This window comes from Pollicipes pollicipes, unplaced genomic scaffold, assembly GCF_011947565.3.
Source record: "Pollicipes pollicipes isolate AB1234 unplaced genomic scaffold, Ppol_2.1 Scaffold_56;HRSCAF=61_pilon_pilon_pilon, whole genome shotgun sequence".
NCBI classification, from domain to species: domain Eukaryota; kingdom Metazoa; phylum Arthropoda; class Thecostraca; order Pollicipedomorpha; family Pollicipedidae; genus Pollicipes; species Pollicipes pollicipes.
In genome coordinates this window covers 292,167-342,930 of record NW_023596737.1, presented here as the reverse complement: position 1 = coordinate 342,930, position 50,764 = coordinate 292,167, and the positions used below count along the sequence as shown (strand labels likewise).

The following is a 50,764-nucleotide window of genomic DNA, read 5'->3' as shown; positions in this document are numbered from 1 at the left end:
CATAGACTAGCCTCGCCGCCGGAAATCAGTTATCATAAGCAGCACGCCCACCTGAGTTTCGTACATCCAGCTCAATAAGGTGCCAAAAGAACTTAATGTTTCTATGACATAATTCCTAACCCAGGTGAGTAGCTTCCGCCCAGCGCAACCAGAGCGCAACCACGAGAAACGGGGTAAAAAATGTGAACGTAATTTATGGATGGCACTTGGTGCAGCCTCCTGCCTCGTGGCTGCAGATCTGGGGGACCATAACTAGTGTCCCACCAACCAACTCCACTCCATTTCCAAGTCCTCGACAAACACTGAGTCCCTCCTGCCGCTGTATTCCGCTGGGCGGCGGCGGCGCGTGCCACCAGGGGCCCACACTCCACGGACAGGGGGTGGGGCGCCTGACGACAGCAGGCGGCCCGCCGGAGCGCTCCGTCCACGAGCTGCGTCGGCTGGGTGTGGTACCCCGATACGGCGCATCACATCACCGGCACGTGGCCGGTCCGTTAAGTAAAAGCCAAAAGGGGCCCGCGGTAACAAGAAACACGAGACTGAATGAGTTACCGAGTTAAATAGTGTCACCATGGTAGACTAAAATAAATACGCAAATGGCAGATACATTACACCATCACTCTCATCAAAGTTACATACACCAGCGAATTATTGGGCAAAGAGTCTTGGTGAAATGGATGCTATAAGCCATTATCACAAAACCGCACGCATAGACGCACAGGCACATGCGCTTGCTGACCAACAATTGCACGATTATTTCTGGCACCAGTTCGCAAAACGCAACAAGAGCAAGGACAAGCACAAGACCGTAGCTCTTTGCCGAAAGTAACGGCAGGCACACAGGAAGCGCATCCCTTCGAGCGGGGGGGGGGGGGGGCGTGCGTTGTCAACAGTGCGTCGCCTCTCTCAGCGGGTGACAGCACAGGCCGCCAGCCCGCCCGGCGACCGCCCCAACACCACACCTAGCGACCTACTGGCGCCCGGAACTGGAGCCGCGGCTGACGCCGAGTTGCGCCGAGCCGAGCCGAGCCGAGCCGAGCCCGAAGCTGCTGCTCCCACGGAGCTGGCGCTGACACCGAAGTCGCCGAGTCGAGACGAAGCTGGAGCTGAGATACGCTGCTGGGGCTGGAGCTGGCACGACGTCGAAGCTGAGGCTGAGTCGGAGCTGGAGCTGGAGCTGAGCTGAGCTCAGACCGAGCTGGAGCCGGTCATGCTGCTCAGCAGGAAGAGGCCGCTGAGATGCTGCGAGTGCCGCGCCAGCTCCGTCTTGACCGGGAAGCTCTCGCCGACGATGAGCCCGAGCGCGGCCACCAGGTCCTGGAAGCCGGCCTCTAGCGAGCCATGGTAGTCGGCCTGGTCGTCGGCCCGCAGCTGCGCGTTCAGTGACAGCGCCCGCTGACAAGCGTCCACGAACTCGCGGAACGCCTGCTTCAGCTGGTACAGCTTGTCACCCGGGAAGGAGGCGCGCACGCTCTCCTCGAGGAAGGCGGACGCGTACGCCAGTGGGCCGGCGTTCACCTGGACGCTCACGCTGCCCTGAGGGCGACACGGGCACACACAGTCACTGACACGCTGCCCTGGGGGCGACACGGGCACACAGTCACTGATGCGCTGTCCTGGAGGCACGCGCAGTCACCGACCCGCCGCCTTAGGGGCGACACGGGCGCACACAGCCACCGACACGCTGCCCTGGGGGCGACACGGGCACACACAGTCACTGACACGCTGCCCTGGGGGCGACACGGGCATACAGTCACTGATGCGCTGTCCTGGAGGCACGCGCAGTCACCGACCCGCCGCCCTAGGGGCGACACGGGCGCACACAGCCACCGACACGCTGCCCTGGGGGCGACACGGGCACACAGTCACCGATGCGCTGTCCTGGAGGCACGCGCAGTCACCGACCCGCCGCCCTAGGGGCGACACGGGCGCACACAGCCACCGACACGCTGACCTGGGGGTGACACGGGCACACACAGCCACCGTAGCGCTGCCCTAGGCGACGCGGACACATACAGTCGCAAACGCGCTGTCCTGAAGGCCACATGGGCACGCAGTCACCGGCACGCTGCTACGCACGCACGCGCGCGCTGCCCACCAGTCATCCAGTGTGAAAACCGACAGCTGACGCTGCCTCGGCGGCAACACGGCCGCCAGGGGCCGACTGTTCGGAGTGATAGTCACCACTCTCCTGCCGACGGGCTACGGACCAGTGATTATCCGAATATCGCCAAACACTGGCAACACTGATTGCCATCGGTCGCCAGCTGGCTGAACTGAAATGCAGCGTTAGTAAACCATCGCAGACCGGCCAACAGCACGGCCACCACAAACGCAAGTACCCAATGGCAACTCCAAGCCGGCTGCCTGTAAGAGGGGCTGTCATCGGGACACCACGGTCAGCAGCGGCGGGCCTGCCAGCTGACGACCGGGCCGGCGCCGCCCTGCCTCACCTGCAGCCGCAGCTGTAGCTTCTTGACGTCGGTCGGCTGGCGCTCCACCACCTCGACCAGCTCCCTGGACCGCCGCGTCATCTCGTCTATGGCCACCTCGATCGGCGACAGCTCGTACTCCTGCCGCGCGCGCCCGCCACAGGTCAGCAGCGCACGGGGGTCGGTCGGCGTGGCCGGACGCGACACGGCGGCCGGGGTCACCGGCCACCGCCGCTCAGCAGCGGCCGCTGCTCTATCGACAGGCGTCGACACTGACGCCCGTGCCCCAACGTTGCTACCCGCCTAGTCCACATGCGTCCACACACCAGTCAACACACCACAATGTGCTGTATTTCTGCGAGACGCGACGGCTCCCAGGCCCAGCTGTGCATCAGACTGACGGAGTCACCGCACACACACCTGGCGCCGGATGACCGGTATCCGCGTCCGCACGTAGGGGAAGCAGTAGTCGGTGGTGAGCACAGTGCGCCGGCGCCACTGCTGTTCCACGGGGCCGCGTGGACCGCCGCCGCGCGTGAACGGCGTCTCGTACATGAACTGAAACGGCCACACTCGAGTCTGTAGATGCAACTGGACGCAGCAGTCGTCTTCCACGAGCGAGGCGTCCACTGCACTGTCCAGCGACGCACAGCCGTTCTGATTTGATGGGACGGGTTTGCAGAACACAGTGGAATGGGAACGGGTTTGGATTCGACACACTTTCACTTGAGACTTGAGCCCGTTTGATTTCGACGTTTGAAGTGTTCATATGCTGGTTATATAGCAGTGCAAGACGTGAAACGAGGACAAGATCTCTATCCTAGAGCACGCCTCAAAACTTCCATCATCGTTGTCAGCTGATGAAAAACTCGCTGAACTGTGCACATACCACACTTGATGACTATTCCAAAGAAAACTTGGGCTGCAGACTGCTAGGACACTGCCAGTACCCAAAATCGTTGCGTTTGTAAGCGATGATGGCGCAGAAATACTGCGCACTGCATGGCACACATAATCGAACCACACGGCCCAAATCCGAGGGCGTTTGAAGTCAGAGCACTTGGTAAGCATGTGAAGTGCTATAATACGTAGTTTTGGCGCGTACAGAAACGGCTCAAGGATAAACAAGACATAGCCATTCAGACGTCACTGCCGTCGCGTTAAGCTCTGCGAATGGGGTTCATCAAAGGAAGACGAAACTTTGGAGCCGCTATATCCCAAACGGTCGCCGTCGCACTCCTCCACCAGCGGTCGCCGCGGGCGCAGGAGGCGGTGACGCCTCCCAGGCCGGCGCCGTGAGCCGACCGTCCCACCTGTTTGATGTTGTTGTTGCGCTCGAACTCCGTGGGCCGCGCGTCGAGGTCGACGTCGTCCCAGTGGGGCGTGAGGTGCGTCACCTGGATGTAGGCCAGCCGCGGGTCCAGGTCGGCCATCACCACCTGACGTCACCGCCGGTCACAGGGGGTCAGGCAAGACCACCGACCGTCGCCGTGGGTCGCACACCGGCCAGCCTCCTCCAAATCAGCTGAGTGCAACCACGGACAGCGCCAGGCTGGAGACGTCGCCACAGGTATCGAGCATCGCCCTCAGCCCGCGCTCGTGACCATAGCTGGCATACCACACACACCAAAGGCCCCCGTGCATGACTAACAAAATCAAACGGTGGATGGAAACGCAACCAGGGACCACTCTAACAAATCCACACATTCACGCTCGGCGAAACATATCCATAACCTGTCAGTGAAAGCCAGGCCCGGGTGCAATTGTGCTCCGCCACGGCACGGACTCGGCGAGCACGCGCCGTCAGCCGCGTGAGGGGAGCGCTGCCGCCGCGCCGCCGGACGCAGGCCGCGGCCCGGTCCAGTCCGTACCGGGGCCGAGTCCTTGATGATGCGCACGTTCTCCTTGCCGAACTTGTGGCAGTGCAGGTGGTACAGCTTGTCGCTGACCTCCGCCAGGCAGGTGACCTTGGGCTCCTTGTACACGTACTCACGGTCGTGGTCCTTGTCGAAGTAGTTCTGGCGACAGGGGCGCGGTGAGTTGACGCGGCGCGGCGCGTAGGTCCGCAGGTCCGCTGCCGGCGCTCGTGACACCAGCACATAATCGCACAGGGCACGGTCTCGGCTCGGTCAGCACCCGTCTCCTTACGGCGCAGAGTCTACAGCACGACCGATGGGTTATCAAAGAAGCCAGCTAACTCCAGTCTACAGGCACGCTGGCTAACCCCTCCCCCCCCCCTCCCTATCCCACAAAACGAACAGAGGCGACACGGTGCGTGGTACGCGCATTAGACATACGCAGACGACACTCCGGCCCACCGGCTGACCTGACTGACCTGACCCAGACAGATGACCCGGAAGTAGGTGCCGAGCAGGCGGCGGCCGGAGATGTTCAGCTGCACGATCCGATTGTAGCAGCGGTGCATGTGATGGTGCGCTTCCGCCAGCTCACCGTAACTGCGCCGCCACAGCAGGTCACGCAACAAACAACACGTACGACTAACGGACAGCCAAAACACTTAACAGCTTCCATATTCCACACACAGAGCAAGGCGCATTCTAGCATGAAACTGACAGCCGACTACACGGCACCAAGTCAGTCATTCCCGCCCTGCCACATTCCGGTGACACATAGTGTTTAGGTTCGACATGTTGTGGATGGCGATGCCGTGGAGCTCATGAAGTGGCCAAAAGATAACAGTCTCCAGAAACTTGGCGTCATCGACGTTTCTTCGGGGCAATTCGAGACAAAGATAATAATTCAGCCTTTATGGCGCGCCGACCGCCCTAGTCATATGGCGCCCATAGGCACTATGTTGTGCAGTTGCCATTAAATCACTTATCTCGAACGCCAAATCCCATACGCAGCAAATCGCGCCGCGCTGACTAAGCCAGCCGACTCCCACTGAGCCGGAGTTCCCACACCCGCTGACAGAAGTCAGCGGAGGGGGGGGGGGGAGGGGCACCCCAGCGGACGGCACGTACCTGCGCCGCCTGCGGTAGATGGGCACCAGGATGTCGTACACGTTGGGCAGCAGCTCCTGCCGCTCGCACAGCTCCATGGCCTCGGCGCACACCTTCAGCTGCGCCACCAGCGACTCCTCCGTGTAGCAGAGGTCACCGATGCCTGACGCGCGGGGGGTGGGGGGGGGGGTCAGGGCGGGGCGGCACACGCCGCCGGAAAGTGCGTCCAGCTGGCCGACTGGTCGTACTACCGCACCCCGAGACCACAGTGTGGGGATCGGCACTCACGAGTCACCTTCTGGCCATTACGCAGGCAGCGCTGGGGGCTGACGGACAAGTTCGTAGGCGCATTGCCTTGGTCCAATGGAGCCCATATGAAAGGCTTCATTGTTCTTGATAGTATCATTTACCCGAAATGAGTGCATGACTGGTTACCCGTGTTAGCGTCTGTGTGGTGAGCATTAACTTCCGGTTGCGCGCGGTACGTTCTGGCCCCTCTCTGAGAAATAGCAGACAATTTTCGAAAGGGCTTGATATGCACCTGCATTTCATGCACAGAACTTTGTCAATGTAAAAGCAAATGTATGTCACGCATCCGCTCATTAATTATGTCGCCATTCAGTCCCTTGTGATGGTCTAAAGCGTGACACCAAGGTTAAGGATTTGGTTGATGTTTTAGCATGGTAACGTGTTGGACATCAAATATAAGCATTCAACTCTATCAAAACCTGCTTCCTTTTTTGAAGGAGCGGCCAAAGCCCATCGGCCACGACGGCCAGGTGTCCTATCCCTGTCCGCGCGACACGAAGCGCGGTGCCAGCGCAGCCACTGACCGAGATCGAACTTGAGGTTGTTCTCGTCGCGCACCACGTTGGCGGAGACGGCGTGGAACGCCTGGCAGCCGAGCTCGTGCTCGCCCCGCTGCAGCAGGTACTCGGCCATCAGCGCCGCGATGTGTACCTGGCACATGGCCGCCTGCAGCACGGCCGCGAACACCCGCCAACCGTCAGGGGACGTGATATCTCCCCGTCACACGGTCTGGCGCCTGACCCCAGTAACACGGCGGTACACGGGCGGGTGTCACGTCTGTTGCCCAGTCGAGCCTCACGCAAGATCAGTTTTGTGACAGCGGACACCATGGTACGCCACCGACGCGCCCCCGCTCCACCCGACGAACGCCAGTCAGGCACCCGCCGTCGAGACCGGCCACTGAGCGAAGGTGTGTGCCGATATGAGAATATACGCACCCTGGACCCAGGAAATCTCCCGCCTACCTCGGATAGGTTACCGTTCCTCCCGCCTACCTCGGACAGGTTACCGTTCCTCCCGCCTACCTCGGAGAGGTTACCGTCCCTCCCGCCTACCTCGGACAGGTTACCGTCCCTCCCGCCTACCTCGGACAGGTTACCGTCCCTCACGCCTACCTCGGAGAGGTTACCGTCCCTCCCGCCTACCTCGGACAGGTTACCGTCCCTCCCGCCTACCTTGGGCAGGTTACCGTCCCTCCCGCCTACCTTGGACAGGTTACCGTCTCCCCCGCCTACCTCGGAGAGGTTACCGTCGCGCACGTGGCACTTGGCCATGCTGCGCAGCCACGTCTCGCGCAGCTGCGGAGTGCTGGCGTAGCTGTTGGCCAGGCTGTGCTGCAGGTCGACCAGCACGGCCGGGTCGTTCTCGTGTTCCTTAAGCTGCGCCGTCGCCATCAGCACGGTCCGCACGCGCTTCGTCAGGTCCTTCACGTCCGACACGAAACCTGACGGCGGCACGCGCCCAGCCGCGATCTCAGAAACAACGTGACTGAGCGCGACAGAGGGGACTCAAGACAAATGTTCTGGCCGGTAAGAGATCTTACTGACAGATGTGAGAGCCAGTAAAAACAGGCCAGTACTGTCCCAATGCTGCAAGAATCAAACTGGAAGGCGGACAAGTCAATTTTCCTTCTGACGTAGGGGGCGCGTGCAGAAGCAATGACCAATCATTAGATTGGTGTACATGTGGGCAACTGCAACGTGTGCGTGTTCGATGGTTTACATGGAGCGGTCAAGGTTCTTAATCCCAACACACACGGAATATTGCCAAACGTTTGACTAAAAACATTCCAAACAATGCTTGCACATAATTCCCGCTATGAAGTTAAATGAACTTCTCCAAAGATGATTCGAGTTATCCGACCTCAAACCGACCAAAGCTGGTGACATTCTGAGACTCCTGTCGCTTCGAGTCTCAGCCGATGTATGTGGTCACGTCTTCTTGTTCCGTGTTATTCCACCAGATTCCTCGCGTGAGGCCTGGGTCAGGGATGGGCCAGACCAAATGTAGAGCCAAAGAATGACCAAACAGATATTCTCAGCCCCTGCACCCCACAGCGACGCGACCGCCGTCTGGGGCGCTGCAGTCCAGGACGCGAGGGCGTGAAGGCGCCGGCACTCACCGGTCCGGGTCATGACTTTGTCGCTGTTGGCGTAGCTGTTGATGAGCGAGAGACTCTCGTAGAACTGGGACGAGTCCAGCACCACCGACTCACCCAGCAGCTGGGACACCTTGATGATCACCTGCGATCACAGGGTGACACATCAGCTGAGAATGACATCAGCTGACAGGATGACACATCAGCGGACACACTAAGCGCTGCTGATTATCACACGGAATTACTGACCTCGATCGCCCGCCACGTTACCTCCTGACGCCGCTGTACAGACATCGCACAGCTGGCCAGTCCGAGAGCTCATTATATTCTTTTCCGGATCACAGCGGTTGGAGTTGTTTCCGCGGCATCCTGATCTCAGTATAACCCTCACGAGTATTTCGCCACATCAAATATAAACTATGCATCTCGCGACTCAACTCCCACCTCAAATGTGACAGTAAACACATGGAGCCAGTCTACACCGCATTCGGCCACGACTGGGGACGCCTGCAAGGCCATCCTCAGATCCAAACCAAACCAACCTGCAGGTGGACCCGCGTGAATGCCTTGCGGTTGGTGAACTCGAAGTTGCCGCGCATCAGCAGGTAGAGCAGGGCGCAGGCCTCGTGGCGCGTGCTGGCCAGCGGACTGTTGCAGCAGCGTAGCAGGTCGTAGCACAGGCGGCCGCACAGCTCGGCAGGGCCTGAGGGCGCACAAGGGGCGGGAGTAACAGACCATTCTCACCGGTCGGATTCCGCCATAAGCTCAGTAATAAGGTGTATCTCAGACAAAGTCACCGGGTGAAATGAGTGGACAAGGTTGAGAGTTCTCGCAAAACAAATACAATTGTGTTTAAAAAAGAACATCACCAATAATTAAGCCAAAGCAATCGGAAAACCTTACATAACCTTCACGTACCACACGCCACTATACGTCTCCACGCTCTAGTGCTGGACGAACATCCGAGAGTACCATAATACAGGGCAGCGCTGTAGTGCTACACGAACATGCGGAGCGTACCGTGATATAGGGCAGCGCTGTAGTGCTACACGAACATGCGGAGCGTACCGTGATATAGGGCAGCACTGTAGTGCTGGACGAACATGCGGAGCGTACCGTGATATAGGGCAGCGCTGTAGTGCTACACGAACACGCGGAGCGTACCGTGATATAGGGCAGCGCTGTAGTGCTGGACGAACATGCAGAGCGTACCGTGATATAGGGCAGCGCTGTAGCGCTGGACGAACAAGCGAGCGTACCGTGATACAGGGCAGCGCTGTAGTGCTGGACGAACATGCGAGCGTACCGTGATATAGGACAGCGCTGTAGTGCTGGACGAACATGCGGAGCGTACCGTGATATAGGGCAGCGCTGTAGTGCTACACGAACATGCGGAGCGTACCGTGATATAGGGCAGCGCTGTAGTGCTACACGAACATGCGGAGCGTACCGTGATATAGGGCAGCGCTGTAGTGCTGGACGAACATGCAGAGCGTACCGTGATATAGGGCAGCGCTGTAGCGCTGGACGAACAAGCGAGCGTACCGTGATACAGGGCAGCGCTGTAGTGCTGGACGAACATGCGAGCGTACCGTGATATAGGACAGCGCTGTAGTGCTGGACGAACATGCGGAGCGTACCGTGATATAGGGCAGCGCTGTAGTGCTACACGAACATGCGGAGCGTACCGTGATATAGGGCAGCGCTGTAGTGCTGGACGAACATGCGGAGCGTACCGTGATATAGGGCAGCGCTGTAGTGCTACACGAACATGCGGAGCGTACCGTGATATAGGGCAGCGCTGTAGTGCTGGACGAACATGCGGAGCGTACCGTGATATAGGGCAGCGCTGTAGTGCTGGACGAACATGCGGAGCGTGCCGTGATATAGGGCAGCGCTGTAGCGCTGGACGAACATGCGGAGCGTACCGTGATATAGGGCAGCGCTGTAGTGCTACACGAACATGCGGAGCGTACCGTGATATAGGGCAGCGCTGTAGTGCTGGACGAACACGCGGAGCGTACCGTGATATAGGGCAGCGCTGTAGCGCTGGACGAACAAACGAGCGTACCGTGATACAGGGCAGCGCTGTAGTGCTGGACGAACATGCGAGCGTACCGTGATATAGGGCAGCGCTGTAGCGCTGGACGAACAAGCGAGCGTACCGTGATACAGGGCAGCGCTGTAGCGCTGGACGAACATGCGGAGCGTACCGTGATACAGGGCAGCGCTGTAGTGCTGGACGAACAAGCGAGAGTACCGTGATACAGGGCAGCGCTGTAGTGCTACACGAACATGCCAGCGTACCGTGATACAGGGCAGCGCTGTAGCGCTGGACGAACATGCGGAGCGTACCGTGATATAGGGCAGCGCTGTAGCGCTGGACGAACATGCGGAGCGTACCGTGATATAGGGCAGCGCTGTAGTGCTGGACGAACATGCGAGCATACCGTGATACAGGGCAGCGCTGTAGCGCTGGACGAACATGCGGAGCGTACCGTGATGTAGGGCAGCGCTGTAGCGCTGGACGAACATGCGGAGCGTACCGTGATATAGGGCAGCGCTGTAGTGCTGGACGAACAAGCGAGCGTACCGTGATACAGGGCAGCGCTGTAGTGTTGGACGAACATGCGAGCGTACCGTGATACAGGGCAGCGCTGTAGCGCTGGACGAACATGCGAGCGTACCGTGATACAGGGCAGCGCTGTGGCGCTGGACGAACATGCGGGCGTACCGTGATACAGGGCAGCGCTGTAGTGCTGGACGAACATGCGAGCATACCGTGATACAGGGCAGCGCTGTAGTGCTGGACGAACATGCGAGCATACCGTGATATAGGGCAGCGCTGAAGTGCTGGACGAACATGCGAGCGTACCGTGACACAGGGCAGCGCTGTAGTGCTGGACGAACATGCGGAGCGTACCGTGATACAGGGCAGCGCTGTAGTGCTGGACGAACATGCGCAGCGCGGCGAAGGCGTGCCGCAGCACAGCCTCGGACTGGCCCGGGTGCAGCAGGCCCAGGTAGACGTCGGTGAGCAGCGCCATCTGGGCGTTCTGTCCGCCGCGCTGCGCCACCCGCTCCGAGAAGTGGGCCGAGTAGAGGCAGGCCAGGTCCAGCGCCACCAGCGCCACCTCGCTGGCCAGGTGCGGCGGCGTGGCGCCGGCCGCCGAGGCGCCTCCGCCTGACGGGTGAGGGTCCGACCGTCACTGCGGGCCGCTGGCACCGGCCTCCACGCCGGTCCGGCCTCGGTGAAGGCTGTTTGCAACTCACTGCACGCTCGGAGCGGTTATGCCACGCATGGGCGACGGTAAATGCGATCCCATGAAGCGTCAGGATTGACCTGGATCTGATCAGGATTGATCTGATGTGCTTGATGAACATCCAGCACCGGGACTATCCAGTTCACAGGCCTGCGTTCGGTATGGACAAATAATGCCGGTCCGCGCCTATACGTCAGGTCACATGTCACACCAGAGCCCCCTGGGTCACATGTTGCACCCCAGCCCGTTGGGCCACATGTCACACTCCCGCCGGCCGTCCCTGCGACGCTCACCGCCGCCGGACGGCTCCGGAAGTGCCGGCTCGCTGGGAGCGCCGCCGCCGGCCGCCGCCGCCGCCGGGTCCATGCGGGCAGGCAGCGTGAACGCCTTCTTGACCTCGCTGACGCGCGGGTGGGCGCGTATGAGGCCGCCCGAGTACCGGAACTGGCACAGGCACATCCTGGCACGCGGAGAGGCACGCGACGTCAGCCGGTCCCCCCGCGGCGGCAGGTCAGCAGGCTGGCTGTGTCCCACATCCAGCCCGTCGACAGAGTAGCCTGACGTTGAACTGCACCGTGGCGGCGCTGGGCGCCAACGAATGCCCAAGGCCTCAAGCAACTCACATCACGTGCATTCAGATCAGCTCTAACCGAGTATCCCCGTCCATTTGGCAACAGTCGCACCTGAAAGGCACGATGAGCCGCGAGCCCAAGAGACCTCCGTGCAGTCTGTCACCCAAGCGGGTGTCACCGCTCAGCGCGTCGGGGCTGAGACCTCTTATCCAGGCCCGGAGGCCGCAGCCCGTCCGCCACTCACTGGACCAGCGTGAAGAAGTTGACCACGTCGTCCTCGGCGGCGTACTTCCACCACGTGACGAGCAGCTCGTCGGGCACGTGACGCACCACGTGCAGGAAGCAGACGAGCAGGTCGCGCGCCTCGCCCGGCAGCAGCTTGTCGTACCGGTACAGCGCGCCGGGGTCGTGCGCTGTGCTCAGCGTCCTGTCCGCGCGCCGGGGCACAGTGTTGGCGCGCGCCGCACTCGGAGCCCGCCACGACTGAATACCGCTCAAAATCGGTAATGATTTTGAAAACAAAAAATATAAAAAGTTCGAGTCAAGGGGCTTCAATCTCACTGCAACAAGACTACGACCAAACACTTGCTTCAGATATCTCTTATAGCCCAAAACAGTGCTCCACCACGGTAAAAATACCCTCCGCATTGCCTTAAGCACCATCACTGCGGGTGGCAGCTGGCGTGCGCCGCCTCGCACCGCAGCCAGCAGCAGCGTCACCTATTGTGCGTGGAGCGCTTGCCGCCCGGCTGGCTGTCCGTGTCGCCGAGCTCGGCGGCGCGCTGCGACGAGGCGTCGCCGTTCTCGGCGTGCACGGCCGACTCGACCGTCGTGTCCGTCTGGGAGGAGGCCGTGGACGCCAGGCTGATGGTGGAGGCGGCTCTGCTCTCCGACGCCTGCTGACCTGCGGAGCATGCGGCGTGAGGGACGGCTGGAGCTGGAGCTGGAGCTGGAGCTGGAGCTGGAGCTGGAGCGGCATCACGGGTGGTCGCGGATAGATGGGTTCTAACATCTGATCTGATGTCATTTAATTTTCATACGATTACATGACACTGGCAAGCTTCTGTGTTGTACCAAATATCCAGCAAAGCTTCTATAGATCGGTGGAAACTAACTGATTTCTAGATGTGCGATCAAAAGCGCCAAACGTTGGGTTTCATCGCACCAGAGCAGCGGACAATTCACTTAACAGCGGCCGGTGCCGGCCGTCGGTGGCGGCGCTACGTACTCTGTCCGGCGATGTAGGCCAGGTAGGTGGACTCGCGCTGCGCCACCCTGGCGTGCGAGGCCAGGTCCATGTTTGGGGCGAACCTGTAGGCCAGGCGCGCTCTGACGCTCACCACCAGCGGTACCCGGGCCCGGCCAGCACTGGCACAGGCGCAACCAGTGACGGCCAGGAGCACCCAGTGTCGACCAAAAGCACCCAGTGACGACCAGGAGCACCAGGACCCGGCCAACACTGACACAGACGCACCCAGTGACAACAAGGAGCGCCCGAATCACGCTTAAAAAGCTGGACGATAACATGGACTCCTGGCAGCCAACAATCCCGGCGGCGTTCGGCGTCCAGGTGGTGCGGCTCTGGGCACTCAGCGAGCTGCCTCTGAATACGGTCAGTCGTCTGCGTCTGCACATCGTGCGCAAATGGAGCAGCGCTGTCGCCGGCTGACATGTTGCGGTGACCTGAGCTGACCTGTCCCATGCGAGGACAGCCAATCTCGATCGGCTGCGAGACAGTGCCCCAGTGAACGGACACTTCGCTGACCTGGTGCAATGGCCTGGTGGCCTGTGCTGACCTGGTGCAATAGCCCGGTATCAGTGCTGACCTGGTGCAGTGGCCCGGCGATCTGTGCTGACCTGGTGCAGTGGCCCGGTGACCTGTGCTGACCTGGTGCAGTGGCCCGGTGACCTGTGCTGACCTGGTGCAACGGTCCGGTGACCTGTGCTGACCTAATACAGTGGTTCGGTGACCTGTGCTGACCTGACACAGTAGCCCGGTGGGCTGTGCTGACCTGGTGCAGCGGCCCGGTGACCTGTGCCGACCTGGCGCAGTAGCCCGGCGACCAGTGCTGACCTGGTGCAGTGGCCCGGTGACTTGTGCTGACCTGATACAGTGGCCCGGTGACTTGTGCTGACCTGATACAGTGGTCCGGTGACCTGTGCTGACCTGGCGCAGTAGCCCGGCGACCTGTGCTGACCTGTTGCGGTTTCCCAGCGATGAGGTGCCGTCGGCGGCCGCCCAGGAGTAGCTCGTCTGCCAGGTGGCCGTGGAGCGATGGGACGCGGCGCGGCTGACGGCTGACCCCGTCCCCGCCGCCGTCGCCGGCGCCGCCGGCACGGCCGCCTCCAGCCGGTGCAGGTGCTCCAGCAGGATGCCCACCAGCGGGAAGTACAGCGTGGCGATGCGCGCCTTCTGGCCCTGTCGACGCGAGCAGCACACAGGTCAGGTCAGGTCGGCGCCGACCGCCCTGGACGCGGACACGGCGTGAGGCAGACACGGTGTGGCGTCCGTGACGTTAACAGAGCAGCCGCGACCAAGCGACAGCGAACGAGCCCGTCCGTCGGACTTGGTCACCCGCCTCGCCGGTCTTACGCTCCACGCTCCTGCGCGCCACCCGCGGAACCTGCTGAAAACTTCCAGACAGAGCCACCCCGTCCCGCGAACCCAGACAGATGTCCGGGGTCCCGAACACGTCACCGGGGGGCTGGCGAGCGGCGCGCGGTCCCGGCCGGCGCACCTTGGTCTGGTAGCGGTCGTCGTAGGCGTGCTTGACGACCAGGTCACGGACGGCGTGGATGGCCATGCGGCGCACGTCGGGGATTTGGCTGAGTGCCAGCCGCAGCTCGTGCAGCATCAGGCCGGTCAGGTAGTGCTTGGCGCTGAACGACTCGGACATGAAGTACTCCTGCTGGAAGTCTGACACACACACAGACATCACGCGGTCAGAAGGGCGAGAGCATGCAGGTCAGGTCAGCTGATGACAACAGCATTCAAAGACGACCGTCATGTGATTAGAAACCAACGGATCGCGGCCAGCCGGCTCATAAGTTCATCAGCCAGCTGACCAAGCAGCCAAATCCGAGATAGGGCCACAGCACAAAATTTGGAATCACACTTTGTGATTCAAAATCTGGAATCGGTGATTTCAAAACATGAAACAGTCAAGCGCATTTTCGTTCCCACTGTTTCACGACGTCTGCCTCAGCACGTGAACGCCGTCCCCGCGGAGTGGCGGTATATCTGCGGGCAGCGGCAGCCGGCCCGCGCCAGCAGCGCCGCGTCGCCCGGGCCTTACCGTGCAGCGAGCGGATGCTGGTGCGCGCCGGGTTGAAGATGGGCAGGTTCAGCTGGATGTAGTGCTCATGGGCGCACACCATCTGCAGGAACTCGAACTTGTACTCCCAGAGGAGGCGCGGGTCGGCCAGGCTGAACTTCTCCAGGTACGAGGTGATGAGGCGGAACACGAAGCCGCGGTCCATCAGGCTCAGGCAGCGCTGCGGGGAGCGGGCGCAGCGTCACGCGCGCACCACGCCGGAGCGCTCCACACGTGTCAGGACAGATGCCTCGGGCGATCACAACCACCTTCCCAGCCGCCCATACAGTCCAACGTTACCGCGCGCCGCTCTAGCGGAAAACTACGTCATGTGTAGACGTTCAACGATAGAAACAGCTCGCAGACGAAAGGAGCTCAGTCCACGCACGTCTGGGGCAGCCCGCCGGCTCGCACGGGGGGGGGTGGCTGGGCAGCCGGCGGGCTCGCACGGAGGGGTGGCTGGGCAGCCGGCGGGCTCGCACGGAGGGGTGGCTGGGCAGCCGGCGGGCTCGCACGGAGGGGTGGCTGGGCAGCCGGCGGGACAGCCAGCCGGGCCCGGCCGCCGTCCACCGCACCTTCAGCAGAGCGGCCATGCTGCGGTTGGCCTCGCGCGTCTCCAGCGGCAGCTCCTTGTACTTCTGCAGTATGTACGGGTAGAACGACTCCAGCATCGTCTCCAGCTGCTTGTTGAAGCTGGCCGTGAACCGCTCGTGGCGCTGCATCTGTGTAACAGTGACGTCGCGGTGACGTCACAGGTGCGTCTCGCCGGCCGGGCCTCGCGGCTCGGGGCTGACAACGGCGGTGGTGAAGCACGGGAACGTCGGGCTTTTAACAACACCGCGGCGACGCTGGCATTGCCGCTACCATCCGGACAGCACCTCTGGCGAGCAAACAGTGCCAATTCAGACGAGACGGCTAAACGGTACTCGTAACCGTCAATACTCCGGCATATTGCCATAATAGATGATAAGGTGATGACCAACAACGATTTTATCAAAGTAGGAGACATGACAACACTCTTGCACTTCTTCTCGACTCACTGGTGCCATGATTTGCAATCTCCGAGAACTTCGAGAGCGTTATCGATTAAACCTAGTGATCACACCAAACGACGCCCAGTTAATTACAAATGGTTTAAATAAATGCTAAGTTGTGTTTTTCCAAATAAAGCAGAAATCATACACAGCAAAGCCACAATAATATGAGTGCTGTAGGCTGCTTAGCGTATGTTGTCATAACATTTTTTTAAACTATCTGCCTATTAAAATAGAACAGACGGCTTTCCCAAAGTCTTGTGTTACGCTTAAGAGAATATCAAACAGGTCCAAGCACACGTTAAGCCAGAGCCAAAACGACAGAAAAAACCGGGTGCTACGACCGTGTGTGACGTGTAGGTAGATACGCATACTGCATCTTAAAGTACATGTACCGAATAATTCAAACCTACGACCAGCGCATCAGAAAGCAAGTAAAGCTAAGATGCCCTTGAGGCAACCAAAATTACGAGGCCACAAAATGGAAACATCTCCCCTGACGCCTGAGTAACTTTGACGAACGTCCCAATAATAATGCAACATACGACTTGTTCGCTTCATCGAACATGACATAATATCAACCGTTGTCACACAGCACCCAACCGTGAGTAAACGGCGGGGTATCGCAGACATGACACGGGTGTAGGGCATGCGATGATTCAAAAGCGACGCTGCGACGCCAAAAATACGCCACCGCGCTAAAACACGCATCAGCGGGCGCTAGAAAAACCAAACGTAAGACCATGCGCGGAGAGCAGCGGCCAAACGCTGCGGGCTAAGCTGGCGTCTGTGAAAGGGGCGCGGCGCGCGGGGTGACTGGCGGCGGCCGGTCCGCGGCTCGCAAGCTAACTCACGTCACTACTCGGATCGGCGGCGTCCACCTGCGGGGTCGACAGAACGACACTGAGACCGCGCGCCGACCGCCAGGGAGCGCAGTGAGGTCGGCGGCGGCAGCGGCGGCGGCTGCACGGGCGTGGAGCCGCCGCCGAGCCGGCGCCCGGGAGGGGCCGCCTCCAACACGGCCAGCCGCAGTGCGCAGGAGAGGGCGCGGGGACCGGGCGGGGCAGGACACTGAGGCCGCGCGGGTGCTCTCGCCGACTGCGACTGGTGGCGGGATGCGTGACCAAGCCCCTCCCCCCCCCCCCGTTATAGTGCGGCTGCCATACACGCGGCGAGCAGCCAGACAACGAGGCGAAAGTCGAGACACACTACGTCTACACAGAGCGGAGAGACCTGTGAATAGCCGGCGCGCACGGTGACAAAAGCGAGTGGCGCCAGGCGCGAGCAAAGGAACGCCACCCGTGGCTGGGCGGGCACAGGCGGTCGCCCCGTGAACAGCCGGGGCCGCCGCCGGCGCCGACCGCGCCCCCGTCGGCCGCGGCCAGAACCCCCACCTTGATGCGGCCTGAGTTGAGCAGATGCAGCGCCATCGACTTCATGATGATGTCGAACAGCGAGCTGGAGTGGCGCAGCAGCTTGTGCACCAGCAGGAAGTCCATGTTGCTGGGCTGCAGGAGCTGGCACAGGCCGCGGCACAGCGCCTCGTGCACGCAGGTCTGGCCGCTTGGCGGCAGACGCCACTCGGCCAGCACGTGCTGGCGGCGAGAACGCGAGTCAGAGGGTCGGGGCAGGAGGCTCAGGTCGGCGACGGCCACACCTTGGAAGATAGGGGGCAACGGAGCAGCGCATATAGGACTGGAAACACAGGCTGGGCTTTGCGGGCGTCGGCTCAGGAGGTGACATAGACCGCCCATGGTTACAAGCGGACAGGGACAGGCTGTCAACTGGACACGCGTCCCGCCCATCCACCGGCGACACCGCCGGACTATCCAGACACACCCCCTAGGGCGTAGCGGGCCGCGGCAGATGGCGGGTCTCCGAAGAGGTCGCGCGCCGGCGGCGGGGCCTCACCCGGGTGTAGATGTCGACCAGCCGCTGCCGGCCGACCTGATGCAGGGTGGTGATGACGTGCGTCAGCACCCGCAGCGTGTTCTGCACAACGTCGTCTGAGTCGCTGCTGACCAGGATGCGCAGCAGCTGGTTCAGCAGCGTCGGCAGGAAGCGAATCAGCGTGGCCACGTCGATGGCGTGCAGCGCCTGCAGACGCGTCCGGCGGGTCACACGCGCGTCACCCGGCCTGCGCACCCGCGGCGCGCGTCCCACGCACCGCGCGCCGCGGGACGCGCCCGTGTCCGGTCCCGCCCTCTGCGTCAGTGGGCGGCGAGGGCGGAATCAGACACGCCCCCCCCCCCCTCACCAGTCAAACCCGAGTCGTGCACACACAGCAGCGGTGTCGTGACGATCAGAGGTACATATAAATACAGGCTGTCAGACGATCTCTGATTAGGCAGACTGCTACGTTCGCACGACCTCCAAACATCGCGAGACACGGGTAGTACCGACTGCACACCAGAAGAGACGGAAGAAGCGGCTAAAGACCGGCGAATAGAACACTCAGCCCGCCGAGCAAAAATGATGCCTGACACCGGATGAAAAGCAGGGAAAACACACACAACTGAACATCACCCAGGGCGCCAGCTGGTCTGACAGACAGCAAGCACATTAAAAAACACGTGCAAAAACACATAAAAGTCGACCAAGCAACCGTGCCAGCGCACCTCGGAAACATTGGAAGAGGGCCACGTATGCATTCGCAAAAGCTAAGGAAGCGTTGGTGGCTGTCAAGATGCAGGGAAAGCTACATTACACCTCATCTCTAATCTCCCATGACACACGCGTGCTTCCCATGTCCAGGGCGGCGCCGCGCTCCAGTGTAGTGCTCCGCGCAAATAACCGGCCGTTCATATGGGTGTGGATAGCCTATAGCTTTGCTAATATCGCAGCCAATGGCTAAAAACAGAGTCGTTTTATTCCGTTTTTCGCTTCTTCAGGACTGCTTATTCATTCTTGCAGTTTTTTTACCCTTAAGGATGTGAAAGGCGAAATATATTGACTCTGAGTTTAGGCCCTTCGTCTATAACATGAGCAAAGACTATTTACTACACTGCACATTCACTTTAATTATGCTAAAAAAACTGCATCCGAACTACAATTACTTGAACCAGCGTCCATATAGAGATCAGCTTTGTATGGTCAACTACGTCTTACTTAAATCCAACATAGCATCGTGACCTATATATCCATGTAAAGAGCACCTCCAGAACCGGGACGGCCATAAAGAGAACAGCGGCAGTTTCACTGAACATTCATAAAATCTGAGTCAGTTCAAGAGGCATGTTAGACATAAATATGTCGGCTAGTGTAGTCCATGATGGAAACAAAAGCCTCCAATCAGACAAGCTTTTGCTCCCTTAAGCCTAAAGGCCAACAGAAAGAACGGCAAATGGCAAACGGGGAGCTGCACGCATACTTCCAGGGTTCAGATTAAATGACAACAGTCCAGAGCCACTGGTCCTATTCGCTAACTTCAAAACTTGAATTTTCCGCATTCAGATCACGGCATTTAAAAAAAAAACTGTGGGAGTGAACTTGGCATTTTCTCTTTCACGACCTCACGAGGATACACACAGGTCCTTTTCAAATGGGATAGTAGGCGCGCAAGCACCAGCGCGGACTCAGACCATCGGCAGAGTGGGCAGCGTGGGCTCAGACCATCGTCCTGTTCAGCCACGTTGGGACTCTAGCTCTAACATATCTACCAGCAGCAGAACATGCCAAAACAGGATCCTGACTGCATGTGCAGGCACGCGTGCAGTACCAATACCGGCAGGACAGACACGCGTGCAGTGCCAATACCGGCAGGATAGACACGCGTGCGTGGCCAATACCGACAGGACAGACTCACGTGCAAAGACCAATACCGACAGGACAGACTCACGTGCAGTGACCAATACCGACAGGACAGACACGCGTGCAGTGACCAATACCGGCAGGACAGACACGCGTGAAGTGGCCAATACCGGCAGGACAGACAGGCGTGCAGTGGCCAATACCGGCAGGACAGACACGCGTGCAGTGACCAATACCGGCAGGACAGACACGCGTGCAGAGACCAATACCAACACAACAGGCACCCGTGCCGTGACCAATACCGGCAGGACAGACACGCGTGCAGTGACCACTAACGGCAGGACAGACATGCGTGCAGTGGTCGATACCGGCAGAACAGACACGCGCAACGTGACTTATACTGGCAGGACAGACATGCATGCAGCGACCAATATCGGTTGGACAGACACGCGTGCAGTGACCCATACCGGCAGGACAGACACGCGTGCAGTGGCCACTAACGGCAGGACAGGCATGCGTGCAGTGGTCGATACCGGCAAGACAGACAGTGACCAGTGCAGCGTGCAGTGACGGTGAGCTTAGGTGCCGGCGGCGTGCAGCGATGGGACGGGACCACGCGGGAGGGCTGAAGCAGCAACGACGCGGCGCCCACCCAGCCAGCGTCCGGGAAGCCAAGCCACGTAAAGGGCGCACCGACACAAACAGCAACACGAATCGACTGACCGAACCTTGAGTATTTTAGGCAGATGGTGCACCACCTAGAACACAGAGGCCGCTTAATGACAGCACCCTCCGCGACGGACGTTAGTCGACTTAGTCGGCGGCGACGGTTTATACAATACACGGCACACGGAGGACGACGGGCGGCCTCGGCCGGCGCCGCCGAACGCCGGTGGGCGAGGCGGACCGGGGCGCCGGTCGACACGGACCTTGACCTGCTTGGTGGTCTCGTTGTCGGACGCGTGCACAGTGGGCATGCGCGTCTCGCGCAGTCGGTGCGCGTGCAGGAAGAAGTTGTGCAGGTGCTGGTCGGTGGTGTAGACGGTGGAGACGAGCCGGAACGTGACCTTGAACAGCGGCTTCTGGCCGTCCACCCAGTGGATGCCGGGCCCGGCGTACTGCAGGCACGGACAAGACATCGCTCGAGCTCACGTGCACGCACCGCCTCACGGGGGGGTGGGGCCTGGCTCGGTCCTCGATATACTGTCACACCGAGGCCGCAAGCCGCGGTGTCTTCGCGGGAGCATGCACAGACAACACGGGACGAAGTGCTTAAGCACATGCGTTAGTATCGGCATTCATGTTTGTTAGTCACTTGGAGATGTTTTGACGACTTTCGACCTTCTGTACAAAGCCTTTTGTTACAGGAGTGCAGGTTCCGTGCCCATTGTATTAACATAATATATAGACCTTCTTTGCAAAGCTAAGTTACAGGAAGTGAAGTTGCTGTGCTCTTAGCCTTATCATAGACATCGCAATCATAGGTGCAATTATTTTTCTTTAAAAAAATGAATCATTGCGGGACGGAAGTAAAGAAGCGAGCTACAAGTCCAGCATTAGATCTAGTGTCATGATGGTAACTGAGGTTTTGCGAAGCGCCGACATCTACGGTCATTTGGCGCCCTTGAGCCAACGCCAAACATGACAAATGACCACACATACAAACCTCACTGACGTCCCTCATTTTACACTAGTTCGACCCCATGCGCGTGGCGTCGTGCTGAAAATGAACTTCTGATTTCCTATAAACAAACACATATTCTAACGTCTGAAGATCAGGAAGCTTGGAGCAGAGCGGTGACGCCCACGCAGACCCGTTTGCCCGGGTCACGGTTGGTGCCAGCCGATAATGATACCACGGCGGAGTCTCAGACTCCTCGCTAAGTGGGAGGTATCGCCGCCACAGCTCGGCTCCAGCGGCGCCGGTGGCGGTTGCGCGGCGCGCCGGTCCGGCCGGTCCGGCCGGTGCCGGAGTGTCGGCTCCCCGCCGTCGGCGTCACTCACCCCCTTGCCCAGCCCGAGCGGCTCCACAGCCAGGTAGCCAGCTGGCAGGTAGGAGGCCACGGCCACCGTCTGCGTGTCCAGGTTCAGCCTGCCCGAGTCACAGGTCACGGTGAGGAGGTCACAGGTCAGAGTGAGGTCACGTGGTAAGGTCACACGTCATGGTGAGGAGGTCATAGGTCATGGTGAGGTCACAGGTCATGGTGAGGTCACAGGTCATTGCGAGGGGGTCACAGGTCAAAGTGAGGGCACATGGTGTGGTCACACGTGGTGAGGAGGTCACAGGTCATTGTGAGGGGTCACAGATCAGAGTGAGGTCACAGGTCAAGGTGATGAGGTCACAGGTCAGGGTCAGCAGCGGCCGTTCACGAACACATGATACCGCGGCAAGCACCTGACGCGCGACGACAGCCAACCAAAAATCAATTGACGATGTCGTGGCAAGGAGATGATATAATGAAACAATTGGACCATTGAATGAAGAGAAGAACACATGGCAAAAGCAATCCAGCTGCGCCCTGCCAGTTGGAAAAAGGGCTTCCTCTGATTGAGCATCAGTAGAATGTTTTACCTGTTGTCAGCAGACGAAAGACGAAGGTCAAAGATACAAGAAGCCACCAGCCCCTCATTTCTGCATAAACTGGCTTACTGCTGCGAGGCATTAGCCTTTCAGGTGTTCACGAGTGGTCCTGCCTTGGCCCAGTGACAGGAGCAAATGAACACACTTCCTCCCATTGCTGGGCAGCCGTAAAACGCCGGCCTCCCTACCCTTGCTGATCAAGGGTACCCTGACCCACCCTCCCTTGCTGATCAAGGGTACCCTGACCCACCCTCCCTTGCTCATCAGCAGTGTCCAGCCTCACCTGCCCTTGCTGAGCAGGGGTATCCAGCTGTATCCGACGGGCGTGTCTGGCGCCTCCTGTCCTCGCTTGGCCGTCTTGGGCTGGCAGCTGACGTGGTAGAAGGTGAAGAGCAGGTGGTGCCGCTCGTCGATGGCCAGCGGCAGGCCCAGCTTGATCTCGGCGCCCCAGCTGGGGTTCGTCTCGTGGTGCAGCACCGACGTCATCTGACTGGTCACGTAGCTCGCGCCCTGGCCTGGCCGCGCGTAGAAGCACTGCCGGTGAGAGACAAGGTCACCAACGGGGCCGATGGCGGCTCAGCGCCCTCTGAAGTCGGCAGAATGACTGCACGTCCGGCGGAAGCATACATAACCAGAAAAACCCTTCGCAAACCAGTCCGGGCGCTTGGAACTGCTGTATCAGTTGAGCATCAACTCAGCCTCCGCGAGAAAAATCACGGCGTGTTCGCCTCTAGAATACTCAGCGATCCAGAATAACTGACCAAGCGCACGGCAGATCCGTAGACAGGCAGAATCTGGGAGGCATCTGACGCGTCCCGTACCGATCAGTGAACGTCGACAGCCAGGCGCCGGGGAGGAACCGACCTGGAGCGGCGCGGACGCCTCGTCGTCGCCCTGGCGCAGCTCCACGCGGCAGGCGATGTTGCGCGCCTTGAACGTCTTCTGCGCGTCGTACTTGAGGCGGCGCGGGTAGACGTAGAGCAGGTTGGTGTAGCCGGTGTGAGGCGAGGCCAGCTCGGGCGCCGGCGCCGGCAGCGTCTGCAGCCACAGCGTGGGCGGCGAGGACGGCGGCACCGCGAACGGCCGCAGCGGCACCAGCGACGGCGACAGGCAGTCTGCCGGCGGCACGGGAGACGGTCGCACCGGGCAATTGCGAGGGGTACGCTCACGCAGCGCCAGCGCCGAACGGCCGCAGCGGCACCAGCGACGGCGACAGGCAGTCCGCCGGCGGTGCGGGACACGGTCGCACCGGGACAGTGCGAGAGGTACGCTCACGCAGCGCCAGCGCTGGAATGTCACACAAGCAACGCGCGGTTTGACTGAGGTTAGACCGTGGCCCTGCGACGGGGAGAAGGGTGGCACAGACAACCTTCGGAAGAGATCGCGGGCCAGAGACGGCGGCACGCAGTGGACGGTCGGGAGCCACAGTCAGACCCTGTGACGAAGTCTGCCGTGAGGCCACACCTCTGCACTGTGACCCGACCGCGCCGCAGCGGCAGCACTCACTCTCCAGCGGCTGGCCGCCGTGCAGCTGGACGGAGACCTTCAGAGAACCGGGGATCACCGACAGCCGGCTCAGCTTGTCCGGCCTGAAACAGCACCGCCGGCAGCGTCACAGACCGCACGGCCACGGCCAGGGCGTCGCTCCGTCGCGGCACCGCCGGGCGGACCGGGCTTAGCTGAGCTTGGCGCCCGGTCGGGCTGCACCCTCACGGCGGCCCACTGAGCACCTGATGACAGGCCCCGGGAACAAACCGCCGACCACGTGTTGTCCAGTCCCCGCGCAGCGCAGCACTTGAGCGAGTCGCCGCGGTGATCGCAGCCCTGCGATTTCCAACAGCAGCCCCGAGACGCTATTGGTGTAGCGTGTCACTGAAAGCTTTCCGAGATTTTCAAACACCCCCACACATCTCATCCAGTCACACCACTCGTCACCAAACTAACGATCAGCTCTGGGGATAAGCGCGTCACCCGCCCATGAGCAGCCAACAACCGGGAGGTGCGGTCGGCGCCGCGGGCATGCGGTCGGGGCTGTATAATCCGAGCTCGCACCGGGGGAAGCGCCTTACTTGCGCCAGTCCTGCAGCAACTTGAGGATGTCCTCGTCGGTCATCCTGTTGGGCTCGTGCCGGTAGAGGGCGGCGAAGTCTGCCGGGTCCAGATCGGCCGTCGAGCGGAACAGAGGCCGCGCCGACCACGCGAACGGCATGCGGTAGCCGCCCAGCCTGTCGGCACGGGCCACCGCTCAGACAGGCGGCCGCGCGCGCCGGCGCCGCGGGACCACGCGACAGCCTCCACACACACTCACATCACCGCCAGTGCATTGCCTAGGACTCCGCACACGAAAAGGCCAATGCGCTCCAGTCGTTATGCCCTCCCGGAGCCGTGCTGCGCCCACATCGAAACTTCTTCAATGTGAAAACGAGGGTTTTGTTTGACTGAGTAGGCCTCTTTCAAACCCTTGATGTGTTTCCATCATAACATCTTCATTTTTCTCGTTGTAACCCATTGACTTGAATCAAACATAAAGTCATGCATATAGAGAGATTCGTAGTAAATACATGACGCAACATGGCATGCGCCACATCGTCGAGCGTCTGTCGGCGACAGTCGCAGCGGCGGCCGGCCGGGGGCCGCCGCAGCGGGCCGGCGCGCCGCGGACGCACCTGTCGCACGACTGGCGAATCTGGCAGTGCATCTTGGCCAGGTGCTTGGCGTCGGCCGGCCGGCTGTACTGGTCGCAGGAGACGGCCACCGAGCCCTGCAGCACCTTCTCCACGCGCACCACCAGGAAGATTTCGCTGTGTGGCTGCTGGACCGTGAACAGCGCCTGCCGGAGGGCGCGGCTGAGCGGGCCGGCTCGGACACGGCTCCGACGCCCCGCCCGACCGGGCCGGCTCGGCGCGGCGGACCGCCAGGGTCAGCCGGCGCGTCCTGCCTCCGTGCCCCGGCTTGTGAGCGCGGCGATGCGCTCGCGATGAAGCCGAAATCGGCTACGCTGGGTTAGAGTGTCCAAGACAGGGGTGATCAAAGACTGTCCTGCGCTATGTCCCACTACCTCACCAGACCAGCCGACACACACAACTTCGAGAACCATCTCAGCAACAGCAAAGACCTCGCACGAGCCCGATACCGGGCGCCGATCCGACGTAGGAGGGCGACCCGTGAGCAGCGGCCCCGGCTGACCTGTCGGGGGTAGGAGAGCCACTCGAGCGGGGCGTGGATGAGGTCCGGCAGCAGCGTGGTCCCCGTCTCCTTGTGCTTGGACACCGCCTTCGGCAGCAGGTTGCGGATGTACGGATCGTTGACGTCGAAGAAGAACTCCTCGGAGATCTTGCGGCCTTGCTTGGCGTCGTACAGGCAGAGGGAGGTGAAGTACGGCTCGATCTGCGTCGAACCCGGCGGAGAGACGACACAAACACGCGGCTCATGTGTCGGTACATGCCGTGCACAATCAGTGGAAAACAGACATCGGCATGTCCTATTCATTTCATATGCAACAGCTTAACAAAGAACAAATTTCACAGGGAATAGAGCACACGTTTCGTGAAATGCGACTACAAGGCATCGCATAAGCAAGCAAAACAAAAACGACAAAAGAGAAACGCAGATGAGACATCCCATACATATATAAATATCACTGGATCCTAAACTCACTGATGTGTATAAGAAACTAACACCCGATGCACAACCAAGATAAGAGATACCTATCAGTCTGGTTATCATCCCAGCCTCAGCTGCAATTCCAGGCTTAAAATGACCCGAGCTAGGTTCTAAGTCCGGCATCCACGTCTGTCCTGTCAAGGGTTACCAATCCATCTCCCTCGTCCCAGTTCTCAGCCCAAACAGTTCGAATTCCACGTCTGACTCGGGAAGGCCTTCCGTGCGGGCAGACTGCAGGTTCTCCATCTGACCTGAGAGAGGTTCTCCGCCTAACCTGGGAGAGGTTCTCCGTCTGACCTGGCTGAGGTTTTCGGCCGTGTCGTCCACGGGCATCTGGAGCCGGAACTGCAGGCTCTCGCAGCGCACCAGCACTGTGACGCCGTGCACCTCTGAGAACGGCTCCGTCCGCAGGTGGTCGGCGCACGAGGCCGTCGAGAGCGGCGTCGACTGCGAGGCGAGGGGACAGAGGGCGTTACGGAGCGCGGCTGACTGGGGCGGCGCCAGGTCATCCAGAGGCGGGGGGGGGGGGGGCAGAGGATGTCATGGGGCACAGCTGACTGAGGGCAGCGCCAGGCCATCCAGAGGCGGGGGGACAGAGGGTGTCACGGAGCGCGGCTGACTGGGGGCGGCGCCAGGCCATCCAGAGGCGGGGGGACAGAGGGTGTCACGGAGCGCGGCTGACTGGGGGCGGCGCCACGTCATCCAGAGGCGGGGGGACAGAGGGTGTTACGGAGCGCGGCTGACTGGGGGCGGCGCCAGGTCATCCAGAGGCGGGGGAGGGGTGGGGGCGGAGGATGTCATGGGGTGCAGCTGACTGGGAGCGGCACCAAACAAACCAAAGGCAGGACACAGGGTGTCACAGGGCTCAGCTGACTGGGAGTGGCACCAAGTCACTCAGAACGACACGCCACTGCGGCAACGAGATGACGGGTCGCTTCGGGCCGCCAGCTGCGGTATGGACACCGGCGCAGCAGGCACAACTGAGGCAACCACAGCCTACAGCTCAGTCAGCCTGGCCCGCCCAGCCAAAGCTCAGCAGCCAGGCGATGTCTTACTCCCCCGGGGTCGACTGATCCCAAGCCGGCGCACTGTGCTCGCATTCTGGTTTTCTCCCTGAAGCTGTCCATGAACACCGGCCGGCCCACGCCGAGCGCGACGACACCGGCGTTGTAGCGAGGTCTCCGGCCTGCCAGCCAGCCGCGGCTTCCTCGGCCCGCCGCCCACCTGGATGTCCGGGTAGAGCTGGAAGACGGGCAGCCGTCCCTCGCCGCGCGCCTGGCCGATCATGTAGTCGGTCTCGTGCGCGTACCGGTTCAGCTGCGGGTTGAGGCTCTGGTCCAGACCGCGCAGCGTGCCGAACCGCTCGTCCGAGCTGGCCGGTAGCGTGGAGCCTGCGCGCCCGGCCGGGGAGCGGGTCAGCGGAGGGTGCGGGGCACGCGCCCGGTCATGCGGCACGGCGATGCTCTCAGGCGCCCCGCCGGGCCACGGGCGGCGGTCTTCCCTGTCGCTCCTCTCGGCCAACCCAGGGGAGCGCTGCATATGCGGCACGTCCCCCGCCTGACGCCCGCTGACTCTGGTCTGGCTCGGCCAGCCGGCGTCGGTCAAGCTCCCTCCGTCAAACAGCAATCAAAGCGTCAGTGACAGACAGACGTTCACACGACAGACGTTTTTGTGCAGAGGTCACATCCATCCCAGCTGTCATTGGCCGACACGTCTGAGGCGACGCTCAACCAATCAGTACAACTCGAGGTCACACCCAAAGCCACACCCACCCAAGCTGTCATTGACCGACACGTCTGAGGCGACGCTCAGCCGATCAGTACAAGCCAAGGCCGCACCCAAAACCACAACCACCCGAGCTGTCATTGGCCGACACGTCTGAGGCGACGCTCGGCCGATCAGCACAACCCGAGGTCGCACCGAAAGCCACACCCACCCGAGCTGTCAGTGGCCGACACGTCTGAGGCGACGCTCAGTCGGTCGTCCTTGGTGAGGGCCACGGCGCGGCCCACCGTCTGGACCCACTCCAGCAGCTCAGCCTCAGTCTCCGTCGTGAGCAGGTATGCCTTGCCGCCGTCTGTCGTCCGCAGCTCGAAACTGTGCTTCCCACGCTTCTGGTGCTGCGGCGCAGAGGGCGTGGTTAGACAATGGGCAGGGAAAAGTGGTTTGACAGTATTGACGTCACTCGCATGCTTATGACCGTTGACGGCTGCTGTCGCTTTGTACTTGCGGGGTTCTCCGTGCACTATCCTAAACCCGTGCGTTAGCGTTTGGTGGTGATGATGACGATGATTTGGGGTTTTAGGGCGCATCGACCGCTGTGGGTCATGCAGCGCCCATTTGTGTGTTTGTGTTTGTGTGCACATACGTATAAGGTTGTCTCTAAAATATCAAAAACTATAATTCAAATCATGCATTGGCCAGTCTGACAGGACCACACTGTAAGAACAACTCTTATCTTCCGCAGGCTCGACTGGCTGCCCTACACGTATCACATGCTGCCGAACGCACCTTGACCACCTCGGCCACCAGGTCCAGAGGTATGGCACCCTTGCTCTCAGACGACTTCGAATCCTTGTAAAACTCCAGCACGTAGCTGCCGTCAGCGCCTTGCCTGTCAGCGGTGGACACACAATGTTGGATGCATCTCACACCTGTTACAGCATAATTTTGGGTTGAATAATATCGCAGCTTATATTACGTCTGGCGTGCGAAGACCATCTAGGTGACGTGAACAGTGTATTACGACGATAAATGACGCCCCATCATATCAGCCACATGGATCACAGTCCATGCACTGCGACTTAATAAACATAAGCCATTCTGACAAAACGTAACCCGGGTCGCCTTCCGGCACTGCTACGAAGGCAGCGGCCATGACTGGGTTCAGCATGATCTTGGCAAGCGCGAGTTCAAGGACACATATGACTGTGCTGAATGACGCCACTTCTAAACTCTGGTACTGAGCTGCAGGGCGCAGGTGTCGCCGTCACGGGTCACAGTCATCCCTGTCACGGCCTTCACCACCAGACGAGACCACTATCAAGGGCTGGGGAAGATGCTATCGCACGACGCAACCATCAGCCACAGACCGCAGCCGTCACAGACCGGGACCATCCCACGCAGGAACCACCACAGTCCCCAGCAGTCATAGACCGCAGCCGTCACAGACCGGGACCACTCCACGCAGGGACCACCACAGACCTCAGCCGTCACAGACCGGGACCACCCTACGCAGGGACCGCAACAGACCTCAGCCGTCACAGATCGGGACCACCCTACGCAGGGACCGCAACAGACCTCAGCCGTCGCAGACCGGGACCACTCCACGCAGGGACCACCACAGACCGCAGCCGTCACAGACCGGAACCACCCCACGCAGGGACCACCATAGTCCCCAGCAGTCACAGGCCGGGACCACTCTATGCAGGGACCACCACAGACCGCAGTCGTCACAGACCGGAACCACCCTACGCAGGGACCACCACAGTCCCCAGCAGTCACAGGCCGCAGCCGTCACAGGCCGGGACCACTCTATGCAGGGACCACCACAGACCGCAGCCGTCACAGACCGGGACCACCCCACGCAGGGACCACCACAGTCTCCAGCAGTCACAGGCCGGACCTGCTACAGCTGACGGCGGTCAGCGGGCGTCGGCCGTGCCCGGTCACGCAGCACCCACCTGAGACGTGCGAAGCGGCGCTTGAACGACTTGGCGAACAGCTTGTCGCCGGCGCCGTCGGTGCCGCGCAGCAGGAAGCCCGACTTGGAGACGGCCTGCACCTCCAGCGAGTCGGTGCAGTCCACGTCCAGGTCGGCCTCGCACACGTACGGCGCCAGCGTCGGCGCCCGGGGGAACCTGCGGGCGGGGGCACACGCTCGGAGCGAGGGGCGTCGAGCTGAGGAGCCCGGCGGTGTCACGCTCCTGCGGAGACAGGTACGGGACGCCGCGTCGCGTCAGTGACGCCGCTGACTTATGGCCGTATTCCTTAGAGCACGCTGGATGGCATAGCACGCTGGATAACAAGCAGCTTGGGCTACCAAAAAAGCAGTGACACACATTCGGGGATGAACCATGTCAGACGCTTTCAGATGCCGATTGGGCATATCATGTTTCATAACCCTATCATATATGGTTAGACCGTATGTATGCAGCCATCAGCACTATTCCAGCCCATCATCAGCGCTCCAGCACACACGCGAGAGGTTGTGGGCAAGCACCACTCACCTGGGCAGCTGCAGGTAGGTGCCGGCGTAGGCGTCGTACTTGTACTTGACGGAGACCAGCCGGGCGGTGTAGGTCTCGAGGCACTGCCGAATCACCAGCCGCTCGGCCCGCTCCAGCGCCTGTTGCTCCAGTGAGGTCCCCAGCGCCGCGCTGTGCTGCTCACGCGAGTGTTGCTGCCGAGCGACGGACAGACATCGTAAGCTTCGTCGCTCGCCGGTGGGTCCCAGGGTTTGTCGCCCGGCGGTGGGTCCCGGGTGTGTCGCCAGGCGGTGGGTCCCGGGGTCCGTCATCCGGCAGTGGGTCCTGGGGTTGGTCGCCTGAATGTGGGTCCCGGGGTTTAGTGCCCGGTGGTGGATCCCCGGGTTTGTCGCCTGACGGTGGGTCCCGGGTTTGTCACCCGGCGGTGGGTCCCAGAGTCCGTCATCGGCAGTGGGTCCGGGGCTTGGTCGCCCGACGGTGGGTTCCGGGGTTTAGTGCCCGGCGGTGGATACCCGGCTTTGTCGCCTGACGGTGGGTCCCGGGTTTGTCGCCCGGCAGTGGGTCCCGGGGTCCGTCATCCGGCGGTGGGTCCCGGGTTTGTCGCCCGGCGGTGGGTCCCGGGGTCCGTCATCCGGCGGTGGGTCCCGGGTTTTCGCCCGGCGGTGGGTCCCGGGGTCCGTCATCCGGCAGTGCGTCCCGGGGTTGGTCGCCCGAGGGTGGGTCCCGGGGTTTAGTGCCCGGCGGTGGATCCCCGGGCTTGTTGCCTGACGGTGGATCCCGGGGTTTGTCGCCTGACGGTGGGTCCCGGGTTTGCCGCTCGGCAGAAGGTTCCGGGGTTTGTCTTCCGACAGTGGGTCCCGGGGTTTGTCGCCCTACGCGATGCAAGATGTGAGATGCGGGATTACTAGGGAAACATCAATAACTTCTGAAATTTACGAGCTCACAAATGGCTATTCAAGGTGCCTCAATACGAGCACACTCGTACTAGGCGACAATGGTGCGAAAAAGGCACGCCACTTCTTGGTGAAATGAAAGGGAAAACCACGCTTCCATTTGAGTGAATGGTTCATAATTCACATGAGTTAAAATTGGCTATTAACCTTCACGTATTCGGGCCCATACGACACAATTCAACTGCATCGTATGTTTACCCCGCATAAAGATAACGGACTGGGAGATTGTCTGCCGTTTTTCCAATCACACGTTAACGTCAAATGATTGGAAAAAAGTGTTAGGCAGCAAGTCACCAGAATACCAAACCGTATTCTGATGACAACAACTACTTCATAATTTTGGTATTCTGGTGACTGCTAGTTCAACCATTTGGTATTATGGTGAAACTGGTTCGACCATTTGCTATTATGGTGACAACTAGCTCAACCATTTGGTATTATGGTGACAGCTAGTTCAACCATTTGGTATTACGGTGACACCTAGTTACACCATTTGGCATTCCGGCGACTTTCTGGTGGCAATGTACCATATGTACCAAACGCACCAAAGATGAGCCCGCCCGATGAGCCCATGGATCTCAGCCTGTCGGCGGTGGCCGTGACCACCTCAACATCGTCCAGTGGCACCTCTCTTACCTCAATACCGTACAGCGCCGCCCCCTACCTCGACATCGTCCAGCGGGAAGAGCAGCAGCTCCCGATGCGGGTCGTTCCGCAGGATGGTCATGTTCTTGGAGACGTAGGTCTCGTAGTCCAGCGGCTCCGTGATGTGCCTCTGGGTCTGTAGGGCGACGACGGGTCATTGCAAAACACTGCTGACAGTCCGGTTTACAACGTGTCACACGTTAAACGGACGTTGGGCCCGTAAAGCCCCCAGCACGTGTCAACCGCACTGGTCACCGAGCGAGCGAAGGTCAGACATAGCGTAGGCCTCCGCACAAGTCAACTGAGCATCTACGCAGTAGAGCTCGGGCACATCAAGGACCGACACGAGCGTCAACTCAGCCCGGGAATGTGTACTAAACAAACGAATTAGTACGCACGAGTCGGGCGTGCCAGGAACTGTGACGCGCTGAAGCAAACTTCACCAGACCATAAGGGCCACAAAGAAAGCTTTCGGCGCGTCCAGACGACGGCTGGGTTTTTTCCGGCTGGGATATCATGCCTGGTGTAATTCCGTTCGTGTTCTGTCTCCCGACTGAGACATTTGCTCACCTGTGTCATATATCAACTGTACACCAAATGCGCGACCTTCCGATGACGCCGATGGTAACCGCGGTATCAATGTACCAGGTCTTGCAGGCCCATGACTACAACTAAATGTACTGCAACACGGACTTCCCTCTGTCTTTGTCCCCCCCCCCCTCATAGCTTTCCCTGGGTGCCATCACCACCATATAAGTTATGGAATGACAGTGAGGATCCATGCCGCTGCGATCAATCTCCTGAGAGCCTTTCGGGTCCACTGCCGGCCGAAGGGTCTGGCTCAAAAAGTGTGGAAAATTCGGCCAGACGCAACGCATTGCTCCAGAATCCATTCAGTGCCGGCCAACTTACACGACAATACCATAATCAGCGGTGGGATACAGCTCCCTAAATACCGTCACCCCTGTGTCCGAGGGGATGGTGAGGCAGACTGGTGATCCACCCGCCCCCCCCCCCAGTCCGGGTCACGTAAGGAGTGATCAGCTCGGTCCGAATACATGCATGGCAGTTGGCTGGTGCCTGAACACATGGGTCAACCTCGCACAGAGTGACTGAGGGCATACCACTGTATGGCACAAACAAACTATTTCCTGTGGACTTATCTGGCAAAAAGGGTGATGGCAGGCTTAACCACTAAAGCAAAGCGGTATTATGCAGGTGGTGGGCTCAAGGTGCCAGTGACAAGCTCTGCTCAGCATGACTTGACCTCAATGCGACCTGTTGAGGGCATCCCCACCACATGCGTAAAAATACACTTCCATGCCCATGAACAAACTGACAGCCAGGCAGGTCAGGCCTGTGACAGGTTCCCATAATGGGGGAAAGGTCCCGCCAGACACCCACCTGTATGGTGGTCTCCTTGACAGCTTGGCTGACATTCTCTCGGAGCTGTGCAGCCATGCCCGGCCGGCTCAGCACCTTGGTGAACTTGCGCTCCATTGCTGCCAGCTGGGCACCACACAGTGAACTGGGGTAGAGCACAGGATCTATAGTGAGGCTGAGCACACTGTGTTGCCTGGCAGCAGCAGCTTTGCACTGAAGGGCTGTGTGAGCCTTTTAGTCCAGGGCAGAGGGATGGTATTATTTTAGACTGACCAAAGGCCTCAACATACATCTTGACCATTCCTCTTGACAGAATATGTTTCCAACCAACACCAAATGCCTATGGCAACATAAGTAATTCAGACAAAACACAGACCTCATAAAATATTTTTGAAGTTCTTTGGAAGTCACCTAGATTCACAGAAATTATTGCAATTAAAGGCATGCCCCAACTACTGATGATAAACTACATCCTAATTCATTCTGTGTGTTTAAAGGTTTTTTGATGACACACATATGATTCCACAGCCTACATGTTGCTAAGGTGCACTCAGATTTGAGTGGCTCAATCTGCTTTCTGGGTAACTTCCTGGTGTGGTGGTATGGGGGCACCCCAGGCTCCTATCACCCTGTTTTCACTGGATAAATTTTGCACACATAAATAACAAAGCATGCTGGGGAACAGGTAAGAAATTTAACACTAGCATCAGTTTACATGGCAAGCAATAAGAAAGCAATGAGAACTAGTGTTTTCTAGTATATCTGACAGCAGGAGAGTTGTAGTATATCTAGAAGCTATGACTAAATTGCATCAAAAAGCATAAATGGTTTGTTGCACACTGCAACATTAAAGAGCATTTGCACCCATGGACAATGGCTGGAAATATGCATCCCTTTGACAGGGCATCTGCACCCCCAAGCTTTATTATCTCAATCCTACCTAAGTGGACATATACATCCTACTAAGTGCTAGTATAGCTTTGCTTAAGCTGCAATACAAGGTGTTTGTACAAAACACTTTTTAAACATGAATACAAACCTAACGCCTGTCTTGATTCCATGCATACAATTTAGTTGATTGGTGCTTATGGTCCCAAGATACTGGTCTCACCATGTTTGCACACAGCAATCAGATATGACCAATCTCAAATATGCAGTTCTATTCTAAATTTATGGTGCAGGCAGGTTGGCACCCATAACAGTGAAAAATGAAGCCTTAGTCATGCTCATCATGGACTCTTAAATAAACATTTCAAAGACTCATGACCATGCAAGAGTTGGAAAATAATAATCATGTTATGTCTGGCTAAATTTTTAGGATGTGCACCAGATGAGCAAACCAGATTTTAAAAGGTAATTTTTTCTGCAGAGAATCAAGGTTTGTACAATTTAGAGCTTCTAAAAATTTCAGTCCTCATAGGAGACATGACAAACTTCAATTCATTTGCTTTTTCTGTCACACATTTCTGTAAAATTTACAGCACTCAACCAGACTAGCAACTATTAGGCATTTATAATTAAAGTATGCCAGGAACGTAGGCAATCCCAGCCTCAAGTTAAGCATGACTTATTAATAGCAGCAATAATGCAAAAGCAATAATCGGCAGGGCGGGGCGGGGCCCAGGTGGTGCAGCCTGTGGTCCCGGCCTGAACCGCCCCTTCAGCTGTTCGGTAATGCGTAAATCAGACAAGCAGAGGGTTAATCTGGGGCAAGTTCTGACTCCAGGAACCACACAACACACATCAAAAAGTAAACAGACATTTCCACACAGTTTGCACCCACACACTTGTAACTCACCAGCACCCTCCCACCCCTATCCTTTATATGGTCATCCGGATCTCCCGAGTAACCCTCCCACTCACCGCAGCACATCAAGAGCGCCATTCCATGACTCTTGTGCGCCGAAAACACTATCAGTTCTATTTTTGACATCTAAGGAATTGTTTTTAGTAGCCTGCTGACAGCTTCTGGGCTGCCAAGATGACACATTTGTTGTTTTGCCCAGTTGTTTGCTGTTTTATTTAATCAACTTAGCAGCCCGTGACATGCCATTACAGACAGCCTGTCTGTCTGTCATAAGAAACCGGGTTTCTTATGTTATCATCGGTGACATCACTCAGATGACCTCGTAATGCCCTCTAAGTACACGCCCTGCATCCAACACGGCTCATATAAATGGATAAAAAATGCGGGAGATCAAAGGCGCGGCATGGAAACGACTCTCAACGCGCGCATGGTCGTTACCACTGCTGGGCGCGGTGGGTTGACGTTAAGGAAGACTGCAATACTTTCAAAAGCAGCGCACTCATTTTATGTCTCAACCATATTAAATAGTACTAAAACACAAATGAACCTCGCGCCAGTAGCTTGCGAGACATGCCGTCAATCCGTGAGTAAGGCCGGCAATGCTAAGGAGCAAGGAGGCAGCTACCCCGTCCAGGGGTGTGGTTCCATGTTTAATTGAGGGGGCTCCTGGACTTCAGCCCCCCCCCCCTCGCCCAACTTGTAAACGAGCGTGGGCTAAATCCGGGAGAAACCCGTACTAACCGGTGCCATCGACAGAGAGCAACGTGACGGTGCCGTTCGTTAGCCCTCCGGTAGGGCTATGAAATGTACACAGTCGCTTCTCTCTCACGCGATTATAGATATTTGCTAAACACTAACGTGTTTTTGTCTCCATGCTCTGTGACCAGAATTCAGCAACTGTCGGGTGTGACATGAAGCAAGCAGGTTTATCCACCCGAGTATCATGTTACGACTTTGTCTCCACTCTCTGGCCAACCACCAGCGCTGTGTAATACACTGCCAAGTGCATCCAACAAATAGGTGTTGTTGGTCGTCGGCTATGAAACGCGCATAATCCCACTCTCCCCATGCGATGGCAAATACCTATAAAGCTCTGTCGTAGTTGTCTTGACGCTCCGGCCGCTTGGCTGCCCTCAGTAATGCACTGACAGATGATTACGTCATATATGTAAGTACGTGCCGTCGGCCAGTCAAGAGATATCGAACCATATTTTCGCCCCGACGCACCACCCGGCTGCCAGCATTTAGTGATACGCCGTCAGCGGGTCAGAACAGCAAAGGTGCAGTATGTTTTGGTGCTAGCCGATATACCTCCGACAGCGCTATCAAACGCGCGTGGTCCCTTTGTCTGCGCACGATTACAAACCTTTGTAAAACGCTCTAGCATTCTCACCCGGGCACGCGCGGCCCGTCTGCCCGGTTTCAGTGATACGCCTTCACCGGTTGTAGCCTTCGGTGGTATGTGATGTCATGTAATCCGACGCCGTCCGCGCATGTGGTTCGCTGGCCAAGAACCGCCGTCCGCCCAGCCTCGAAACCCGTGTTGAGCGGACAAGTGATAGTCTGCGTGTCTCATGTGCACATGTTTTTTCTTAGAGCATTTGTAAATATGTATTGGCGTTTCCAGACAGCATGGAATGGGCACAGTGAGGATTTGGGAGCGTTTACGTAAAACTTGGCTCGGATCAGAATGACTGTAATAGGCACATCTCTTTAATGCACACGATTTGTTTTGATGTGCTGCGCGAGATGCCCAGAATAACCAACTAGTTCCAGCGATCCGTCGCACAGTAGACGTAGACAATACTGCCATATAACATTTGAACATTAGGACCACAGGTTCGTTTCATTGGGCAGCACTGTTCGTTAATACGACAAATGTGCTTGGACTTTGCAGGTATTAGTTTGAAAGTGCATCTCGCCGCAGTGTTTCCAGCCCCACCACCGGTGTGCACCGTTCTGCAACAGCAAAATGTCAAGGACATCGGCAATCCCTGGAGGGCTGCGGCTCCTGATCTCTACACGTCAGGGGACCGGGCCAGATGAAGCCGCTGCTGTCTCCGCACCATCGACGGACGTCACTATCAAGGTCGCGGTCCGCCGAGGGGCCGGCCGGAGGCACAGGCCTGCTGCCGGTGATCCCCTCTGGACCACCTGCCGCAGGGTAGGCGCCGCCCGCCGCCGCCCGGCTAGTGGTGCTCGGCCACGGGCGCCGTGCTGACGGGCTCGCTGCGGCGCGGCGCCGCCGGCTGGTGCTGGCAGCTGCCGTCCAGGAACGGGCAGCGCGGCTCGTGCCGGAACCGGCGTCGGCCGCCGCCGGCCGAGTCCGAGACCGAGGCGCGCCACGCCGCCGCCGGCGCCACCGCGTACGACTCCCTGCGGGTACAGCGAGGTTGGAGAATTGACTTCAGGGACCCGGCGAATGCCATCCTGTCAGTGGGGAGAGCGCATGAGTGGCAGGAAGACGGAAGGAGGGGCAAGTTTATCTTATTCGTAAGTCATGGCTAAACTCCACCCCTCTGTACTCCTCGGCTTAACTTGCCTCCCCCCCCCCCCCCTCTACCCATACGCACGGGGACAGTGCCTGCTTTTGGATGTAAGGGACGTTAAACACGGTGATTTCGGATCAGCTTTGGGCAGGCTTAGCCTCATTGGCTCCTCCGCCCCCCCCCCCCCCTGCCCCCTCCCTCCTTCCGGCAGTGGTCTGCTGAATCTGGACCGGGCTGTGTGTGTTCGGACTGACCTGGCGATGGTCTGGAGGCGGTCGGCGCTGGTCGGAGGGTCCGCCTGGTCGGTGAAAGCCTTGGGGTCGCTGTCGGAGTGCAGCCGACGCACGCAGCAGGGTCGCCGCCGCCGGTACGTACCACGCAGGTTCTCACCGTCGTCCTCATGCTGGTAGCGGTTGTCGTGCATTGTGAACGGGAACTGCAGCTCCTCGGAGCGCAACCCCTCAAACTGGCGGAACTGGCGCGGTGGCGTGTAGTGGGCCCTGCCCCAGGCCGCTCTCGTGCAGCGCCTGCACCGTCGTCTCGTAGTGGCAGCAAGCAGGAGTGGTATAGAAGCGGTCTCCGAACCACGCGCCGTCCCGCTCCGGCGGCGGCCGGCATGCGAATGACTTGGGCATGCCGGCAGCTTCTCTCGAACAGCCTAGCGCGGCAGGCGGTGGGCTCGAATCGTTTCAGCGAGGTTGTGGGAGGTCGCTAATTGATACAGGCTATCCGGATATGTGGATATCTTATCCGTGTCCTACATGATCCAGCCTTTCAGGTAAGCGAGACGCTGACACGCTTCGAAATATGTGGGCCCGACTTGGAAACATGAATTCTTGCAGACAAAAGCGTACGCCAGTTGCGAATAACTAGCAATAAACTAGCAACGTCTTAATCGCGCGGGAAAACATCCACCAGCACTTCTGATGACGAGAGAAGCGTCAGCAGCATTGTGATTTCATCGCTTTGTTGCTGCTTTAGACGTGTGAACGATGGTGACAAGCTGGTCTACCCAAGAAGTACTCCAATGATTCACAAACACATTCGGGCTATTCTTCAGCGTTCATGGCACTTAAATATCTTCAGCGTTCACGGCATTCAAACATGACCCACTTCCGCCCTCTCATATCTGCGATTCACCCAGAATTTGTTTGCATACATGGATTCAAGCAGTCATAGCCTGCATTCCTAAGTCTTAAAAATCACGTAAAAATGGAACACTACCGTGACCGATTTCCAACTGGTCCAGGCCTGTCCTGGGCTGACTCCCAGCGCCAGGGACCATTGCATGCATGCATCGCCGGTAGCCACGCGATCTGTGCCTGAACGGCACCATACATGGAACGTGCCGAACGCGCGCCGCTCACCCCGCCACGCTAGCTGGGCGTGGTCGGCCTCGAGGTGTGCCCCGCACCACACGACCACCTGGAGATGGGTTGCGAATTTGCGCGCGTTGAAGTTGGATTGCAACATCGCGCGACCAAACCGACTGTGTGTCTAAAATACTGGCATTATTTTACGTGTATTAGATCGTTCGATATACATCATTTAGCGCAGCATGTCATCGATGCGTTCGTGCCAGAACTACACCGACGCGCCAGAAAAAAATATAATGAAGCACTACGACAGTGGGGGCTAGCGACCTAGGAACGGCATACATGTCAGCAATGCAAATTGACCATTAAAAAAAACGTAAGTCACTCTCCCTGTAACCAGCCTCATACAATGTCGCAAAGTTCCAAACCTATGCAGCAGCGTCGGCTACAACCGTCCTGCAACCAGCGCTGCACTTCCGCCGGTCAACACGGCGACACCTGCTCAATCGCCCGTCCCGCGGACGTTGCCACGAGCGCGCCCGCTGCCAGTACCCCCGGCCCACAGCCGACGCCCTTACAGCCCCGCCCCACGCGGAACGGCTCTGCGGCCCGGACCGGGGCGTTGCACGGCGCGCGGCGGCTCTACGCGACGCCGTCCGGCGCGTCCGCGTCCGCCGCGTCCTCCTCCAGCACGTCCAGCGCCCTCTTCAGGTGCGCGCGCCGGATGTGCGTGCGCATGTTGCCGCGTTGCGCGAACCGGTGCTCGCAGAACGGACAGTCGAACGGCCGGTCGCCCTCGTGCGTGCGCCGGTGCGCCACCAGCGCGTTCTTCTGTGTGAAGCGGCGGTCGCAGTGGGTGCACTGGAAGGGACGCTCGCCGGTGTGCGTGCGCACGTGGCGCGCCAGCAGCGACGGCTTGCTGAACACGGCCGGGCAGGCGAAGCAGGCGTGCGCGCCGCTGCCGGCCGCCGGCTGCAGACCGTGCGTGCGCAGGTGGCGCGCCAGCTGCTTCTCACGTCGGAACGAGCGCGGACACTCGGAGCAGGTGAACTCGCCCTCGACCAGCGCGTCCGCCACCACCGCCTGCAGCTGGCGCGTGCTCTGTCGTCCGCTCACCGCCGGAGGCTGCGGCGGGGGCGGCGGCGGCGGCGGAGGCGGCGGAGGGGGTGGAGGTGGCGGCGGCAGCGCCGGCGCCGGTGCCTCGAAGGCAGCCCCGGCGCCCGGCTGCAGCGCCTCTACGCCGACAATGCGACCTTCGGCGTCGATCTGCAGCTGGACACGCAGCTCGGTGTCGCCGGACGGCGCCTGGTCGCCGGGCGCCGACAGCACCAGCTGCAGCTGCTGCGCCAGCGCCGGCTCCAGCTGCAGCGCCGCGCCGCCGTCGGCCGGTGGCGGCAGCTGCGGCTCGGCCGCCGCCAGCACGTCACCATCGCCGGCCTCCAGCTCCTTTAGCATACCCTGCAACACACCATGGCACGGCTGAAGATGGCCACCGAAGATCAGCTGGTGGCACAGTGCCACAAGGACGGAGCGAAGAACCACGGGAGACATCAACAGACCAGGGTAAAAGAAAAAATGAAGCACACCACACGCAATATATTTTGCTGTTCCACACCACCATGGCAAATACATAGAGCCCGGCAAATACGACCGTGCCCAAAAACCGTCATATCCTTAAAAATATCCTCCCACGGGTTCACAAAAGGAACACATCCCGCCGACCCTGTTTAACCCGCGGCACCGCCCAGCTGCGATGGTCACCCAGATCTGTGCGTCCGACAGGTCAGACCGCCTCACCTGCAGTTGAAGCTTAAGAGGGTCGGCGGACGGTGCGGGGACGGTAGCGGCGGCGGCGGCGGCGGCGGCGGGAGCGGTAGCAGCAGCAGCGGCGGAGGCGGCGGCGACCGAGGCGGCAGTCCCGCCGCGACCGGGCCGCTCGTGGACAGCCATGTGGATGCGCCGGTGACCGGAGGTGCGGAACCAGCGGCGGCACACCTCGCACTGGTACGGCCGCGTGTCCGTGTGCAGGCGCGAGTGCACCTTCAGCGAGCACTTGGTGGCGAAGCGCGCCTTGCACACCAGACACTCGAAGTTGCGCTCACCCGTGTGCGTCTTCAGGTGGCCGAGCAGGGTCGACTTGACGGTGAAGCTGCCGCAGTCGGGGAGCCGGGGTCAGGGGCGGGTCGGTAGCCGACAACGGGGCGGGGGCGGGGGCGGGGGCGGGGCGGGGCGGGGGCGGGGCGGGGCGGGAGCGGGGCGAGGGCGCACGTCGGAACCGGCGGTGACGTCTGTCCCAAAGAGGTGTCCCGCGGACCTGACACCTCCTCTGCGCTCGCGACAAGCAACACCTGGCAGTCAAACGGGGCGGAGTCCTGCAGTGGCAGTATTTTGCTATCTGCCACACGCATGTTAGGAGCAGCTCGTTAGCCAGGGCTTTCCACATTGCTGTCGAACACATCGGTCAGCAGTCGCCGACGGCGGAGCCCGTGCCAACCAGCCCCGTCCGTGGCCAGGGCGGAGGCGCCGGAGCCGCTGCCGGCCCGCTGCGCCGCTCAAGCTCTCACCGTTTGAAGCAGAGCTCGCACAGGTAGGGCTTCTCGCCGGTGTGGATGCGCATGTGGCGCACCAGGTCGGAGGGCTTGCGGAACGTCTTGCTGCAGGTCTCGCAGCTGTGCTTCAGGCCCTCCGTGCTCTCCGGCTCCGAGCGCTGGGACCGCGCGCACGCGTCAGGCCCAGGGTCAGCACCAGAGGGGGTGCCGGGCACTCACCGACACACGGCAGTGTACAAAGTGCGGCATGATCGCTGCCCGACGTTCCTCTGATATCCTAGCAGGTCGACCGTTCTACAGATCGACTGCCCCATCGCACTTGGGGATTGGACAACGCATCTTTCACTCTCACGCAATCACTACGAATTAATCACCCGCTGCTCAAATCGATGTGGCGTTCACAATGCATTAACTGTTGCGTCCCCACAGTTCGCGTGGCGCGATACCACGTCCAGGCGTCGCGTAACGGAGTCCAGGCGTCGCATAATGGATCTGCACCGCGTGAATACTTGCTATGGAGATCTCGCGTCTTGGACCGCTGCTGACGTCGACGCGAATCCGCTATCTGGTAATGACAGCGCAAGAAATATCGGCAAATACTGAGCATGGCCCGATGATTCTGATAAGCTCGCGCGCCGGCCCTCGTCAGCCGTTAGCGGCGGAGCCCCCCTCCTCCCCCCCCCCCCCCCTGCCAGCTCACCTGGGTCGGCCCGTTCTGCATCTTCTCGACGGCCGACTGGATGAGGCAGGTCTCCGAGTGTGAGCGGCCGGCCGTCAGCGGCTGCTCGGCCAGCCGCGCCGTCACCTTGTCACTCAGCCGGATCACCGACTGCAACGGCGCGCGCGCGTCAGCCGCCGTCTCCGAGACGCCGCCGCCGCCGAGCCCGGCCACCGACCCATGGACGGACGCACGGCCGGGCCTCGCCGATCGACACTGTGCAGCAGTCACAGGACACGGTACGGCAGGAAGTCACATGGTACCGGTCCGATCGCCGACCGAAGCATTGGAGAAAATCACACACCACCCGGGCAGTGTACAGAGGACCACGTTCTGTAGCCGGATGCGGGGGTGCAGACAAACCGCCGGTACACCCAGCCGACGGTTCCTCTCTCCAGCGGGCGACCCACTCACCTTGGCCTTGCTCTTGCCGCGGCCGTGCTCGCGCGCCACGTGCTTCCGCAGCGCCGTCGGCGTGAGGAAGCGACTGCTGCACCGCTGGCAGGCGTGACCGCCCGTCTCCGGCTGCGTGCGCTGAGGTGGAGGAGGGGGCGGCGGCGGTGGCGGCGGCGGCGGGGGAGGCGGCGGTGGCGGCGGCGGGGGAGGAGGAGGCGGTGGCGGCGGCGGATCGTGCGTGACACTGTGCTCGGCCAGCTGCTCGGCCGTGCTGAACACGATCAGACAGCGGTCGCAGAGGTGGGCCGCGGCGGCCGCCGGCTGGAACTCCACCGCGTGGCTCGCCTCATGCGTCTGCGGACACGGACGGGTCAGGTCACGCCGGTCGGTGACCGAGATGGGCGGCCCGGTCGCAGGGGCGCGCTGCATAGAGCATAGAGCACGCAATCCAGGGATGGAGCCCGTCCAGGGCGTAGCTCATTAACCCGCGGGACATTCGCGCGTACCAAGGTCACCAAATGCGAGGGTCCACCCCACGGCATCACGACCGTCGCCGCTCGGATCCTGCACTGTCCCGCAATGCATGGTCGGGCTCTCCAGACCGCCTGATTCCGCGTTGCCAAACCACACGGCACCCGTCCACCACATGGCGCTCACTCCAAGCAGTCAGTCGCGCCCGTCGACGCCATACCCATCAGCCATATCCGCCCCGGCCAGACGCCACGCCTGCGGGCCCGGGGGCCGACGCGGCACACTCCCGGCGCCCGGCGCGCTCCGGAGACACCGCCCACCCGCGCTCACCGCCAGTGCCAGCTGCGTGTTGAACAGCTGCTTGCAGACGCGGCAGCGGTGGATCAGCGGCTGTGAGAGCGACGGGTCCTGAAACGGAGCGACGCGTCAGGCGGCCGCGGCGGCGCCAGCTGCACGCGTTCCTTCACAGGAGGCTGTGCGGCAACACCCACCACACGTGTATGCCGACATGCGCTGCTACCCGGCAGCGCACGCCGGCCGTTCCAAAGTGACCAACATCACCTGGACACGAGGCAGTGTTTGTCAATGGTGTAGCGTACCCGTATGCCATGCCCGCTCGTAGTGACGTCCAGTCATGACTGCTCCATCAGCACTTGTGTCTATGTTGGTGCTGCGCCAGTTACGATGAGCGGACCTCACCCGAACCACACGCACGGTTGGTCCGGACACCTCACTCCGTCTAATATATCGCGGCAGGCCGCCGGCCGGCCCACCCACGCCCGGCGCCGGCCGGGCCGAGCCCAGCGGCGGAGCCCGCCCGCACCTGCAGCAGCACGTTGTCGGAGTCCATCTCGAGGATCATCTGGCCGTCCTGCTCGTTGCGCAGGCGCAGCACCTCGTCTTCGGAGTCGGGCTCGGCCTCGACAGCGGTGGCCGCCGCCCGGTCCACGGCCGCCCGGCAGCCGCGCTCCTCCGCACCTAGCGCTGCAGGGCAGACGGCGCTCAGGTGACGTCACACGGTGCTCAAGTGACGTCACCGAAGACGCGCTCACGCGTCTTCAGCCGGCGCGCGCTCGCAGAGGCGAAGAGTCTTGCATAGTTCACAGTCACACTCCTTAACCCTCGTGGTTGGCGGGTGGCGGAGGGTCGCCCGCGCCCAGTGGTCACGCCCTCAGTGGCGAGGCGACAATGCTCCCGCACAGTGATGTGAAGGTTGTACCAGCGCTAACGACCGATTGCTCTCACTATATAATCAAATTATCCTATGTCTGGTTTAACGAGCGTTACCAGCTTTCCCCTTCCACTTGAAGCAGTCGCTCATCGCCAGCGTCTGTGACGCTTTCTCCCAAACCGGCCCACCTGCGCGCAGTCTAACACGGCCCCACCCCGCGCGCGGCCGGTCCGACCAGAGCGGCGCGGCGCGACGCGGCGCGCGGTACCTGGTGACTCGTCGGCGGCGATGGCGGCGATGTTGGCCAGCATCAGTCGGTGCTCCGCCGACATGTCGGCCTTGACCTGCGACAGGCCGGCCGCCAGTTCCGAGGCAGGGAACAGCTGCTGCTTCAGCGCCGTCTCCAGCTGAGCCAGGCCGTCCTGCGCGCGTGAGCACCGCCGCCGGCCGTCAGTGCACCGTACACGCTCTCACGTCCAACTACGCACTGGCTGGTAGCTGTTTTCCACGCCCCTTGTGTGAAGCGCCAGCGACTGCATCGGTCATATAGTTGACACGCCGAACGAACCAAGCTGCCCCAGCGTTCGGGCGATAGACAGTTGACCTGGGACTGTACTCTGCGACGCCACACTGATAAGATTTACGAGCCGCTCATCTCGCGTGCAAACACAGATGCCGACGAACACCGGTTGAAACAGCGCCATTGACCACACGTCAATGGGCGCATCGGATCCGCTCGGCGGTCCAGTCCAGTCTCAGTTCCAGTCCCAGTCACAGTCCCAGTTCAGACCTGTGAGACGGGCCGGGTGCCGTGGTCGCCGCCGATGGTGACGGTGCCCGAGGCGTCCGCCGTCAGCGGGGGCAGCTCCGGAGCCGCCAGCTCGCCTGCCGGCCGCGCGCCGACGCGTCACCACAGGGACGGCGCGACAACGCAGGTGGCGTACGCAGCGGCGCCGGGCCGGTGAGGAGATCGCCGGTCACAGGGCCGCGCGTCACTCACGGGGACGCCCAAACAGCCGACAGCACGGCGACATGGCTTGTCGGGATAGCTCGCAGTACCTCACGACATTCATGAGACACACACACAACACACACACACAGCAGCGGGAGGCGGCGAGCACGGCGCGGCGGAAGGAGGGTGTACGGCACGCCCGCCGCAGCCGGTGGCTGCCGGCCCACCAGGCGTGGCGCGCGGCGCCGGCGGCGGCGGCCACTCACATTGCACCATCTGGCCGTGCTCGTCCAGGATGACGCTGACGTTCTGCGCGCGCGTGGTGTAGGCGGCGTCCGACAGCAGCGGCTCCTCCTCAGGCGTCATCAGGTCCGTGAACAGGCCGCCCGACAGCTGGTTTTGCTGCAGACAAAGGCGATGAGCCGGCCTGAGCTCGCCGCCACCGACACAGACGGACAATCTATCCGCAGTCGAGCAATCCAGCCACAGCTGATTGGCCAGACAACGACCCCGCTGTTGCAGCCACCCGATCTGTCAGTGAGGCTGGATAAGCTTGGCTGCTAATGACGAGAGGGCCTCCTCGCTAGGTAATGGCCGTTGATAACTTTACCTGGTGCAGGCGCGCGGACAGCCCTAGTCACTGACTGCGGCCGCTGAGCGACAGCCGTGTATGTCGGTGATAGGGTAAATACCTCCCGTACTTGCATATCAATGCCGAACAATCACCCCTACCTATTGTTGACCACTAAACAACCTTATCTGATGCTGATAACTTAACTATCACAGCCAATGACAGCCGAACGACGATCTACGACCTTCAGGTTACGAGACTCACTTTCTCGCATAACCGAATATTCCACGCACAGACCGCCACCCTGAAACACGTCTTCAAAGCTGGAGGACAGGGGCGCCTTGAAGCGCGGCGCCCGCGCCCTGCCGCCGTCCCCCGCCGGGGGCTCACCAGAACGTTGCTGTTGGCTATCTCGAACTTGTGACAGCGCGTGTGCTTCTTGCAGATCATGCGGGTCTTGAAGCGGCGCTGGCAGTACGGGCACATGTACGGCCGCTCCTGCGCACGGGACCACACGATCAGGGCGCGTGTTTTCGTGCTAGCCGGTCGGAAGGAATCGGTTATGTGAACCCAGCATCCCTTCACACAGCTCGATGTATGGTAAGTCCTCAATACGATCCGTAGCCGCCTCTCATTTGTCTCGCAAGCGTCATGATGACCGATAATTTTTCAAACCGTCCCCAGAGCAAAACTTGCGATCTGTTTGCGACGCGGCCACTCGTGAAACAATCTGTTGAGAGCATTGGGAGATCGCGAAGTGGGGCTACCAATGGTGTCAACCTGAACGAGACTCCCACAACTTCTAGTCTTCAAGACCTGCACAAGAATACGTTGAGAATTTACGCCCGCAAGGAAAACGATGTGGTTCCTAAACTCCATACAATTACTATTCTGCCGAATATGCATGTCATCACTACAACTACATTCGCCCTACCCGTAACAATATGCAGCGACTATTCTGCTCACTCTGCATCCTACCTCTTACTCCTCGATTTCCTTGCATATGTAGTTGTCATTCTATCAATCATACATACTATTACGCAACGCGCACACATATCCTGTGTCGGCCAGAGGGCGTGAGCCGCGGGCGGGGGCGGCCCTACTTTACCTGGGTAGTGGGTGGTCATGTGTCGGGTCATGCTGCTCTTGGTGGTGAAGGCGTGCGAGCAGATGGGGCACTTGAAGAGGCGCGCGCCAGTATGCGTCCGCAAATGTGTGGCCAGCACGCTGGACGTCATGAAGCTCCTGTCGACAGAGCCGTTGGCGCACGTCAACACGGCGCCGCCCGGCAGCCAGCGGACGGGTCAGAAGCGCACGGGCAGATCAGGCGCCCCGCGGCGATTACGTAGCAGTGTACGTAGCAGGTGCAGCTTACCGCCCGTCTTGTGTGCGGAATACACGTCTAAACGGCATCCCACTGTGATGATGATGCTTGGGATTTTAGGCTGCGCCGACTGCGATAGTCATTTCGCCCCACAGTTGTTACGTGCCTAAGGCAGCGTATAGGCAACTTAACATCCTGTCAGCTAGAAAACAGTTGTCAACAGCTGACCTGCAGCCGCACATGCATTAAAATGCCAATTTCACGGGAGACGTCACTGAGCACCAACAGAGCTCAGTCCGAGTGAAACCCTGGGTCAGCAGGAGTGATCCTGACTAACGATCCGCCAACGACCCAGGGGACAGGGGTCGGGTCGGTCGGGGTCGTCGGAGCGTCACTGACTTGTTGCACATGGGGCAGTGGTGCGGTTTCTCGCCCGTGTGCCAGCGCATGTGCTGCTTCAGGTGGGAGACCTTCTTGAAGGCGGCGCGACACTGGGTGCACCGGTGCGGCCGGTCCGGCGCCTCGTCGCCCTCGGGGATCTCAATACGTCGCGGACGGTCCACCTGCACCATACCTGACCAACACACACCGTACGGGGCTGTTAGGAACAGGCGGAGCGGCGCAGAGCCACCACACGGCCCACGCACGGCGTTTCTTGCAATAGCAGCCGCGGAGGGCAAATGGAGCTGAACGGTTGCACGGTTGCTGAACGGCTCACCACCAGGCTAAATCAACGGTATCGGTATCGCGCACCACGTGTCGTGTATGTTGCACACACGCGTCACCGCCGCACGCAAACCAGGCATCTGTCCCGTTTTGGCTGAGAGTGTGGAAGCTCTCTACGCGGCCCCCGAGCGTCCGGCTAGACTCCGGAGCTGACGCCGAGACCGGCGCGCGCCGCGGCCGGCCGCCAGCCGCCGGCGCCAGCTGCCTCACCGCTGCTGGTGATGAGGATGGGCGGCTGTAGTCGCACCTCCGGCCCACTGTCCGGCGACGCCCTCTTCCTCTCGTCAGCGTCGTCACCGTCGTCACCTGCCGCACGAGGACCGTCAGCACCGACGCCGCCGCTCGCGCAGGTGACGTCACATAGGTCGCTGAGTGGCTGCTCGATGGACAGAGCCAGCGACCAAACGCTACGCACACCGGTAGCCAGGCTCTAGTAGCCCTCTTTCAATGCACGGTTGTGAGGGTCAAGCCTGCAAGACATCCCGGCGCGCGGCACAATGCCGATAGACTTCATCTGGGTACCATCGCAATAATTCAAAAAGACACACTGCAGCACAGTGAACAAAAACGGTGTTGCATGCCCAAGCTTTCCCTGCATCCAGCCAAAATTAACTATCCGCTTCGACGTACTATTTTAACTGCTAGCCACCCATACATTTGCCGTGTACCCACTGTCCCAACTAAGCCGACAAAGCCGTCGTATCGCGAGATGTGGCACGTCTGGTAACCCTGAGCCAGGCACCATCAGCCGGTGCAGCGGCGCGGCCGGCTTCCCCCCCCCCCCTCGCTCACGTGTAGCGTCGGTGCGGGTCCGTCGGTGGGCCGCCTCGTGCGCCTGAATCTGGCCCAGCGTGCGGCACTGCTTCTCACAGTACTGGCAGTGGTACGGCTTGGCGCCCGTGTGCAGCCTGCAACGGCCGGCCGTCAGACGCCGGCGCCGCGACACACCACCGCCCGCCGGCCCGCTGCCGCGCGGTCGGAACGGACCCGGCCGGCCGGCGACACAAGCACTGCAGCTGATGGTCAGGAGCCACCTGCTCAGACAGCTGACACGTCGACCCGTGCCGTCCGCCACGCTATGACTGGGTCCGTGTGGCCGACGGCCTAGAGCGACACCCCAACTCACTGCGATGGCCACCAATAGCGCTCCCAGTGGTGTGGTACACAGCCCGCTCTCCGCCGAACCGAAGTGACAAAAACCCCGCTGAACTGCGGGAGACCTCTGGCCCCCTTTGCCAGCAAACTGGACCGGCCACGACAGCCTTTTGATCGACCTCCACCAGACCAGATATCAATAATGACGAGGTGGAGCTGGACCCAGCACTAGCCAGGGGTGACTCCAGGGCAGCTGCTATCACTGACCTCAGGTGGACCTTGAGCACGCCGGCGGTGGAGAACTTTTTGTGGCAGATGGGGCAGCTGGCCAGCTTGATTCCGCGGTGGGCACGCAGGTGCGACTCCAGACCGGAGCGGACAGTGAACTGGCGGAAGCACTGCGGACACTGCCGGCCGGCCACGAGGCGTCAGTCAATCTCGGGGACGCCGCCGGCCCGGCACGCCGCCCGGCCCGGCGCCAGCGCCACATACAACCGTCCGTCGGGGACTCGGTCACCAATTCGTCACCCGTGGGGACGTGGGGACGGGCAACCACGGGGAGGACTTGGCTCGGTCCACGCGCACAGTTGAGGGAAACAGAAGCAAGTTACTGGTCATGACCTAAATGCGTTAAATTCCAATCAAACAATGGGCGCCGGGGATGCATCTAACGTCACTCAGAACACCAAAGACCGCAACAGCTGCCGCATAATCCTCAGCAAGAACTCAGTCGGCTGACACTCACCCGGAACGGCTTGTCCTTGGTGTGGATGCGCAGGTGGCGCACCAAGTCGTACGGCTTGCGGAACTCCTTGGCGCAGAACAGACACTGGAACCAGCGCAGCCGGCCCTCGTAGCGCACACGCACCAGATGCTTGCGCTCGCGGCCCTGCACCATCTTGTCCACGACGGTGATGATTGCCGGTCGCTTGTCGCGTGTGGGCTCTCCGGCGCGCGGCGGCGGCACCGGCGGCGGTACCGGCGGCAGCGGCGGCGGTGGCGGCGGCGGCGGCGGGTCGGTGCGCTGCGGAGCCGCCGCCTTCGGGCCTGGCGCCGCCTGCACGGCGCTGTCGGGCGGCGCGCCGCCGTCCGCGGCCGCCGCCGCCTCGCCCGCACCCTCGGCCGCCGGCAGCACGCAGTCGGGCACGACGCCGGAGCGCGCGATCTCCTGGATCTGCGCCTGGATGCGGTCGCGCGCCGCAGCGTTGCCGGCCGAGTAGTCGAGCAGCTGGCGGACCAGGTCGCGCAGCGCGTCGGCGCTCATCCCGGTGTTGCTCGGCGGATCGTGCATCTTGCTGATGTGACTGCCGAGCACGCCGCTGGTGGCGAAGCCGCAGCCGCAGTGCTCGCACTTGAAGATCCGCTCGCGCGCCTCGCTCAGGTTGTGTACGCGGCGCACGTGGTTGCGCAGGTTGCCGCGCTGCGCGAAGAACATCTTGCAGATGGTGCACTGGTAGGGCCGGATCTTGCCGTGCTTCGACTCGCGGTGGATCTTGAGCGCACTCTTCTGGTTGAAGGCGCGGTCGCAGATTTCGCACTGGGGGGTGCGGCGGGGACGTGTTACTGGGGAGGGGAGTGTAGCGGGGGCACGTTAGAGTAGCGCTCCCTTCAAATGAGCCTGGACCTAGAGTAGCGCTCCCTGCAACTGAGCCTGGACAAGCCAGTCGATGCCAAACGAAAAACACGTATGTTTTGGACGCCAGCTGTACGTCTGGCCACCAATGAAGCCACCTTGTGAGGTGGTGCGGATGGCGTTGCCGGCTGCTCGAGCGCTCCGCGAAGCTGCCTTGCTACGCCAGTGCTTCCACCCGAGGCCAGCCAATCGCAGCCCAGAGAGCCGTCTCACCTTGAACGGCTTCTCGCCGGTGTGGATCAGCTGGTGGCGGCGCAGCAGGCCCGGCTTGGCGAACGACTTCTGGCAGATCTGGCAGCGCGTGCTGGGCCGCGAGCTCGGCTTAGTCCGTCGCCGCTGCTGCTGCAGCTTCAGTATGGACCGGATCTGCGGGAGGGG

The 50,764-nt window shown here is 60.4% G+C and overlaps 3 protein-coding genes across 3 annotated transcripts in view; all 3 read right to left on the bottom strand.

The window, feature by feature from the left end:
• Positions 1-966: 966 nt before the first annotated feature.
• LOC119102162 (dedicator of cytokinesis protein 9) lies at positions 967-35,004 on the bottom strand. Its single transcript, XM_037225511.1, has 41 exons — positions 34,967-35,004; positions 33,190-33,313; positions 31,805-31,921; positions 30,209-30,381; positions 29,663-29,839; positions 28,491-28,593; positions 27,916-28,099; positions 27,204-27,370; positions 26,277-26,426; positions 25,503-25,703; positions 24,983-25,146; positions 24,386-24,541; positions 23,823-23,905; positions 23,181-23,431; positions 22,600-22,850; positions 21,740-21,827; positions 20,665-20,853; positions 20,464-20,493; positions 17,897-18,082; positions 17,380-17,580; positions 16,840-16,866; positions 15,527-15,673; positions 14,934-15,132; positions 14,376-14,554; positions 13,836-14,056; positions 12,866-12,948; positions 12,358-12,541; positions 11,882-12,064; positions 11,359-11,525; positions 10,726-10,986; positions 8,345-8,505; positions 7,827-7,947; positions 6,940-7,148; positions 6,229-6,370; positions 5,417-5,558; positions 4,768-4,888; positions 4,304-4,450; positions 3,746-3,871; positions 2,853-2,990; positions 2,454-2,573; positions 967-1,536 (listed from the first exon to the last, which is right to left on the bottom strand). Exons 2-41 carry the CDS (start codon positions 33,283-33,285, stop codon positions 1,189-1,191), a joined length of 6,393 nt encoding a protein of 2,130 aa, XP_037081406.1. The 5' UTR covers positions 33,286-33,313; positions 34,967-35,004; the 3' UTR covers positions 967-1,188.
• Positions 35,005-38,955: 3,951 nt separating this feature from the next.
• Positions 38,956-42,050, bottom strand: LOC119102172 (zinc finger protein 182). The gene is made up of 5 exons (XM_037225523.1): positions 42,030-42,050; positions 41,345-41,487; positions 40,776-40,929; positions 39,797-39,863; positions 38,956-39,727 (listed from the first exon to the last, which is right to left on the bottom strand). The coding sequence occupies exons 1-5, from the start codon at positions 42,048-42,050 to the stop codon at positions 39,423-39,425; spliced, it is 690 nt and encodes a 229-aa protein (XP_037081418.1). The 3' UTR covers positions 38,956-39,422.
• A 101-nt stretch (positions 42,051-42,151) lies between these two features.
• The window catches only part of LOC119102171 (zinc finger protein 236), a 15,895-nt gene continuing 7,282 nt past the window's right edge, over positions 42,152-50,764 (bottom strand). The window contains exons 9-24 of the mRNA XM_037225522.1: positions 50,600-50,752; positions 49,870-50,290; positions 49,499-49,698; positions 49,021-49,160; positions 48,451-48,566; positions 47,869-47,964; positions 47,332-47,506; positions 46,712-46,853; positions 45,999-46,106; positions 45,304-45,439; positions 44,876-44,970; positions 44,354-44,507; positions 43,738-43,898; positions 43,245-43,322; positions 42,661-42,797; positions 42,152-42,158 (exon numbers count right to left, since the gene is read on the bottom strand). Of these exons, the coding sequence (XP_037081417.1) occupies positions 42,152-42,158; positions 42,661-42,797; positions 43,245-43,322; positions 43,738-43,898; positions 44,354-44,507; positions 44,876-44,970; positions 45,304-45,439; positions 45,999-46,106; positions 46,712-46,853; positions 47,332-47,506; positions 47,869-47,964; positions 48,451-48,566; positions 49,021-49,160; positions 49,499-49,698; positions 49,870-50,290; positions 50,600-50,752 (2,319 nt within the window). The remainder of the gene's footprint in view (positions 42,159-42,660; positions 42,798-43,244; positions 43,323-43,737; positions 43,899-44,353; positions 44,508-44,875; positions 44,971-45,303; positions 45,440-45,998; positions 46,107-46,711; positions 46,854-47,331; positions 47,507-47,868; positions 47,965-48,450; positions 48,567-49,020; positions 49,161-49,498; positions 49,699-49,869; positions 50,291-50,599; positions 50,753-50,764) is intronic.

Bases quoted from the DNA above. Each gene is read 5' to 3' on its own strand.
- LOC119102162 (XM_037225511.1), bottom strand. From the start codon at position 33,285: ATGGAGCGCAAGTTCACCAAGGTGCTGAGCCGGCCGGGCATGGCTGCA. The intron at 7,948-8,344 runs GTTGGTTTGGTT...CTGTGATCGCAG, and splicing joins TCACGCGGGTCCACCTGCAG to GTGATCATCAAGGTGTCCCA. The intron at 2,991-3,745 runs GTGGGACGGTCG...TGGCCGTTTCAG, and splicing joins GCAACAACAACATCAAACAG to TTCATGTACGAGACGCCGTT.
- LOC119102172 (XM_037225523.1), bottom strand. From the start codon at position 42,050: ATGCAGAACGGGCCGACCCAG. The intron at 39,864-40,775 runs GTGTGCCGCCGC...CGCCAGCTGCAG, and splicing joins CGCGGCCGTACCAGTGCGAG to GCGGTGGTGGCGGACGCGCT. The intron at 39,728-39,796 runs GTGAGAAGCAGC...GCGGCGCGCACG, and splicing joins GTGTCCGCGCTCGTTCCGAC to CCTGCTTCGCCTGCCCGGCC.